This window comes from Equus asinus, chromosome 2, assembly GCF_041296235.1.
Source record: "Equus asinus isolate D_3611 breed Donkey chromosome 2, EquAss-T2T_v2, whole genome shotgun sequence".
NCBI classification, from domain to species: domain Eukaryota; kingdom Metazoa; phylum Chordata; class Mammalia; order Perissodactyla; family Equidae; genus Equus; species Equus asinus.
In genome coordinates, this window is record NC_091791.1 from 60015943 (window position 1) to 60072584 (window position 56642).

The 56642-nt window shown below is 54.6% G+C and overlaps 1 protein-coding gene and 1 long non-coding RNA gene across 12 annotated transcripts in view; both read left to right on the top strand.

The window, feature by feature from the left end:
• The first annotated feature begins 2425 nt into the window (after positions 1 to 2425).
• Positions 2426 to 40877, top strand: SLC29A3 (solute carrier family 29 member 3). 10 transcript variants are annotated; one of them, XM_070489722.1, is made up of 8 exons: positions 2427 to 2538; positions 3379 to 3573; positions 5092 to 5167; positions 5673 to 5971; positions 22442 to 22524; positions 29733 to 29959; positions 34329 to 34491; positions 38549 to 40876. In XM_070489722.1, the coding sequence occupies exons 2-8, from the start codon at positions 3460 to 3462 to the stop codon at positions 39201 to 39203; spliced, it is 1617 nt and encodes a 538-aa protein (XP_070345823.1). In that variant the 5' UTR covers positions 2427 to 2538; positions 3379 to 3459; the 3' UTR covers positions 39204 to 40876. The 10 variants fall into 10 exon arrangements, with proteins under 10 accessions (XP_044612657.1, XP_070345823.1, XP_014695783.1 ...); XM_044756710.2 differs by having other exon boundaries at positions 2433 to 2538; positions 3408 to 3573; XM_070489697.1 differs by having other exon boundaries at positions 2491 to 2538; positions 3311 to 3573.
• An 8075-nt stretch (positions 40878 to 48952) lies between these two features.
• Positions 48953 to 56642, top strand: part of LOC123280134 (uncharacterized) — a 15131-nt gene continuing 7441 nt past the window's right edge. The window contains exons 1-5 of one of the 2 annotated variants that reach the window (XR_011495562.1): positions 48953 to 49169; positions 50376 to 50539; positions 50799 to 50943; positions 51257 to 51331; positions 52033 to 52197. This is a non-coding gene — a long non-coding RNA (uncharacterized lncRNA). Of the gene's footprint in view, positions 49170 to 50375; positions 50540 to 50798; positions 50944 to 51256; positions 51332 to 52032 lie in introns of both variants that reach the window. The other variant, XR_011495560.1, reaches the window with a different exon arrangement.

Here is a 56642-nt window from a genome sequence, read left to right on the forward strand (position 1 = left end):
GCAGCTGTGCAAATATTCAGGCTTTTCCCATTGCTTAATCACCTACAGGTCAGCAGGCTCTGGGTAAGACGAAGAGCTGTGTTACCCTCACTCCCACCCACCTTTGATGGAGTCTCTCACTGGGCTCTGGAGGCAAAAAGGCATTGATTTGAATCTTGGCTCTGCCACTTACTAGCTGTGTGACTCTGAGCAAGACACTAACCTCTCCATACCCCAGGTTCCTCATGTGCAAGATGAGTGCCTACCTCACTGGGTTGTGCCTTGGACTCCTTCAAAGCTTGCCTTCCTTGACAGCAACTAGTACTACTTTCTGTGCCTCATAGAAGGCTGTTAGGTTGGTACCAGATGAGGAAACTGAGGCTTGACTTCCCAGGGATACTTAAATAGCACCCAAGCCCAGGTCTATCTGGTTCCAGTTCCGTCCACCATGCCAGGCAGCCTCCCTGTGGCATCACCTCCCAGCTCCCTGGGGCCAGGAGTGAGTCCTTCACTAACAGCGAGACGCCGGCCAGCACTCAGAACCTTTCAGGGCATCTCCAGGCCGAGCAGTGACAGGATGCTCTTCTCAGAGGGCTCGGAGTCGTAAACTATCAGCCCAAAGGAGAGCCTTTGGAGGCTGACTTTTCCTTCCTTCCCCTTCTCCTTCTCCCCTCCTCCTCTTTCTCCCGACTTCTTTTTCTCCTTCAAGTGTGGTTCAGAACAACGAAGATGCCCAGGGGGTGTGCAGCATTTGCTGTTTACAAACATTTCCCCTGACTTTCTCTGACTAAGCTTGCAAGGTTGTCATCAACTCTGCTCCACCCCAGATACAAAGCAGGGGACCCTAAAGGCAGAAGCATGTGGCCACTCCATTCCTAGGCACTTATCAAAAGGGGCCAACACGGCCTCCCACGACAACGGCAGGCCACGGTGTGGGCACCCAGCCAATCTCCAGGGCCTGCCCACACTGCTGGGCCATTCTGTCCCCTCCCTGCTCCTGGAGTTGGTCTACTCTCAGTCTTGTAAGGCCACTTCTATCTCTGTCTTCTCTCTACCTCATCTCTCTCTTTTCTGATAACCTGTCAGGGGAGATGGTTTTCTCATCTCATCCCTGAAGTGCCCTCAGGAAAAAGACTTCCTCAAGGTCACTCAGCCAGTCAGAGGTGGGGCCAGAACCAGAGCTCGGGGCTTCTGACCCTCACTCTTGTGCTCCTTTCCTGATCCCCCACAGCCTGGAACATTCCCTGGGAAGCTGAGTGTGCCCAAAGCTACCCGACTCATCTAGCCCCGAAGCTAGACACTACCTTGGCCACCTGTCCAGCTCCTGGAGGAGAAGATGAGCCCACCCTGGCCGGAAGCAGCCCAGCCGATGCATTAGTGACCTATTTCCTCCCACATCTTTCTGTCCAGTGATGGAGGCCGTACTACCCCCTAGCCCCTTCGGAGAACCAGCCCTAGCTGCCAGCCAACCCCCAGGTGTCTGGCGCCTCCTCCACTTGGAGAAAGCCCCCAGCCCCAGAGCACTGAAGGGGGCTCCTGCCTCCGTATCTCTCAGCAGGTGACTGAAATGTCTCACTGGTTCACACACACGTTCTCCAAAGACAAAGTGAAAATGACTGTCTACTGCTCAGGACTTCGCATGGAGCAAAGCAGCCAAGTGAGAAATCACTGAAGCACTATAGACATGGGATCCTGATCCCGGGCTGGACCAGGAGCAGCCCTGCATCCACCGCCCTCACTGGACTGGAGGACTCTTGTCCTGCACGCTGTCTCCTCCCTCCTTGGCCTCACCCACCTGCTTGGTATGAAAGAAAGAGTCTTGGCGCTGGGGTCTGCTGCTCTGTCGCTGCCAGCTGTGTGCCCTAGGAAGCCACTTCACGTCTTTGAGCCTCAGTTTCCTCATCTGTCAAATGGGGACAACAGTCCCATTTCACAGGGTTGGAGGATAAAATGAGAGAATGGTCATGAAAATGATTTTTAGAGGATTTCTTTTCAAATGTAATGAAGGCTAAAATTAAGGCCTGGGTACCCCTCCAAAAGAAACTCTCTACCACATTTGGGGGGAAGGGCTGTTCCTTGGAGGTGAAGGAAATTTGCAGCGAGGGCTGGCATCTACGGCCTCATTTTACGCCTGGATTTCAGAGAGCTCTAGTACAGAAATTTCACCGCTCTCCACCTGTGCAATGGGCGCCCGCCGGCACCGAGCCTACAAACGCAGTTTGCAAACCGGGAAGCGCCGGCCTCAGCGGGGCGGGGGCGGGGCGGGGCGGAGCCTCGGGGCGGGGCCGGGGGCGCGGCTGGCAGCCGGGCGGGGGCGGGACGGGGCGGGGCGGGGCGGGGGCGGGGCCGGGGGCGCGGCTGGCAGCCAGGCGGGGGCGGGGCGGGGGCGGGGCGGGGGCGGGGCGGGGCGGGGCGGGGGCGGGGCGGGGGCGGGGCGGGGGCGGGGCCCGGGCCCAGGCGGGGCGGGCGGCGGAGCTTGGCCTGCGGCCTCGCGGAGCCCCGAGTCGCAGTGGCCCTGGCGGCCCGGGAGGCGGCGGTGGCGGCGGCGTGGTGGCGACAGTAAGTGCAGGCCGGAGATCGGGCGCGGGCCTGGCCCCTGACCAGCTCTTGAGGCTCCCGGGCGCCCCTGGCTCGCGCTCTCGGCGGCCTCCCGCTCCCGCCCTCCTGGGGCTGCTCCACGGGAGCCGTGGGACCCCAGACCCGGCACCCCTGGCCGGCGCCTCTAGCTGTGTCCCCCTCCACCGTCCCTCTTCTTCCTCCCTGCTCTCCCTCCCTCTCGCTGGGGCTCTACCTTCTTTCTCCCCTCCCCCTGCTCGGGGAGTTCCTGAGACTGGACCTCACCGCCTGGATGTGGGGGGCCTGGGTATGGACAAGTCAGGCCACAGTATACAGAAGCTGCCTGACTCTTGGTCCAAATGGGGGAGCCTGAGACTGGGGTTGTCCGCAACCCCAGGGCCGATTCTGCCTTGGCCTCTGGGTGGTGCCCTGTTTCCCAGCAATGCTTTCCCATAAGTTAGCTTCACCAGCCCCCTACCTGCATTTCACACATGAGGAAATTGAGGCACAGAGGGGAGATTGACAGCCAGAGTCAGGAACCTCCTGGGAACCAGTCTCAGTTCCTGGCCAGAGGACAGTCTGCAGTAGCTTGAGGCCCCACAAGTTTCTCTTCTTTCTGTCCCATGCCCCAGGTCAGCCAGGGAGGGAGCAGGGCCAAGCCAGGCCAGCTCCTGCAGGGGCTTGAGGAGCACACACCAGGCCACAGCCAGCCTGTGCTGGGGACGCTGGGGCTCTTCCTTCCCTTTCTCTTTTTCTTTCTTTTTTAATCCAAAAGCCAGCAGCTAGCTTTTATAAAGAGTAATAAGACTTTGTGCACTCTGCTGCCTTGGCCTGTGACCCAAGCTAGAGAACATTCCTGGCTCCTTCTTCAGAAGCTCTGTCAAGGCTGAATGGTCCTGGACAAATAGACCCCTGGAGCTGAGAATGGGCCCCAGCCCAGTGTGGGCCCGAGCGACCCAGCCGTTGGCCCCTGCACCCACCACCGGACCTGGAGCGTCTGGAAAGAACCACTTGCTGTTTGTGTGTTGTCGTACACAGGTCATAGTAGTATTTACATTTTTAAACACTAATTCAGAAGCTGTGTGTGTGTGTGCATGCACGTGCACGTGTGACCACACCTTCCGGTTGGTCTGTTAGTGCTGGGCTCCCCGGGAGTCAAGGCTGGAAAGAGCTGTGCCCAACCAGGGGAGTTTAAAATAGACTTGCTGACTCGGACGCTCGGGCTGGGGCGTCCGGCAGCCTTGCCTGCCTGCTCCAGACTGCGCACTGCCCCAGCAGGGGAGAATATCCTGGCCGCGCAGAGTCCATTCAGCCAGCAAACGTTGATGAGGGTGCCCTGAGCGCTGCCCTCGCCTACACTCACAGCTCATTGTCCTCGAGGCCTTCAGGGGACATCTGTACTTGGAGCCAGCAGACGTGGGTTCACATTGCCAGCCAGCCTTCTCCCTGGTAAGCCGAGGAGTCTGTTTAGGCTTCACACTGCTTGGCTGTGTAACCTTACTCTTGCCATCTGGTAGCTGTGTGACCTTGGGCAAGTTACTCAACCTTTCTGAGCCTCAGACACTTCATCTATCAAATGGATCTTGGACTGATACCTACTGTATTAGGTGGCTGTCAGGCTCAAATGCTAGGCACAGACCTTGGCATGCGTGAGTACTGGGTTTAATTTTAACTATTGGAATTCTTACTGTTTGAATGTGGGACAAATCGAGCTCCATTAAGCCCTCATTCTTTGCATTTGAAAAAAAGGAGGCAGTCACTCCTGTGCTGCCAAATTCAGAAGAATGCCGTGAGGCTCTCCTGAAATGGTGGATAAGGCTCTGTGCCTGTGTGCCAGGTGTTCCCAACTCCCCAGGGAAGACAGGCCCCACCCCGCCTGGCTTGATGCTCTGGGTGAAGGCTCAGCCACCTGTGTGAGCTGAGATGCCTTTATCGATTGATAGATTCTGTAGGGAGGAAGCTGCTGCAGAAGGGACTACCGTGTCCCATCCTCAGCATTATGGAAATATTTCCCGTTTATCAAGCTGCTGCCACGTCCTGGGTGCTAGATAGAGCAGGGAAGCAGGCTTGCTGTCTCCTAGCCAAATTCAGCAGCCGGCCAGCCAAGTGACGAGCCCAGGATGCCGGGGAAGAGGCTGACGTCTGTTCAACAGCTGCTACCCCGGGCCAGGCCTCGCCAGCCAGTTGCAGTTACATGGCCACTGTAAAAAGGCTTCCCCAGGTTTGCAGATGGGAAATTGAGGCTCCGAGGCATGGTGACTTGCCCAAGGCCGGGTAGGCAATAGTTTGTCTTAGGTGCTACCACAGATTGCCAGTGGCTGTCCCCTGGTGAAATGCGATGGACAGAGCTGGGGACGTGGGCAGGAGCTGCACACCCAGGCTTGGCCGTTTACCTGGCCTGTGACTTTCCACTCTTTGGACCTCTGTTTCCTCACAAACGAGAGAGTGGACTGTCAGAAGTCTCAAACTGCCTGCTCGACGCCGCTCTAGATACCGTGTTTTTTTTTTTTTAATTTGAATGCCTTTATTTTTATTTATAACTTTATTTTTGAATAGGTAATGCATTCATATAGTTCAGAATTCAAAGGCACAGAAGTATGCAGTGAAGTCCCAGAGGATATACAAAATAAGTGTGGGTATTCTCCCCGACCCCTCCCATCCCTGCTTTTTGGCACAAATAGTAGGATGTTCTACGCACTTTCCTGCTCCTCACTTTTCTCACATAAAGTTGAAAAACTTTAGAGAGGCTTCTTTGCCCATTAAGGTCCAATTCCTTTTTTTCTGGCTGCATGGAAATTTGAATGCCTTGAGACCAGGTTTGCCCTTCTGAATTGATTGCCACAGGCCCGACTCTGCTGCATTGCCTTACTCCCAGCCAGCCCCACACTCGCCTGCTGCCTCTGTTGCCCCTGCATGGGGCAGGGAAGGGGGGGTGACCCCTGAGGTCACGTGAAGTTCTGACATCTTGTCTTTCTCCCTGCTCCTTATACCTGAAGCTCTCCGGCCAGGCTTTGGTGACCCTGTCGACCCCAGGGTGGGGGCATAGTCAGCTTTGGAGGATGGGTAAGTCCCCAGCTATGCCCAGCCTCAGCTTCTGATCGCCTACTCTCTCCCTGTTTTTCCATCTTCTCCTATAGTGGCCGTGGTCTCGGAGGATGACTTTCATTACAGTTCAAACTCCACCTACAGAACCGCGAGCAGCTCTCTCCGAGCTGACCAGGAAGCGCTGCTGGAGAAGCTGCTGGACCACCCGCCACCCGGCCTGCAGAGGCCCAAGGACCGCTTCAGTGGTACCTACATCATCTTCTTCAGCTTGGGCATTGGCGGCCTGCTGCCATGGAATTTCTTTGTCACTGCCAAGGAGTACTGGATATTCAAACTCCACAACTGCTCCATCCCGGCCACAAGGGAGAAACCTGAGGACTCGGACATCCTGGTAAGGGCACCTTCCTCCTGAGAGTCAGGGTGCGGGGTGTGGAGCATGCAGCCTCGATGGGGCGAAGGGCAACTTTGCGTGGGTACAGCGTTGCAGGCAGGTTTGCAGTGTGCTGAGACTAGGCATGCGACTTCAGAAGCTATGTGGGGTCTAGTAGAAGACATTCAGCTCTGGCTGAAGACATGCTTTGTGTTGTGTCTGAGACCTCCTGCTTCATGTGGCAGGGGAACATGGAAATGGGGAAGACACAATCCCAGCCTTCAGATTGCTTACTGTTTATCTGGGAAGAAGATGCAAATGATGATTCTATGCAGCTGTAGGATGGTAAACCTAAGAATCCAGAGTGCATGCCTCCAGGGGTTTGAAAGGGTGGCTCCAATAGCATTAAGTTCAGCTATGAGTTACAGAAAATTCCACAAGAGCAGTAGCTAAAACAAGATGGAAGATAGTTTTCTCTCATGTTCAAGTCCAGAGCAGCCAGCCCAGCGCTGATGTGATGATCCATGTTTTCAGAAATCCAGTTGCTGCCTCATGTATAGCTTCTGTGCTCAAGATCACTTCACAGTCCAAGATGGCTATTGGAGTTCCAGCCATTACATCAAATAGGAAGAGAAGGAGAGGCATAACATAAGAACATTCCTGGAAGTAACACACATTGCTTCTGCTTACATCCCATTGGTCAAAACTCAGTCATGTGACCACATGAGCTGCAAAGGAGTCTAGGAAATGTAGTCTTTATCCCAGGGAACATTGTAACCAGCTAAAAGGGGAGGTTGTGTAGTTATGGAAGACAGGAGGAAGTGAAGACTCGAGGGTAAGTAGTCTCATGACCAGGCAGAGATTGCTGTGATTCAGAGCAGGTGGATCAGAAGAATGGGGAGGAGACAGTCCAGGTGGAAAGAAAAGCCTGGCAAAGGCAGGATGGGAGGAAGTTTCAGGTGTATATGAGGAACAGCAAAGCATCCAGTTTTGCTTTATGTAGGGAGCGCGTAAGAGGAAAATAAGACTTGAGGTCATTGCCTGAGCCTTGAAGTCTTGCTCGGGCCTTGAATGCCGAGGTGAGGAGTCTAAAATGTGTTTGGTTGGCAGTGGCACCAAGCGCCCTCCCGCCGCCCTGGGCTGCTCATTTTGTGGGGTGACTTTTCCCTTGGGTGAGGGGAGTGTTAAAGCAAAAATTATTCTGCCACTTGTTAAAACGGTCAGGAAGCTTTACTCAAGACCGCTGCAATAAGGGTGAGAGATCGGGCTCCACTCAAGTACTCGAAGGACAAGTCGGGGTTTACGGCCGAGGAGCAGAGTGCGGGGTCAGTGGATGGACAGTTACTAAGAGGAGCCATTGAGGGGAGGGGATTCTTGCTAAAGGCAGGCCAAGAGCATAGATGCCAAGGGTGGAGGATGAGGAACTGATCAGATATCGAGAGTGATCAGATATCAAGGGTCAGGGGATTCTTGATAAACCGACATAGCAGGATTCTTGCTAAGACTGGGCTGGGTCAAGGTCACGGCCTGGTCTAGAAAAGGGCTCAGAGGTTTGGTTCATCTTTGCCAGGAGCCTCAGTTTCCACAGCTGATCTAGGCCAGAGTCTGCTCTCTCTTGAAAGTTCATGACTGTGGGAAGCGGGGGCATCTCTGAAGGCATGCCAGGCTGAGGGCTTGCTAGCTGCCCCTCTCCTCCCCAGGTGCCCCAGAGGATGAGAAGAGGGTACCCTAGCAGACCCCAGCCACACCCCTCGACTGGCCCGGGAGATGGCTCCCCACTCCTTTCCTGAAAGCACCTTTGAAACCCCTGACCGAACCCCAGGAACCTTCCCATTTTATAGGAGTGAATCTGACACGTTGACTAAGCCATCGTCTGTCTCAATGACTCTACCATGGCCACACATCCGAGTCACCAGGGAGCTTTTAAAAAATCCCAGTCTTGGCCCCCCCAGAGATTCTGATTGACTTGAGCCGAGGTGGGGTGTGCACAGGGGCATTTAAGCCTCCACACCCTCCCCCAGCCCCTTGACTCTGCTAACTGAGGAGCTCTTAGATGCCTCCAGCAGCTGAAGAGGTGCCATGGGAAGGTGGTGTGGCAGTTTAGAGCCTCCTGCTCAAAGTGTGGGCCTGGGACTAGGCCTTGCCTGGGAGCTTATCAGAGATGCAGAGTCCCGGGCCCCACCCCAGCGCAGCCCCGTCAGGGGCTAATGCTAACAAGCACCCAGGTGCCTGAAGGCACAGTGGAGTTGGAGATGATCCGGCGAGGGCATGGGTGCAGCCCTGCCTCTGTTAGTTCTGAGCTCTCTGGCCTCTGTGCTGCCTCGTTTTCCTGGCATGTAACAGGCACATACTACCACCAACTTCTTAGGGTTGTGAGGATTAAGTCAATTAATATGAGTACAGAAAATGCAGAATAGGGTCTGGCACTGCTCTGCGAGTGCTGTGTAAACATCATGGCATTATCATCATTTGGGGGATGGGGCCCCACTTCTGAGCTGTGTGCGGCCCTGGTGTATTTCCAGACTTCTGGCTCAGCTAGTGCTTTATGATCCACTTTTATTTACCAGTGACTCAAGCGTCCCAGCTTTCTGCCCGCCTCAGTAAATCACCCAGCCCACTTGGGCTTCATCCAGAAGATCGTTGTCTGTCTGGGCCAACCCCCAGCCTAGGGCTGCCCCCGGGGCTAGGTTGCACGTGCACCTGTCCTGTCTGCACCTGCCCTGGGAGCAGACTGCCCGCAGCAGGATGGGGAGCACAGGCCTGTCTCTGAGAGCAGGGCCCTCACGCAGTTGACGTCTGCGGTTGCTGCTCTTGCTGCAAGGCGGTCCCTGCCCAGCTGCAGACACTTAGCATTCCAGGCCCTGCTATGATGCTTTATCGCCTCTTTCCAAGTGCTGGCAGGTGCAGATGTAGTACCTGCGGCTGCCCGGAGCTCCTGGCTCTTGGCATCGGAGATGAGAGACCTGTCACCCCTCGATTCATGGGCCAGGTTTGGGAAGCAAGCATGCTGGGGCGTTTCTGCATTTTGTCGGTCATTTTTCTTTGCCTAATTCCTCATTCCTGCCATCCACCTCCCCAGTTCTTTCCCCCTCTCTTCCTGATTTCCCTGCAAGAGATCAGGCTTGGTCTGCTCCGTCACCTGAGGGCCACTTTGGGGAGAGAGGGGGAGAGTCAAATGGGTCTGTCTCCAGCCGCCACCTGCAACTCAATTAGCTGTGGGTCTGGATGTTGTCTTTTTCTCCTCTTTCCTCTTACTATTTCCCAGGGATGGGTACCATCAGATGGGGAGCTTGACTCAGCAGGAATGTTTGCAGACAGACCCCTCAGTTATGTCACTTTCAAGGTCACCTGCCATCCCAGGCTCATTTCCTTCTGCCTGGGACAGTTTTGGGGATGGGTTAGAACGCATCCCGCTCACCTCCCCCCGTCTCTGCCTCTGAATAAGAACTTTGAATAAACCCACCACAGGCCTGTGAGTCCAGAGCCAAAAAAGTGGAGCCTAAACGAGGAAGAATTGATCTGAAACGAAGGTGCAGGGGGACCCATCATGGCCGCCATCTTCTGAGCCCAGCTCTGGGCCTGCCGTGCTGGCAGGCGTGTTGAACTCATTGTTCTTATTAACCCTGTTTTTTCAGACAAAAAGCCAGAGGCTCAGAGAGGTTCAGTAACTTGCCCCAAATCACATAGCTCGGAAAGGCTGTGGAGAATTTCACGGTGAATTTAAGTGGATAAATGATTGCCAAACTGGTCATGCTCGGAGAGTGGTGTAGAGCGGACTGTCCTGGAGACAGGGGCCACCCCACACCCTGACACTGCCAAACACTGTCTTTCTTCCTGTGGAGAGCCCTTCCTCGGTCTGGCCTCCTTTCCCACCCTGGAACCCCAGGTGCCTTAGCTCTATCTCTGGATTCTGGACCAGCTTCCAAGCTGCCAGCTTCCCTGATCCCTTCCTATCTCCTCTCTCCTGCCCCCTCCAGGTCGTCCCTTGGCTCTGGGGCTTGTAAGCCATTCCTGATCCTGTAGGGGACCCCTTGCCCTCCCCTCAGCCTCTCCTGCAGGCCTGTATGGGCTGCCCCTGGGCCAGGGAGCGTAGGCTGTACCTGCCCCACTTTCTGCCCCAAAGAGGACAGTGACTGCACCTTCTCCTGGTCATTCCCTGCCTCAAGGCCTCCACTCCCCCTTCCCGCACATTCTTCCTGTGTGCCTTGGCCTGCCCAGGGCTCTTCTCTGACGGGGGTGTAGGACTTGGCCGGGTCGTGGGTTTGGAACCCACACTCTGACTTGGTGTCAGCAGGGCCAGGACCCAGGACTGGCAATCTGCTGCTGTGTCGTCCATCCCTTGACCAGAGGGGACCCCAACAGCCTGTCCCAGGGAATGGGGAAAGAGGCAGATGCTTCTCTTACTTCTGGGAACCTCCCCTGCTGCCACCCCTCTGAGCCAGGGCTCCTGGTCTGGGTCTCCAGAGGCCACTCTCTCCCCATTGAGTCCTCATCACACCACTCGTGGTGTTGAGTGCTTACGGGGGTGGGGCCCTGCTCTTGGTGGGTGCCCGGCCTGCATTATCTCATTCAACCCCGTAGCACCCCTGTGAGGCGGGAACTGTTATTATCCATGGTGACAATTCCAGTTTCACAGATGAGCATGCCTCCTGCACTAAACTGTTAGTTCTCTGGGGACAACGAATAAAGCTCTCTTACTGTCCATCCCTGTGCGCTCAGCACAGCTAGCGTGGTGCTCAGCACGTAGGAGCACACAATAAATATTTGTTGCGTTAGTTATCGTATGGCTAGGGAGGAAAGCCCCATCACTCCAATGCAAGATAGGGATGGCATGGCTCTGTAAGGGAGAAGAAGAAGATCTGGGGGTCACAGTGTCCAGCACCAAAGGAGTTCTGATCCTTCAGGTGGGTTGGCAGAGACACGATTGGGATTCCTGCTACAGGGAAGGGACCCAGGTTGGCCTAGGGCATCCCCTTATTTACAGCACCTTGGTCCTGGCCCAACCCCTCAGCCCCCTTCTTTAGAAGCAGGAGAGCATGACTTGGGAGCTATTTTTACAACTAAAGGCAGACATCCCAATTCAGGGAGGAAGGATTGAAAGGAACCAGGATGAACTAGTTTTGAGAAGAGGAAAGTGGAGAACAGATTATCAGAGGTCTTGGCAGTGACCTGCTGACTTTAGAAGTTCCTGCCGTGCACCCCGTGCCCGCGCGCCGCGGGGCTTACCATCTTGCTTCATCTGCAGGACGACCTGCTGAGTTAGATACTGTCACCCCCCCATTTCCAGATGGAGAAGTGAGGCCCACAGATTTTAGGCCACTGGCCCAAGGTCATTTGCTAGCAAGTGACAGAACTGAGATTTGGACCAATCTGGAGGCCAACAGAACCATGCTGGTGACCAGCGTGCTCCCTGGCCTGTCCCTCTACCCAGGTGTTTTCGGCTCTGGCCACACACAGAATCGCCTACGGAGCTTTGACCCCCCCACACGCACACACACAAACACACACACAGGATCCACGTGCAGTCTGAGGAGGGCCCTGGGCACAAGCATTTCAGCTCTCCAGGTGAGGCTCCCATGCAGCCACGTGATCCAGGGAAAGGGTGACCCCATGGGGATAGGAGCAGCCATTCTCTGCCTCTCCCAGAGGGCCCATTGCATGGGCTTAGGCCACATCATGAGAGACCTCGGCAAGCCCTCTGGAAGAACTTCCTGCAGTGCCATTGTCAAAGCTGGCAGCGGCAGGGAGCGTTTCCTCGAGGAGCAGCAGAGCAGTCTCCCTGTGGGCAGTCCAAGGATGGCTCTCTTGGCCTAGGCCACCTCGGAGCGGGGCTCCTCACTGGGCCCCTTACAATCTCAGGTGGGTGCTGGGACTTGTCTACCCTAAATGCTTTGGGCTTAATTCCCCGGCATGGCTGGCTGTCCCCCACTCCCTCAGTCCTGCAGCCGCCAGCGATGGCCCTGGGAAGAAGCTTCAGCCCTTCCTCTGGGTAGATACTCCCTTTGGTGGGAGCTGGGGGGCTCCACAGAGGAAGATGGCTGTCCAAGGATGCTCCTGGAAAAGGAGGAGTCAAGGCGACTGGGCCCCGAGGCACACGTCCTCACACCTGGGGTGACACAGCCAGAGCAGTGAAGCTATGGGAACAGAGGCGAGGCACACGCTTCACGGAGGCAGTCCCGGCCTCTGCTCCTTGTGCTGCTGTCGCCATGAGGACAGCCACTGACCCCTCTGGGCTGGATCAGTGAGTGGACTGAGACGTGCTCCAGGAGTTTTAAGAGCCACAGGTAATTTGTTTTTGAAATCCCTGTATCTGGGATAAAGCTGGGTCTGTCTGTCTCATGGGACTGCAGGGTGGCCGGGAGGAGCCCAGATGGCGACAGAAAGATGTCACTCCGCTCCAGCCCTCACAGTACCCTTGCGCCCGGTGTCTCGGTGCCTGGCTCTGTGGCCCTTGGGCCCTCTGTGCTCACAGACCCGCCTGGCAGAGTTTACAGAGCCTCCAGATATCATGGGGAGGGATGTCCCGTATGTACTGCGCACCTCCCACGTGGTGGCTGCTGTGCGAGGACATCGCTGAATCCTAGTAACGGTTGCTGCCTCTACCAAGCCCTTGCCATGTGCTGGCCACTGTGCTGAGGACGCTGGTTCGCTCATTAATTCCACAGTATTCATTAAGCAACCTACTATGTGCCAGAGGCTTTATCTGCATTATCCATTTTGGTCCTTACTACAGCCCTAAGGATAGGTATTATTATACCCATTTTACAGGGAAGGAAACCAAGGCTCAAAAAATGTTGTTTGTTCCCAGGCACAAAGTAAATGACAACGGGGACTCAGACTGGGCCATCTGAACCATGTTGTCCGGCTCTTAACGCTGTGCCCCACGTCAGCATTTTCAAATGTTTCCAGACTTCTTTTGACCACAATGCGCATTTCACCTGGCAACACCTACATGTCTGTAATGGAAACAACCATCTCATAAAGCAGCATCTACACTCTAAAAAACCCTCTGATTGTAGTTTTCCAGGAGGAGCAAGTGATCCTCAGCGCCAATCTTCTAAGTGGCTTATAAGCCACCCAGGCTGAGGATGGGGGAGGGGCAGTTTGCCCTTGGATTTAACCTTGTGTAGGTCCTTGGTGGCCTTGGGGAGCAGCGCTGTGGAGGAGGGGCAGAAGCTGGCCCAGAGGCGGTGAGGGGAGGTTGGAGGAGGGACACTGGGGGCAGCAAACCTGGAGAACTGTGTCTAGGAATTTGGCTTTAAAAAAACTGCCTCCCAGGGGAACGAGGCAGGAGTTGCAGGGGAAGTGTGGTCAACAGTGGTGTGGCTTTTCTGCTTTTAAAACACAAGAGAAATAACAGCTAGTTTGTGTGTTCATATGAATAGTCCAGTAGAGAGGGAGAAGCAGGTGCTGAGGAAGCGGAGGAAGCACAGCTCAGGGAGGTCGGTGAGCAGACGGAGGGCCTGGGCTCAGGTTCACGGGGAGGGGGCGGGGGGGAACACGGAAAAGCACGCAGCTGGTCCATCTCTAGGAATAGGAGAGAAATCAGCCAAAGATGAAAGGAAATACAATTCTGGTCGTGACCCATTAAGTGGATTTCTTATCCTTTCATGGGCTGCAACCTGTAATTTGAAAAACCCTGCTGCACCTGTCTGCCTGACCGCGCAGCCATCCATGAGGATGCATCTTGCCCACATTCTGCAGGAGAGGAAAGTGGAGGCAATAAGTAGCTTGCTGGGGCCTCAGGGCTACAAAGACAAGAGTGGGGGCTGCAACCCACAGGGATTCAAATTGCCATCAGCTTTCCTGGGGTACTAGGCAAGTACCCAGATTCCTAGGCCCCATACTGCTAGTTCCTTCTCCCCAGAGTGGGCCTGGGCACTGTTGCCCGGTGCCTCTGACATGGCCAGCTGGCAGGGAGCAGGTATCCAGGAACCACGCTTCTGTGCCACATGCTGTTCCTTGAGAAGCACGCACTGTTCTGGATATAGGTGGATTGAGATGCTCCTGCAGACCAATCCTAGTGCCACTCAGATCTCTCCAAATGCAAAAGATGCTTGGACTCCATTTGGCAATCCACTCTTTGAGAGAATTCCAAAGAATGGTGCTGAGTGAGTGAGCTTCCTCCTCCCCCATGAGAGTGGATTAAGGCAGGATTTTGCCTGAGCCCTGTCATCCCAGAAAAGGGGGTGGCGGGGACAGTCAGGGCATCAGGCAGGAGGGAGTGGGGCTCTGGGCTTTCTGCCCCAGGGCATGGGTGAGTGTCTGCCTGGCAGAGAGGGCAGGTCGCCACCCCCCCCCCCCCGCCCCGCTGCCCAGTGGCTTAGGCCAGCATGGATGGCTGCTCTAAACCATCTCTAAAAATTAGAACCAAAAGTGAGTCATTTTTTTTTTATTCCCTTGTCCACCCTCTGACTCTAACTGCAGAGCCAGCCAGCGTGCCATTCCTAGTAAATATACCTGTGATGGCTTTTTCTTCTGTTTTTAGCTCTTGCTGCGTCCTGCAGAGGGAGAGAAAAAGCCTGTCTTAAAACGCTGTCAGTCATGCCTTCCGTGGCCTTGAGTTCTCGAATTCTCTTTTTATTTTCTCCCTGCGTGCTGACGGCCCCGTCTCCCCACCTGCGCCGGCTCCCTGGCCCTCCTGGGCTATCGATCGCCCCCCCCCCCCACCCCGCCTTGGATTTTATTTCTTCCTGCACTCGTCCCTAGAATCCAGAGGTGATTTCCTCGACCAATTAGAACATGGCCTGGGCCTTAAGTGCTCCAGTGTCTCCTTAACATGATTGATCATCACAAGTAGCCGGAGAGCAGAGCCCAATCGGAGTCTTTGCCGGGCACCTTCGTTACGGGCATCATCGTCTGGAAGGGGTTTGCATGGCGGCTGGAGCCTGGGGGCCCCTTGCTGGCGTCTGGGGGGTCCTCTGTGTGCGTGTGTATTTGTGTAGCGCATGTGAGTGTGCACGCGTGTGCCCCTGAGGCCTGTCAGCAGCCTGTGGTTCGGCCCACGTGGGTCTCCCAAGAGAAACGCACCCTGCAGCAACGATGGCGTGTGGGATGAGGAAGTGCCGACTGGTCTCCTAAGACTCCCCCTCTGTGGGGCTCTCCTGGGTCTCCTTCTGCAGGGAGCACGCGGAGCACCCCCAGACCACCTCCTCTTTGCCCACATGCCCCAGCGCCCTGGCGGTCAGCCTGGGATGCTGATACACAATGGCCCTCTGGGGGCTGCAGAAGCTGTCCCGGCCACGCCAGCACTGTTGGAGGAGGTGGAGGAGTCTTTCGCAGAGTAGCCCAGGAGGGGGCGTTCGCACGGAGGGCCTGGGCTGCGTGTTTAGGGAGTTTGGAGCGAAGGGAACTAGGGGCCTGGTGGCTGGAGGCAACGAAGCTGAAGAGGTTTTTTTTCTGAGCCTGAGGGAGCCCTGAGTGAGCCTCTTAGCCAGCAGTGAGGGAGAAAGGAAATGCAGGCCAGGAAGGGGGAACTTCACGGAGCAAGTCTGCCCCAAAAAGCTTTCCACTGAGTAGCGCGAGGTGGGAGGCTCACTCAGAAAACCTCGGAGCTTTGCTCATCCTCTGGCAGGGATTCCAAGGAGATGTGAAAAAGGATCGCGGGCTGGGGAGGGCTGCTGAAGAATAAGGTTTCTAGTGACCCCGGGGAGCCCGCCCTGGAGCTGGCCAGAGAGGCCGAGTGTCAGACGGATGTCAGAGCAGCGTGCAAAGGTCTGATGGGGCCCCGTCCCACCTGTGACTGGGTCTGTCTGGCCAGCATCTTTCCTGGTCTTACCTCTCCGATTCTGCCCAGCTTTGTTCTGCCTTTGGGCCCCTGGCCACCCCTTCACACAGGCGGATCTGGGCTTCTGTTTCCCTCACCTGTCTGGCCCCAGGAACAGGCACCAACCCTCCCTCCCTGCCCAGCCAGCCCTCCCAGCTCATCCATGCCCCCGGCCACACACTCATTAGATTTCCTGGACCAGAGCTCCAAACATGGGGCCTTGGAACCCACAGACAGGATGCCAGCTGCACCCCTCATGGGGACACCTGCCCTCTGCTCGCTTCTCGGCCTGCCCAGCAATGACTTTGGTGGATGCCAGGGCGAGGGTGCCTCCCCTACAGCATCCCAGGCTGCAGAACTCGGCTCTCTCTCCCAAGGCAGCAAGTTTGCAATGGCAAACTATTCTTGACTGCAGCCCGCTCGCTGCTGCTAATTTCATGCCCCTGTGATCCAGGTAACGCTTTGCTGCCTCGAGCTGCCGCCCCCCAGGCTCGAATCGCTTTTTCTCGCCCCGCAGGAGCCCAGCTGCCTCTGCCGCCCACTCTTGAGGTGGGGGCTGCGCAGAGCTGCCTCTCCGAAGCCACCGGGCGGCCGGGCGCCGAGTTAGTCTGCTGCAGCTCGTGACTAATTTACCGCACTTATTTCAAAGTGCCCAAATGGCATTTGGAGAGAGGAAGCTTAGCCAGGGTCTGCCAGAGATAAACAGGCTCATTTCGGGGCCTCCCTGCCCGAAGAAACCTCTTTACCTGGACTCTGAGCCCGGAATTAAATTCTTCCAGAAGAGACGCTTAGCACAGAGCCTCTCAGCATGGTGGAGGGAAGAAATGCTCCCCGTCCAAAAATGGGCCTTACATCTGGCCACCTAGCTCTGGTGGGTTTTTAAATTGTGTTTGAGAAGCGTTTCTCCCCATCCTGGTGTTCACAAACTGGGCCAGGGTGTAAGAGATGAAAACGAGTTTCCTCGTCTCCATGGCAAGTGGATCAAGTGCCCCGTGCGGGGGCCGGCAATGGCTCCTCCATGCCTACCTGCCATTGGGCGCCACTGGCCCCTGGCACCTCTGGGCGGGGGTCTTTCCACAGTCTGGGTTATGAGCCCCACCCCCACCAGGCCAGGGGTCTTTGCTGGGGTCTGCACAGTCAGGAGAGAAGCTGGAGGCCTGCCCGGGGCTTCCCAGCTATTGTGTCCTCTGTAACGTGGTCTGTGCTCATCAGCAGACCGTGTCCATCCATTTCGGGTGGCTGACAGAAGAGAGGTCTTTTCTCTTAATCTTTTTGTTTTTTTTTCTTTTTAACACTCTCAGATCCACAGGCCCCAGGGGAATGGACAGTGGGGTTTAAGGAAAAGAGAGAGTTACCAGGCAGAGGGGAGAGAAGTCAGACCTTGCATCATTTTCTGGCTTGGGCAGGTCACCTGCATGTAAGGGCTGGGGCAGAGGGGAGAGGCCACCCTGCTGGAACCTCAGATCCTGTGAGCTGGCCCCTGCTCACTGCTGGGAAGGCATGTGGGCTGCCTGTCCAGCCCCTGGGGCAGCCCGGTGGCGGGCCGCCACCCCAGTGACAGTGTCGGGGCTTGTGGTATGAGGCAGGCGGCTCAGCTGGAGCCACTCTGGGGTTTGTGCAGCAGTGATGACTATCTCCCCCCCGCCAACCCCTGGCCCCATCCCTGCCCTGCCTCAGAAGATCGTGCCGACAGCACTCACCACCGTGCAGCTCATCCCTCTGTAGCCTCAGTTTCTGATCTGTGAAGTGGGAGCAACCTGTCCCTGCCTTGCTCTTACAGGCTGTGTTAGGAGCAAATGGTCTGAGGTCTGTGCAGGCCGCACATAGGCAGTTTTGTTCACATGTCAGTTTCCTGGAACTCTGCAGGGCTTCCATTTCCATGCTTGTGTTACCTGACAGGTGCCAGGAATGACCTTTGATAGTCCTCCTGCCAGACGCCATGTGCTAAGCTCCTCCCCAGCCCCAGGTCATTGCAGAGTGCAGGGGAGGGGCAGGGAGCTCAGCATTTGCTCTTTGTTCCTCAGAACTGGGCCTCACTCCACCTCACACTGGGTCAGAAAGTTCAGAATGGTGGCAGGCGGGGCCGCTCTCTCACTGACACCCCAAGAGGGAGGGGTGTGCCGTGCTGCGTCCCTGCCTCTCTCCCGTGTGTTTGGATTGAATGGACTGCACGGTGCAGGTTTGTCTCAATTCAGCAGATTCCTGTTGATGCTGAGGAAACCCTCAGGGGGTCTGTTCCACCAAATGAACTTGGGTTCCAGTCCTAAGTGGCAAAGAGGCCTCCCTTGGTGCCTTTGCACATGCTGTTCTCTCTCCACCAGCACTCCCACCTCCCCATGTCTGTCTGCAAACTTCCCCCAGCCTTTCAGGATGCGGTCCAAGACGGCCTCCTGTGGGAAGACCGCCCCCCAATACCTTGTGTCCATTGTACTACACCTGTGGGGTTGCACCAGACGACAGCTCCCTGAGGGCGGCAGGCACCCTGTCCTTTCTGTTTTATAGCCCAAACCACCAGCGCCGGGTTGGGCACACAGCAGCTCGCCACATCTTCGTAAGCAGAGGAATGGGCTGAAACAGGAAGAGATGCTGGCCTGATGAACAGTGGCCACCCAGCCGGGCTGAGGGCCATGGGAGTGCCAGCCTGTGGGTCTCCCAGCTGCTGAAGCAGAAAAACCTGCTTGGGGAGGCCTCGTCATCTCATAATCTCCTGGCCTGCTTCATCCACCCACTTCCCGGCCCTGCCTTCTTGCTGAATCACGCTTTGTCTTCCACCTGCAGTTACGTAAGGCCTAAACTGACCCCCAGGACTGCAGGCTTGCTCTGGGCTGTGTAAACAGGGCTACTGTGTTGCACAGCTCTGAGGGCCTCCATTCGTATCATAATCTACAGGACTGGTGCCCCTGGGGTTGTGCAAGGACAGCACAGACTCTGCTGCCATACGAGGTGGCCCAGTGCCATTGCACTGGTATTCTTCTCATTCCTCCACTCCCTGGCCAGCGCCGGCCTTTGGGGTCCTTGGGTTCACCTCTGGAAGTCAAGGCCATGTTCATCAACCATGTGGTAGGGCACCTGGTGGGATAGATAACAACAGAGCCTTTTGAGGGAGCTCTCAGGAATCGGGCCCAAGTGGAGGTGAACTCTGGCATGGTTCTCCCCAAGCATTGCATCCCAGGAAATGCCCTGTGGGATGGAGAGTGCAGATCGCTCTGGAGCGGGCACGACTGCTAACTGCAGTGTGTTTGAGCCAGGATTCAAATGTCGTTCCATTTTCTTGAGTAAAATGGGAGAAGTAAAATTCCATTTGCTTGGAAGCAAATGGGATGGACCCAAGAAGGAAATGCCCACTGCGGGTCTGCAAAGTACATAATCAAGAATTCAGTGTTGGCCTTGCTGTCGAATGTTTCTTAGAAAGGAGCCTGAGGCCACACCTGTGCACATGGTCCGTCAGGGAGTGCGATCCTAGAGAAGTAAGAGTGAGGGAAGAGAGCAAATACAGGCTGCGGGGTCCTGAGCTGCCCACAGCTTTGCGGCAAAACAGCTGGCCGCTCAGGCCCACGAGGTGACTCCAGAGGAGCCACAGGGAGCCGCCACATTTCAGAACCGTAGGTAGGGGAGAGGAAAGGCAGGCAACTTGTCTCTCATCTCATTCCCATCTCCTGCCTCTCCTTGGTCAAAGCCTGCCTCGTGGGGCTTTGCTCCCCCTGCCCTTCAGAGGGTGTCACCCGGTCCGTCCCACAGCCCCCGAAGAGCAGGAGCCTCTGCAACAGAAAGGCTGCCGTATTCAGGAAAACCCTCGTCAGTAGGAACTCAGCTCTCCGAAACACTTATTAATTAGGAATGTATTGCTGTGTAACAAAACAATACAAACTTCGTGGCTTAGAACAGCACATGTTTATTATCTCACAGTATCTGTAGGCCAGGAGTCTGGGCTCGGCTTCACTGGGTCCTCGGCTCCAGTCTCACTTGGCCGCGTCAAGGGGTTAGCCAGCGCTGCGGTCTCTGCGGAGGCTCGACCGGAGAAGCATCACTTCCAGGCTTACTGGGGTTGTTGGCAGAATTCACTTCCTTCCAGTTGTCGGGCTGAGAGCCTCAGGTTCTTGCTGGGTGTTGGTCAGAAACACTCAGCAACTAGGGGTCACCTGTAGTCCTTGCCACGTGGGGTTCCCCAGCATGGCCATTGGCTCCTCCAAACCATCAAGAGAGAAAAATAGTCGAGTGAGACTGGCGCTCCCATCTCGTGTAACATACTCCCGTGATCCTGTACACATGCTCGTGTCGCCTTTGTTATATTCTCTGGGTTAGAAGCAAGTCACAGTCCCATCCACACCGAGCCGAGGGGATCCCACAAGAATGTGAACACGGGAGGCTGGGATCATGGGGGCCACCTGAAGAATCTGCCCACATCACCTCATTTTGCTAGAATTCTACTTACAGGCAAAAGCAGCAAATAAGTAAGAACCGCCACATGTTTATTAGGAATTAAGTTAAAAAAATAAATTCCGTGGGATGTGCTAAGTCAACCTCTGTCACCATCCGCAGCCCCTGATCGGTACCAGTAAAAAGATGGCCCAGGGCAAGTCCATTCTCGCTCCCGCATGCTCGTCGTAAAGCAGAGAAACGGGCTCGGTCAACAGACAGGGAGTCATAGCCTTATTCAGTTGTCAATATTTAAAAAGCTTTCCAACATTAAAGGAACCATTTTCTGCTTAAATATCAACAAACCAGAACATTCAATTACCTAGAAAATCCCCATTCCTAAGACGTCAAGGAACCTGAGCCTGCTCAAAAAAACAAAGACGGAGATTCCTATCCCACACGATGGCCGTTCACAGACAGCCGTGGAATGAGTGGCCCCTGCACAAAGGGAGCCACCTCGGGGCTCAGATTTGCCGCAGTCTTGGCCGCCACACACAGCCATCTCTTCCCTGGGGCTTTTTTCCATTGCTCCCCCCTGGAGCCTTCCTGTGCTCACATAGGCCCAGCCACTGTGTCAAGATGTAATTGACTGAGTGCCTCGGCCGGTCCAGGCTCTACTGAGCCCATCAGGGCAGGAACAATGAGGTGGCACTGCAAAGGAGGCAGGCTATTTCTAAGGCTCATGGTTGATGGACTGCACTAGCTGTGATTATCATTTTAATTGCAGGGCCACCAGGATCTTATATTCAGGGTGCAGATTTCAAAGACACAAAACGCTCTGCAGGCTGAAAAAGGGACAGTGGAGTGGTCTGTGCTTCAGCCTGGATGGAGCCCATTATGACATCTTCCTTTCTTGGCCGCCACAAATCTCCCAGAAAAGAGAGATCTGACCTCTGTCCCAGGGATGACTCAGATCCCCTCCCCTGGACCTTTCCCCAAACCCACTCATTCCAGTTCTGTCAGGTGCTCAGCCCTCCTCGTGCCACCCCCTCCCTGGAACTCCCTTAGAACTCACTGCTCTTACCTCTGATTTGGCAAAAAGGCAGGGAATTCTGGCGTCTCATCCTGTGGTGTTTTGAGATGTTAAAGACGTTCGCCAGCTCTCTTACACTCCCCGTGGGCCGCCCAGTTCCTAAAGGGGGGAGGCATGTCTGAGACTCTGTAGCGACCCCTACAGTCGCCAGGGTTCCTCATACATTGGCGAGTGTTTGCACACATGGTTCTTTGCACTAGGCAGATTTGTAACTCAAAGTATTTCCTCAGTTAAGTTCAACTGCATAAGCTTTCTGGAGTAAAATACTCACAGCTCCTTTTTTATTTTTCAGGGTAAACAATATGATTCATATAAACCCCTTGTATTTGGCGCTCAGTAAGTGCTTCATACACGTGAGCTGTTGTCACGGCTCAGAACCCACCGTCATTGCTGACCTCGGGTTCGTGGGGTGACACACAATGACCAAAGCCAAGAGATGTCAGCTCTTTCTGAGGTTTTGGGTATTTTAAGACAGGTGTGTTGAGGGATAATGTACACACAGTGAAATCCACCCTAATGAGCGGAAGCTCTCTGAGTTTTGAACAACACACACAGTTACCATGCAGCTTATTTAGCTGTAAGTTCCAGCACATTATAATCAGGAGCTCTTCATCCTGTCTGTGGTCTCATGCACTCTGTGTCTGTAATACCCCTAAGCTGCTTCTAGGAAAATGCCCTTTTTCCTAATCTTGGCGTCTAGGAGCCACTTCCCCAAATGGCTTTGGCCTCGGGTAGCTGCTCTATTGAGGGAGCAAATCCGGAGTCAGAACAAAGTTGTCCTGCAAGGATCAGGGCCTGGCGTCTTTCTAAGAGGCCTCACTTGGTTACAACAGTGTGAGATTCTGGTTGGGTCATAACAAAACCCGTTTGGATAACTCTGAAATTTGACAGTGGCTATGAAGGCTGGCAGGGCAAAGTTTTTCTTTATGGATATCGAGTCTTGACCCCATTGAGTCATCCTTGGTGGGATGGAGTATGGGTGGAAACCTGGGCTGCAGAGCATTAGGGACCTCCCTGAGGGCAGGGACAATGTCTTCTCCTTCCGTATGTGCCAGCACTTACCATAGCTCATGTTGGTGTGTGTTTGTTGAGTGACCAAGTGAGTGGTCTTAGGTTGGAGATGGGGCAGGACCATGCTGTCTTTGGGGAGACTTACCCATCACTTGTAGGAATCTGAAGACAGGGGAGAAGCACCACCGAGAGGGCCCTGTCTCTGCTCTCGGGTGGGCCGTGCATCCCCGTGACCTCAGCGGCCTCCTCACTTCTGTGCCTGCAGAACTACTTTGAGAGCTACCTTGCCGTCGCCTCCACTGTGCCGTCCGTGCTGTGCCTCATGGCGAACTTCCTGCTTGTCAACAGGTAAGCCACTGTCCTCCCTCCCGCAGGCCCCACCTCACTCCAGCCTTCCCCACCTGCCTTTCGTCCACGGCTGCTGCTTTTCCACCTGCATAGACGGCAGCCACCAGAGCAGGAGGCGGGCAGCTCAGACTCCTCCGTGAAGACTGGGAGGTCGCCTGGGCCTGCCGGTGGAGTGCCAGTCAGGGAGTGGACTTCCACTGTCCAGCCACACGCTGTGACATCATGTCAGCAGCCAGCAGGAGGCCTGTGGGAGCACGCATCTCCCTCCCTTTTCCCCTCAGGAGCCTGTCTGTCCACAGCTGCCTGGGCTGCAGGCCTTGCAGCCAGGGGACACCATGTGGACGGCAGGGTGGGGCCCAGGGAGTGAGAACTATGGCAGCTGGTCTTCCAGGCATTTCTGAGAGCAGTCGGAAGTTGAGAGCCTGGCATCCCACAGCTCTGGCTCTTGCTATATGGGAGTGGGGACCAAACTGCTCAGTGCTGGGCTGGTAACACTAGCCCACGTGTCGATCACTCAGAGGGGTCCATAGGGAACTTCTGACGCTGTGTTAGTAAGGGCTGGGAGACAGCCTCCTTCTGGATGCGCTGAGGAAGAGGGAATGATTTAGGAGACAGCCAGACAGATTAGCACGGCCCTTTGACCCCGGGGGGGGGACTTTTCCCATCCATTCTCTGTTTGGGTTTGGCAGGGCAACAGCCCTGGCTACTTTGCCTGCATTTCCCCTAAGCTACCACTCAGTGACAATGTTATGATTCAGAAACCGGGGCTTCTCTTGGGTACACCTGCTGAAACGTTGGATCACTGATGGCAAATCTGTTTTACCCACCTCTGCTCAATTTGTAGCGACTGTCTAGATCTCTGGTTGAACACGATTCTAAGGCAGGTCAGGCCCCAGGAGGCGGAGGGTAGGGGGTTTGTGTGTGCTGTGATTGATTAATGATGTCTGCTCTGAGTACAGGAGGAGAGAGGGCAGCACATGGGCCTCATGTGAGCTAAGCCTGAATAGACCAGTCTTTCCAAGCATGCTATGGGCTGTTCCAGTTATCTGCTCTTGTGTAAAAATGATCCCAAAGCATAGTGGCTTACAATGAGAACCATAGTTAGTGTCTCAGGTTCTGGGAGTCAGCAGGCTCGGCTGGCGCTCAGGCTTGGTGTCTCTCCCACAGACAGGTTGCAGACAGCTGGGGCGGGCTGCTGGGCCTCCTCGGCACGTCTCTCTCCATCTCGCTCTCTGATCTCTCCCTGTGGTCTCTCGCATGCTGGCCACCGGTAGTGGGACTTTTCCTCTGTGGCTGAAGAGCAAGTGCTCCAAGAGAGCAGGGCAGAAGCTGCCTGGTCTTTGTACACTAGGCTCTGCAGCCACGTAGTGTCACTTCTGCCACGCTTGACTGGGCGAGGCAGTCACAAGGCCCACCTGGCTTCAAGGGGACATGGTCCCCACCTGTCAACGGAAGGGATGACAAAGAATTTGCCCTCTTCTTAAAACCAAAGTGCAGGTGGAAGAGCGAGGAGGAGGGTGATGCTCCGATGGCCTGAGGGCCCTTCACCTCCTGCCTACCCCTGGCACACAGGGCCGTGTTCAGTGTTCTTGCAGGTGGGGCACAGCCTCCAGAGACCACCCCAGGAGGAGTGAGGGGATGGAGCTGGGGGCAGAGCCAGGTGTTCCCTCAGCACGGCCAGCCCCTGAGGGCAGAGCAGGGTCCCTGGCAGGCACTCGAAAGAGAGGCATGAGGGCAGGTAGGGGCCACAGGAGGAGGAGGACAGGAGGAAGTGGCAGCACCGTGGTGGCACAGACTTCCTGAGCCTCTCACTGCGCTCTCTCCTTTCCAGGCCTCTCTCATCTTCCTCTCTGTGCACTCGCTCAGCTGGTCCTGGGGATGGGGGTTTGTCCAGCTGAATAGCCCAGCCTCGCATAAATGAGAGCCCCGTCCCCTTCTAGATCTGGAGTCACTGTCTGTACTGTAACAAGGGTGTGATGCCTGGTGACCCCGTATTATATCACTTAGGATGCACAGGACCCAGGAGGGAGGCCGTGACGTTACCCATTTCCCAAGTGGCAGTTAGGAGACGTGCCCAAGACCATGGGGCTGGTAAGGAGTGGCCTGAGTTGGCGTTTGCTGGCACTGCCTCCTCTGTGGTCATGAGGTCCAGCAGGCCAGAAGCCAGCCCGGGACTAGGGGTCAGCAGTGGCAGGGAAGGTCCAGCCTGAGCGCCCTGGGAGTGTCATCTCTAATAAGAGTCATTAGCACCTCTGAGCCCTCATTATCTCCTTTAATCCTCACAACAGCCTGCGAACAGGAAGCTTATGACCTTGTTTTACAGATAGGAAAACAGGCTCACTGAGGTCACCTAGCCGTTAAGAGAGTGGAGCCAGATTGGAACTGGATCCCTTCTTGCCCCACGTCTGTGCTCGGAACCGCTGGGCCACCTGCCTCCTAGTCCCCCCAGTTTGCCCGTCCCGTCCCTGCAACCAGAGCCTCCCCCAGACCCTTCTGGTGAACGCCCGTCTCTGCCCTGGCTTCAGGCTGCTGGGAGGAAGGAGGGGTTCAGAAGGTCTGCGTCTGTCTGCAGCAGGGACCCTGGGTCGTCCAGGCCGCTGCCCTCCCTGGGTTGGGTGGGGAGCTGACTCTGAGGGCTCAGCATTTCTGGGCATTGTCCTGAAGGGTCCAGCCCACACTGGGGCCTGCCCCTACCCTTTCCAGCCCAGGAGGAGGGTGAGGGCAACATGGGAAATGCTCCCAGGCCTCCGTCTGTTTCTGAGCTGTGGGAACATGCTTTGGGGCTAAGCTGTTTTCTCTTTAATGTGCGAAATTGAAATGTCTCCTTTTCTCCCCTCCTGGAGAACCCTTGCTTTCTCTGACTGGCTCATCCATAATCGCCAAGTGTTTTATTATGTTAAATCTGCAGCATCATAAATACTTATGAGGAGGATTTACATTTGGGGGACTTATGAAGAAATAGTCCCCTGGGGTCCAGAGCCCTCATGAACAAGGAGGGGTGGGGAAGCTGGCAGCCTGGGTACAGCTGGCAGCCGTCTCCAAGAATCTCACGTTAGTGTGACTGCCGCAGGGTCCCGGGGCTAGAGTGGTCATCTTGGCCATCTGCTGTCCCAAAGCAGAACCACCGACACCAGGGCAACAGTTGTCTAGACTTTCCCCAGAATCCCAACAGCATCACCATCCCCTGGGCCACTTTCCCTGCCCGAGGCGGAAGAAACAGAGATGGGAGCCAGCATGCTGCCATTAGTGCGTGGAAGGCAGGCTCGTGTGTGGCACATTTCATAAAGCTTTATGAGCACTGAAAATAGCCCCAGGCGAGATCCCCAAGGGCCTGGAGCCCATGGGTGAGGCTCGAGGCTCCAGGGAGAATGGTTACGTGGCAGGCAATTAGCAGGCGAGGAGGAGACCTGTGCAGGTGAGGGGTCACGGGGGCAGCAGAGGCAGAGGTGGAAGCGCATTGCTTTTGTAACGTGTGTGGCGTTTACCTCCTCATCTCCCACTCTTCCCTTGTCTCCGCCTGGGGGTGCTGCATGAGAAGCCCCCCAGCTCCCTCCAAAGCAACCTTCCTGTCCAGGCAACTAATTACCTTGTTGTGACAGGCACAGGAGAGCCACCGTGATGCCAGCAGCATTCTGGGGGGGACTTTCTCTGTGAGTCTGTGAGGAGGTGGTTGGGGGCAGAGGCCAGTCCCCAGGCTGTCTGGAAAGCCTGCAGATGTTCACAGCTGTGTCCCTGTCGTGCCAAGGAGGCAGGAAGCAGAGAGCGACCGGGAGGTTCAGGCCCCGCGTGGCAGCCGCCATGCACCGCTGAGACCCCCTGCTCATCAGTTTGTGCACCCAGCAGATATTTACCAGGTGTCCACAGGCCCTGTGCCAGCCCTGGGAGTGGGGACAAGACAGCATCCTGTCCTTACCATGCTCCTCTTATCTCCTGGTCTGTCCTGTGCCCTCTCCTTGCCCCATGGAACTGTTAGAACTTTTTGACACTTGTCCCCAGCCTCTCTCTCTGCTTGAATTTCTTCAAATTTAGAATCATAAACTGGAAGGGACCTGAATGTTATCTCATCCAGCCTCTTCTTTTTTGAGATGCAGAACCAGGCCCAGAAAGGTTGAATATTTGCCTGGGGTCACGCAGTGAGTTGGTGGCAGAGCTGGGCAGGGCTCCAGTCTCCTGACTCCCGCTCTGTGCCCCTGCTGGCTCTTATCTTTGGGGTGGGTGGGGCAGCTCCCGCTGCTGCGGGAGGTTGAGGGGTGCTCTGTGACAGGATTGAGTATGTAGGATCACCCCCAGCATCGGAGGTAAGGCCTGACCACCAGCCTCCAGGGGGCCTGGCGTGCACTCACAGTAGATGCTCTGGGCCCCCAGGGGTCCAGGTGCTCCAGCTGGCTGCCCACCCCGCTCCTGCCCAGGCTGAGGTCCTGCAGACCCTGGGAAGATGGACCCAGCAATCTTAGTGTGTGGTTCCCCCGAAACAGACGCTGGAACAAGGATTGAAGCGCCAGTTGTTTATTTGGGAGGTTAAGGTAGGATAGTGGAGAGGGAGACAGGGAAGGGAAGACAGTCAATAAAGGATGCCTGATCAAGCCAGCTCCCACAGAGGGAAACCGGCTTGGCCTGCCTGGGAACTCCAGGAGCCGGTGTGGAACACACACCCGAGGGGAGGGAGCTGGGCTCTTTATCCACCTGCTTCCCCATCACTGGCTGAAGGCTACTCTTGGGAGGTATTCATTGCCTGTCCCTTGCAGCCTGCTTCCTGGTAAGAAGGGGTCACACAGGCAGGGTGCCCACAGTGCGATGGAGTTTCCGACCATGTCGCTCCCCAGCTGCAAAGCCTTTGTGTTAGTTGGCACTGTTGGTCACAAATGATTAGAGACACAAAAGGAATTTTCTCATTCTTTATCTGGAAAATTAAAGTCAGCTCTGCCTCCGGGCCTTGCTGGATCTGGGGGATCACAAATGTCCACAGAGCTCTCCTTCTCTTGTGCCATCCCTGGGCTCTGTGTGTGTCCACTTGGCTTCATCCTGAATTCGCCTCTCTCCATGCCGCCGGCCAGGTGGTGACCAGCGGCCCCTGACACAGTCCCAGCAGAGCGAGCTTCACTCTGCCTTTCAGTCCCAGGGACGACGAACTGGCCCTGCCTGGGTCATGCTCATCCCCAACCCAATTCAGTGGCTGGGGGGCATGGGACAGTCTGCTCACCCCAGACCAAGTCATGTGCCCATCGTTTGTAGGTGAGTCTGCTTAGACAATATGGCCAGCCACCTCCCAAGACGACTTGGCATGGAAGAGGGAGTGTTCTTGGGGGAAGGGGGCTGGTGGACAGAGACCATATGCCCACTCCATGCCCCGCTCCGAGGATCAAGTCCTGGTGCTCATCGGGTGAACAGGGCCCTCCAGCGTGGGCTCCGTGTCTCTCCAGCCTCCTCCGCTCCCGGTCTCACCTGTCCCCCAGAGTCCATTTCAGTTCCCTGAACGTGCCACGATCTCTCACAAGATATATATACTCACATCCAGACACACCTTATACTCCAGCTGAGGTGTCACCTCCAAAAAAGCCTGTGCAACACCCAGGGTGAGTTTGTGTCCCTCACAAGTGCCCAGGATGTCCTGTGACTATACAGCACACTAGGACTTTGCACGCTAGATCAAAATGCCTGTCCCTTGGCTGTCCTGTGTCCCAGCCATCCAGCACAGCACGTGCCCAGTACACATCTGTGGAATGAAGACACCAGGGAGAACACACATCAGCAGACAGCCGTGGGCTGGGGCTCAGCAGACCTGGGTTCCCGTCCCAGCTCCCCACGGACTCACTCCACGACCTTGAACTGTCCTTCCCCTTCCTCCACCTCCCCCTGCCCCTTACGAAGCAGGAGCAGCACCTGCTCCCCCTTCAGCTGGAGATCAAGGATGGGAAGGAAATTCAAATTAGCCTGGGACCACAAAAGCAGTTTGAAGAAATCCTTTCTTACTTTTCATGCTCATCATTTCACACCTATTTATGTGCATACATATTTTTTCTACCTTTTAAGTCTGTCCATTGTATCCAAAAAAAATTGTGTATAACTAATCTGGCTTTTCTCCCAGCCCTCACCCACTGGTTAGCAGGAAAATTTACTAAATGTCCAATCTTGTTTAAAGCTTAGTCTAATCTGATGGTTTAACAGCCCCTTTAGATGATGTTCTCTCTCCCTAAAATAAAAACACCGTTTCTCAGAGAGCCAGCCTTCCCTGCTTCTCCCTGCAGGGCAGTGTCTGGGTGGGTAGGGGGCTGGGAGGAGGATATGACTTACAGGTGGGCATGGACTGGGGGGAGTGGGGGAGCTGGCCCTGGGCTGCACTGGCTTGGCCTCAGCTATTGCCCGTAACAACTGAGACCCTCACTGGAGAATCCTGCCCTGGCCGCCTGTTCTGGACCACCCATATTTCCTTCATTCCAGGGGAGGCAGGAAGTCATTCTGAGAGCACAGACTGGAGCCAGACCTCCTGGGTTCACAGCCGTGACCTTGGGGAAGTTCCTTAGCCTCTCTGACCTCATTTTCTTATCTGTATATATGGGATAGGTAAGAATATCCATCTTATGGAGCTGGTGTGAGCATTCAACGAGTTCGCACATAGGAGACACTTAGAAGAGTACCTAGCACCAGTTCAGTACTGTCTGTTTGCAATGATGATGATGATGATGATGATGATGATGATTTTCTTCTCTTCTCTTCTCCCTCCTCCCCCCTGCTAAGTTTGGGGGGAAGGCGTCCCAGTGGGTGGCTGCTCTGTTTAAACAGTAGATGCAGCCAGCAGGAGCTCAGCCCTGTGCAGGAGGAGGAGAAGGCTTGTCTCCAGAGCTCTCATGTCCTGTCCTTGAACCTCACAGCAAGTCAAAAAGAAACCCATCCCTGGGCCTTTGCCCTGAGTCAGGCACTGCCCCCTGGCCTCCACACCCTCCCCTCCAGGGATCCTAACAACCACACCCCAGGTAGATCCACTCTTCTCCCTATTATACAGAAGCAGAGGCTGAGACCAGAGCAATTGAGCCACTTACCCAGGGTAAGCCTCGTGAGCCAGGAAGGCAGGATTCAGACCCAGGCCTCCTGATTGCAGAGTAGACAGTCCCAACCACTGAGCTCACCTGCTTCCCAGAATGTTCACCAACCCCGGCCCAGCATGGGAGGCCCGAGGGGGTCTCTAACCACTTCCTGCATCCTCATCCTAGGGTTCCGATTCATGTCCGTGTGCTGGCCTCGCTGGTTGTCATGCTGGCCATCTTTGTGGTGATGACTGTGCTGGTGAAGGTGGATACCTCCTCCTGGACCCATGGCTTCTTTGCTGTCATCATCATCTGCATGGTGATCCTCAGTGGCGCCTCCACCATCTTTAATAGCAGTGTCTTGGGCATGACCGGCTCCTTCCCTATGAGGAATTCCCAGGCCCTGATATCAGGTAAGAGCTGGGGTCAGACAGCTGATCAGGTCAGTACACCTAGGGCTCATGCGAAGGATCCAGAGGTCAGGAAATGAGTGTTAGGTGTGTTTCCATTATCTGTGATTATCTAACAAATCACCCAGAGCTTAGTGGCTCAGGACGGTAACAGTCGTCTCCTCTGCTCACACATCTGGGTTCGGGCAGGACTTGGTGGGGACAGCTCTCCTCTGCACCACATGGCATCCGTCAGCTGGTATAGCTCCAGTGGGGCCTGCAGGATCCACTTTCGAGGTGGCGAGCTCGCCTGGCTGGCATGTTGGTGCTGGCCCTTGCCTGCAAGCTCCGCCGGGGCTGGGGCCGGGCTTTCTCTCCACCCGGACCTCATGCGGCTGCGCACGCTTCCCCATGGCCTGGTGTCTGGGTCGTGAGAGCAAGCATCCCAAGAGCCCTAGGCAGAAGCATTCTTTCCTTTTATGTCTTAACTGTGGAAGCTGTTTAGCGTCACTTCCCCCATAGCCACAAGCCCACCTGAGCTCAAGGGGAGAGAACCGACCCACTCGTCTCGGGGCAGAGTCTGAAAATCACACTGTGAGAAGAGCAGGCGGGGGACTTAGCTGCAGACGAGGGAGAGCACAGCCTGCCCAGCAAGCGCAGGTCCTGGGCTGTGCTCTTCCTGTCCTCCCCTCCTGCTCCCTACCCCTAAGCCCGTCCCTTCCCTTCTCTTTATTTTCCTTTCCTTTATCTTTCCCTTTTCTTTCCTCCCTTCTGTCTGTCTTTTCTTCCTCTCTAATTTTATAGAAGACCTACTATGTGCCGGGGATTCAAAGAGGAACAGGACAGCCTCTCAGGAGCTGAAAACCTAGTAAATAAACTCCTCTGTTTCCCTGAATTTTGCCCTTCAATGGGGTTGCTGATGCCTGACTTGGGCCGACCCTTTAGCTGAATTTTGATGCTGATGCTAAGCCTGTTATCTAGACCTTAGCAGTTCCGGTTCTCTTACCTAGATGTCCCAACAAGATAAAAAGAAGCTGAATCAGTAAGAATCTGTGCTTTCCCAGGAGACCACTATCCCTTAAAGCAAGACTGGGGGCTCAGCTGCTCTGTTCAGGGTCTCTGTACATCCCGGCTGTGTAAAGGAGTCCTCTGGGCATTTGCACACTTGAGAAGAATTTCACAAAGAATCTGCTGTGTGCCCAATAATCGATAATGCCAGGTAGTGGTGGCAGGGATGACAAATACCTCGACAGGTGTATATCCCCTGCCCACTCCCACACCAGTGCCAGACATCACTAATGGGTCTGCATCTCTCCTCCTGGGCCTCTCACTGCTTCTCAACACAGCACTGGAGGCCGTTACTGCCAACCGATCAGAGCCAAGATGCAACCTCAAATCGGTTTGCCATTTTTGATATAAGTTTAGGCTTCTGGCCCTATCCTGGGAAGCCCTCGGGCCTAAAATAAAATGGAAGTGGACCGATTGCGCAGTTTCCTGGGTACGATCAGTACACCCCAGCAGTGCTTCAAGAAGAGCGTGCCTGGGCTGAGGGAGACGGCCACGGCACCTCAGCTTTAGTCTCTTCTGTCACCCCAGCTCGGAGGGAAGCTCTCATGCCTCATCCCCCTCCATCCGCTGGAGCATGTATTTTTTCATAGAACAGGCTTGCTGGCTACCGCTCCAGGAGCCAGTGACCAAACACACCATCTGTGTTGCCCAGGGCCCCTTCAGGTTCATCTGGCCACCTGAGAATCTTCTAGAGAAGAGGACTCTCCCATGAATTTTTCAGAAAGTCCAATTTTGAAATAGTGGAGACGTCTAGGACTCACACTTCATTACTAGTTACCTGGGCCTTAAGCCATTGTCACCACTGTGTGCGGCCCCGGTGGGTGCTGGTCACTCTGGAAGGTCCGTGGCGTCCTGCTCCCCTGGGCGCAGCACCAGCCTCCAGCCCCCTTGTCTCCCATGGTCCAGCAGAGCCCATCTGTGAATTCTGCGCGCGTTGGCATCTGAGGAGCGGTTCATTTGTTTTGTACTGGAGGGTTTTTAAACCCCTCATTTGCATGTATTTCCATAACTGATGAGATAAAAGTAGGGAGTCATGAAGGATGAGCTCCCGGAGGCCTGGTTTGTTGTTGATGATAATATTGTAAATTCCCTGCAAGTTGGGAAGAGAGAGGAAAATCAACAGGCAGCGATGTTAAGATCTCTTCCCCCCGGTTGCCGGGGACCGTCTCACTGAATTTAACCCCAGTTCTTACAAAACGCCCAGGTGGGGATTACAGCTTCTCAGAAGTTGGCACCCTCTTGGCAAAGGGTTTTTACCCTGTTGTTGCTGCTTTGATGTAGGAAGGACAGAAAGAGCCAAACACCTGATTGGGAAGCTGAGAGGATTTGTGGCACTTCCTGTGGCATGCACTGTTCTGAGTGCTTTACATGTAATAATCCTCTTAATCTTCATAACAGCCCTAAGAGGTGGGTATTATTAACATTCTCATTTTATCGTTGAGGAAACGGAGGCACAGAGAGGTTAAGTGACTTGCTGAAGGTCACACAGCTAGGAGTGGTAAAGCCAGGATTGGACTCAGACCTTCTGGTTCTTGGGTCTGTGCTCTTCATCACAATGTTAACATATTTCTTTGCCCTCCCCTCAAATCTCAGCCTCTGGCTAATAGAGCTCATACTGAGAAGGTTAGGGAGAAAAGATCATCCATTTCGGGCCGTGGGCTGTTCCTGCAGAGCCACAGGGATGTCGGGCAGAGCGTGGGTGAGGCAGTGATGAGGGGCAGCATGGTGGCTGAGGGCCTGACTGTCCCTCTCCTATTTCTGCTCCGTGCACCAAGGGACAGAAAAAGGGTGCCCGGTCAGAGCCGCCCGGTAACGCCGAAGCACCTCATGCCTCACGGGCCGGTTTGCTGCTCGCTGATTGCAGTCAGCGCCTTCTTGCCTCCTTGAGAATCGAAATTCATTCTTCCAGCCAGTCAGTCCAGCAGATGCACCAGGCGCTTACGGTACTGACACTGACAGCCGTGTGTATGTATCCAGTGCCTTTTCCATTTGCTGTCCCAGTTGCCCCTCACCGTGGTCTCATGTGAGGGATGGGACAAGCAGCCCCATTTTCCAGGCAGATAAACAGAGGCAGGGAGGAGGAGATGATCTGCTCCACGTGTAACACGTATGACCTCTGACTCTCGGCCAGCGCAAGCTGACTACCCGTGGTTGTGAGGGTTCAAAGAAACATGAGACAGATGCCCTGCCTCCCGGAAGCAGCTGTGTGGCTGAGGCAAGGAAGGGGACTCGCGTGTGTTGAAAGTCTACTGCGTGCCGGGCCCTCTCCGAACATCGTCTCATCGAGTCCCCAAAGCAGCTACGTAAGGCAGGCATCCTTGTCCCATTTTACAGACGAGCAGACCGTGGCTCCAAGAAGTCGCATTAGCCCCCTACGTCACAGTGGCAAATGGCAGAGTCGGGACAGACGTATGGTGTGTGGCTCCAGGACCATGGGTCCACTAGGTTGTCCTGTCTCCTGTTAGGAATCAGTGACAGGCGTGGTGCCACATGGCCACATGGGCTCATGAGTCAAAGCCCTTGACAAGTGAGACTGTGCCACGTGGTGAGGCAGTCGCATGCGTGTGAGTGTGTGTGTGTGGCTGTATGTACGTGTGAGCGGGTGTGTGTGTGTGTGTGTATATATGAGTGTGTGTGTTTGTGATAGGGCGTGTGTGTGGCTGTATGTACGTGTGAGCGGGTGTGTGTGTGTATATATGAGTGTGTGTGTGTGTGAGCCTGTGCACGTGTGGTCACACACGCATTCACACACGTGTGGTGCCCCAGCTGCTGCGGGGTGCGAGGTGAGTTCCGTGAGCTCCCGGGTGGGTGCACAGGGGTTGTGACTATAAGGACTCCCCAGGTAGGACAGCCTCGCTGCGGGCAGCGGGAGAGGCTGCGGTGGCACGTTCCTGAGCCTCTTTCCCCGTTTGGTTGGTGGGTGGTTTGGGCCGAGGGCAGGGGAGAGGAACTCTCTGAGATGTCCCACCCCTGAATCTAAAATTTCTGACCCCACCAGAAGGGCAATCGAGAGAGAGATGGAGGTCAAGGGTCGGAGATGAAACCTTGGAGGCCATTTGCCACCTCAGGCAGCAGCCTCTTACCAGCGCATGCGAGAGACTGGGGCTCGGGCGTGAAAACCCACACCCTCTCAGAGAAGAAGGCTCAGGCTGCAGAGCCCCGTCGTGTCTGCTAAGGCTGCGGGACACTGGGAGGACTGCAGCATCTCTAGCAGGGGAATTTTTATCTGGGTTCTGTCAAACCCAAGCAGAGAGGGGCAGGCCTGAGACGTGGGGAAGGTGGACCCAGCCCTGACCGTCTCCGTGGTGTCCCGTGCTCTCTGTAGGGGGAGGCATGGGGGGCACCATCAGTGCCGTGGCCTCGCTGGTGGACCTGGCGGTGTCCAGCGATGTGACGGACAGCGCCCTGGCCTTCTTCCTGACTGCAGACGTCTTCCTCAGCCTCTGCATCGGCCTCTACCTGCTGCTGCCCCGGCTGGAGTACGCCAGGTGAGGCCCCACCCCGTGCACTCTAGTGCATTCTTCTTTTGTGTACAGCTATCCTTTATATTGTCTACGTGTGTTCTTCTGTCGTCTAACTAGGTGGCAGGTGTGTTTCCTTGTTTATTGTCTGTCTTGCTGCTGGAGTGTGAGCCCCGGAGGGCGGGAATGGGGTGGATTTTGTTCACTGCTGCATCCCAGTGTCTCACGCTGTGCTGGCTCATGGTAGTTGCTCAATAGATTGGCCAGGCGCTGGACGTGAGAAGTCAGCATTGTGCCACACGCCCAAGCACCCCCTGTCTGCAAGTTTTCGGATGGGGAGGGCAGGCAGGGGAAGTGAGGCCTGAGGAGGAGTAATAGCGAATAACAGCTCCACGCACTGAGCACCCCCACTGCTCCTGCCCTGTGCTCAGCCTCGCCTGGTGGGCGGTCTTGGTCCATGCTCACCCACATGTTCCTCAGAGGGCGCAGCACTGTCATGTGTCGTGATGGTTCCCATTCACACACGAGGAAACCCAGCTCAGGAGGCTGAGTTCCTTGTGCGAGCCCCACAGCCTGTCGGCAGCAGAATCAGGATTCGAACCCGACCCCAAACCTGTGTTTTAACCCGTCTCCCGGGGCCTCTCTCTGCCCTGCGGGGCCTCCCTTCCTGCCTTGGTCTCTCTCTTGCTTTCTCTGTCTCCTGCCTCCATTTTCTTTCTTGCTTCCTGCTGCTCTTTAAAAAGCAACCCTTGACTTCTTCTCCCACTTTATTCTTTTCAAAGCATTTTCATATCCGTTATCTTATTTGAGGAAGGAAAGACAGAGTCCTTTTCCCCATCTTACGGGTGAAGAAACGGAGACAGCCAAGGCCGGGGGTCGCTGGGGGTGGGGTTCTGGCTCTGCCCTTTCCTGCAGGAGCCTGTTTTGTGTGATGGCGCCAAGCTGAGCAGTTTGGGTGTACATTGTTTCATGTGTTATACTTGACAGCCTTGTGCGGTTGTTCCTGTGTTTCCCATTTCACAGCGGGGGAGACTGAGGAGTTAACTGACATGCCCAGGTGGCTCACCTGTGAATCCTGGGCAGGGCTTTGAACCCGGAGCTGCAGTCTTTCTACTGCGTCATCCTGCGTCCCTGGCCTGTGACCTCCGGGGTCTTTCCTCTTCCTCCATTCCTCCTGTCCCTGGGAGAGGCACCTCATTAATCCCCAGAGCCCCCTGCCTTCACCAGAACCCCAGTTCCGCCAGGCAGGCTGCTCTCCCCAGTTGGAAGACTGTTGTGGCTGTAGCTGGCCTCAGTGGCCCCAGGCACTGTGTCCCCCAGTATCCCAGATGGCTACGGACCCATGAGCCTGGGCAGCCCCTCCTCGTCCCTTCAGGGCCGTCGTCAGAAATTGCCCAGTGTGCTGTCCCTGTGATTCCTGGCTCACTGTCCCCTGGCACCCGCACGCTGCCTGGCACCTTGTTGCTGCTGATTACATTCTTCCGAGTCGCGGACTGAACGGAAGGCAGGGGCCCCGCCACTGCTCCTGCGTCCCCCGAATCCTGTTTCAGAGGGCCTCCCGGGGGTGTTTCTTGTGGGGTACCTGGGACTGAAGGGGGTCCCAGGGCCAGGGCCCTTCAGTGGGGACACCAGGACAGTTGCAGCCGGCCACCCTAGTTTCCAGTCTGCCTGGAGGAGGCCCAAACCCTTTCGAGCTGAGCACGTGAGATGGAGAACTCCCGACTCTGCCGTTTCTCGACTGACTTCTGGGTTTACAGAAACTCATCTGAGAATGGAGTTTTAGGGCATCTGTGCTCCAGGGGCTGCTCAGGTGGAATCATCCTTAAAAGGGAGCCCGCAGGTGCTGCCCTGGGAGGGCCGGGGTGCCCCCTCCCACGCAGGAGGAACTGAGCCGCAGGCTGAGCTGGGGCTCTGACGGAGGCGGGGAGATGAGGCCGGCAGATGTGGAGGAACTTATGAGGGAGAGCTTCACCCAGAGGAACTCAGTGGGGTTTCCTCAGAGCAGACTTAAGGCAAGGAGCAGACGGGGAAGTGAGAACATTCCTTTCCCTAAATAGTGACTGTGAAACAAGACAGGGTTCCAGGCCGAAGCGCCCTGCTCAGCACCGCGTGGAAAACGATTCTCCCACCGACTCGCTCGTTATCTGTAGGCTCTTAGGATGGGAGGACGCAGGGATCTCAAAAGCTCACGGCTGCTGGACTTCTCCATTTTACAGAGCAGGAAACTGAGGCCCAGGGAAGGGGGGGCCTGGCCTAAGGTCACACAGGAGGCAGCAGTAGAAGTAAAACCAGACCCCGCGATCACCAAGCTCCTGTTCTCCCACCCCCGCACCAAGCCTGCTGTTTGAGGCGTGTTAACACAGTCAACCTGTGTCTCCTGGTTCTTAGACGCCCAAGGCCCAGAGAGGTTGAGTGACTCCAGCAAGATCACACAGCAAGGCAGAGTGACCCAAGCCTTTTCTTCTCTGGTTGGGGTAGCAGACGTTGAAAAGACTGATAATTCAGTGATGAGGATATGGGGGAGAAGACTCTATTATAGGCTTGTTAATTCTTCCAGTAATTATGTTTTGAAGGGCTATTCTGTGCCCAGAGATTTAGCTAGAAACAGCCAAACATGGTCCTTGCCCCAGGGAGCTGCCTTCTATTGAAGGAGACAAATGAGAAACCCGTAAACAAATGCAATGGTTATAAATTGTGGTCATTTTTTTTTTTTAAGAAACTGGTGCTCACATAGAGATTAAAAGGACAGGTTAGGTTAGGGTAGGTGGGTGGTACAGACCAAAGATAAATTGACCCTACGTATTTGGTGAGCAGTTTATCAATATCCGTAAAAAATTTAAAGGTACAAACTTTTCGATTCAACAGTTCCTCTTCTGGAAGTGGGCACTACTGAAATTCTAGTGTACATGTGCAAGGGTTTATGGAGAGGGGTATTAGTTGCACCATTATTTGTAGTAGAGAAAAATTGGAGCTAACGTAAATGTCCGTGAGTAGAGGAGCAGTTAAACTGTGTATCCATACGGTGAAATAATGTGCAACAATGCAGCAGAGAGACACAGAACCTTGTGTCCCCATGTGAAAGGATGGCCAGAAGATATTGTCGTTTAGGCAGTTATGTGTATGCATTTATGTATACTAGTTATGCATGTATTTAGGCAGATACATAGTTTATTCATATATATATTACTTATATGATATATTTAGGAAGTAGATCTTTGTAGAAAGTTTCACAGTATGTATAGTTTGATCCCACTTTTGCGTAGAACCCTAACTATGTTTGTGTGGGGTGGGCATTTGCACGCGCGTGCAACAGTGTACACCAGACGTTTAACCATCAGTGCCTCTAAGGAGTGAGAGCCGAGGGAGGGCACTCGTTCTACTGTAGCGTTTCTCTTCTGTGTTATTCGGGTTCATTGCATCAAGCATGTGTTGCTTTTATAATTTTTGTTTTTAAAGATTGGCCCTGAGCTAACATCTGTTGCCAATCTTTTTTTCCTTCTTCTTCTCCCCAAAGCCCCCCAGTACGTAGTTGTATATTCTAGTTGTGAGTGCCCCTCTGGTTGTGCTATGCGGGATGCTGCCTCAGCGTGGCCTGACAGGTGGCGCCATGTCTGCCCAGGATCCGAACCAGCGAAACCCTGAGCCGCTGAAGCGGAACACGCGAACTTAACCACTCGGCCACGGGGCTGGCCCCTACTTTTGCAATTTTAAAAATTTATATTTTTAATACTATTTTGTCTCCACCCTCCCCTCCACAAACAAAACGAAAACAAGCAAGCCAAGCTAGGCTCCCCATGGTGGTCAGTGCTGGTTTCCCTTGTCCTTGCACATGACATGGCCACCACCACAGAGCAATGGACTGGAGTCCAGCCTTTCAGGCAGCCAGGACAGGCAGGCTGGGGACAGTGCAGGGCTCTCTCTGGCCGCCTGCAGCACATGCGTCCTCTGAGGGCATGCTGGGGCTGCACGCTACATGAGTCTTAGGCTTTACATGCCGGGCCTAAAGGTCCGCCCGCCTTGTCCCTGGAAATGCCAAGTGACCTTGCTTTCCGGGCCCTCTGACTACGTGCCCTCTCCCCTGCAGGTACTACATGAAGCCTGTTTGGCCGGCCCACGTCTTTTCTGATGAAGAGCAGCCGCCCCAGGACTGCCCCAATGCCCCTTTGGTGGCCCCCAGATCCAGTGACTCCCCAACGCCACCACTCCGCCCCATCCTGAAGAAGACAGCCAGCCTGGGCTTCTGCGTCATCTATCTCTTCTTCATCACCAGCCTCGTCTTCCCTGCCATCTCCGCCAACATCGAGTCCCTCAACAAGGGCTCCGGCTCGCTCTGGACCACCAAGTTCTTCGTCCCCCTCACCACCTTCCTCCTGTACAACTTTGCTGATCTGTGTGGCCGGCAGATCACAGCCTGGATCCAGGTGCCCGGGCCCAGAAGTCAGGTGCTCCCCGGGCTTGCACTCCTCCGGACCTGCCTCGTCCCCCTCCTCGTGCTCTGCAACTACCAGCCCCGCGTCCACCTGCAGACGGTGGTCTTCCAGTCCGACATCTACCCGGTGGTCTTCACCTCCCTGCTGGGGCTCAGCAACGGCTACCTCAGCACCCTGCCTCTCATCTACGGGCCCAAGATCGTGCCCAGGGAGCTGGCTGAGGCCACGGGGGTGGTCATGTCCTTTTACCTGTACTTGGGCTTGGTGCTTGGCTCGGCCTTCTCCACCCTGCTCGTGCACCTCATCTAGGGGGCCGATGGCAAGAACGTCGGAGCCTGCAGGATGCTCAGTGAGATGGGGAGGACCTGCCGGGAGGGTTCAGGCTGCATGCAGGAAGGGCTGGAGGTGGGCTCAGCGCAGAGAGCACCGCACACTCAGGCCCCATCTTTCCCAAGGAGCTGGTGACCCGTGCTGTCCCCGTGCCAGACAGAGACATTCCAGACTCTTTAACAGAATGCTCCTGAGATGTTTGAAGAAGACCAAAAGACATCTTAAGACACAGTTACACAGTTACGCGGTGGGCTATCTCTTTCCTCGCTGGTGGTTACGTGCTGTCTTTCCTTCCAGCTTCTTGGGAACTGTGTTGCCAGCATTTGCCTGAGTTGTTACAGGCCAGTGCCACAGCCCACTGCAGGCGGCCTCCCTTCTCACAGCCTTGCTCCTTCCAGCTTACAGCAAGGTGTGAGAATTCTCAGCCCTCCCTGCCAGTGGGGGTCCCCCTGGAATGGAAGTCCTCCTGGGATGGCCAGTCCTCAGGCCTGAGACCCAAGCCTGCACAGATCCCTGCTTTCTGTGGGTAAGAGAGCACCCACCAACCAGACTGGGAACCCCAGAAAGACAAACCTTCCAGGAACCTTCATTCCAGAGGGCCTCCCTGTACCAGGGACCAGGCATGTGAGGCCTGCGTTTTCAGACAGGGGTCATTAAAGTGGTCTGTGGCCTGAGTCAAGGTGGGGTCTTTTAAGTCCTTGTTTACAACGTGTCAAGGCCATTGATTCAAGGGCATAACAAATACCTGGGTATTTAATGAAAGCCTTACTGGGGCCTTATTCCTCAGGGTCCTGGCAGGAACCAGCATACTCAAATTGGGTAATTTGAGGCTATGTGAAGAGTGGATGTAGGAACCCTAAGGGGTCGTGCATCGTATCCCAGAACTAGTAATGTGACACCATTCCACCTCAGGCCTGAAGGGCGAGGGGAGGGCTCCGACCTCCTCCCAGTCCCCGTGGACTGAACCGCAGCCCAGGAGCAGGTGGAGAGGATGGAGAGCGGGGCAGGGCAGGAGATGTCCAGAGTGGGGCCAGCAGCCCCTTCACTGTCCTGGCTCATTTGTTACTAACCCCAGCAGAGCTCTGAAGCTTTGGGCAGCAGAGTTAGGTGCTGCTTTGTCCTGGGTTATTTTGCGTAGTTGTATATCTTGAAGCTGTTATTTCAAAAGGAGCCCCTCAGGTTCTGTGGCCCCACATAGTCATGATCACTTGACGTGAATAGTAAGAGATTTTTTCAGAGTCCTTGAAGGCTTCTGCCAGGCTGCACCGTGCGGGAGCAGGCTGGCTTAGGAATCAGTGAGAGAACGGAACTAGATCAGACCAGGAGTTCTTTCTCAAGAGTCGAGCAGAAGGACCAGAGCTTGCCCCCGAGATGCAGCAAACACGAGAGCCAGAAATCGGCGCGCCCTCCTCTGAGGTGCGCGGGCTCTGCAGCAGCCTGCACACAGCTGATACACGGAGGCCGTCAGTAATCCACCCAGTGGCGGCAGCTTATGCTCCCCACTGACTCAGACTGGTACACATCCCTCCAGAGAACTGAGGACAACACCCTTGAAAGGTTTCTTGAAACTTGATACCTAAAAAATAAATTTAAAAAAATTTTTTTAAATAAATTCTTCCCGCTCGCCTCCCCTTGGAGGAACCTGAAACCTCCCCCTTGGTTTGTTCACCTTCTTTCGTGCTGTTGATCATTTGGGGTGTCCATCTGGCTGGTGACTCATCTCCACCTCTGGGGTTTTACAGGTGGGCAGCGTGTCTGTTTTAACGTAAAACAGCAGTCTCTGCGCTCGAACGCGGGGGTCTCACGTCACATGCTCGGTTGAAGGGGGAGGGCTTACAGAGGAAGCAGAAGAAGCGTGCCTGTTAGTGAGATGGTATGAAACCGGCGTGAAGGGGAGCAGGAGAGGGTGGCCAGCGGTGGGGGTGCCATGGCAGCCGCATCCGTGCCGGCTTCCCCGGGGGAGGCGGGGCTGGCTGCGTGGCTGATGGGGGATTGTCCAGGCTTCTGCCCACTGTTCTTTGTTAGCCACCCCAGCGGGTTTCAGAGAAGATCGTTCCTTCCCAGGGAGGAAGGAAGGAAAATAAAAATACATCTGCAGGCGGACGGGAAGAGGGTGAGTTGAGGCGTCCGTGTCCCCCAGTCACTGAAATAGCAGCTCATGGGGCTTGGCTGCTCTGGGTCTCAAGTCCCATGTGACCCCAACAGGCTTGTGGAACTAGCTCACATGTTTTGGGGAGTTAACAAAACTTGCTAAAGAGAAGGGGATTTTTCAGTGAGGGCAGATCCCCGAACAAGTTGCCTTTGTCTAATGGTTCTCTGATTTAATCCCAAGCAGCAGTTTTTAGTGCATACCCTTGTATATTTCCAGACCATACACATCTTCATTTTCCTCCTTTTATTCAACAAAGTAGCCAGAGGCAGCCCAACTAGTTGACTCTTCAACTAGTGGGTGACCAGTTCCTCTGTGCCTGGGGACATGAGGGGACTTGAACCAGGGGTGGGTTTTATTAGCAAAGACCCTTCACTCTGCCGTCTTCAGCCCCATGCTCCGAGAGAAGATTCGGGGCCTGCTGATCAGCATGGACGTGATGTGGGAGGAGGTCACTGCAGGACGCCAGCTGCTGAGACCACGCAGAGCTTTTATACAGAACTCCAGGTTGAAGAGAGAGGGCAAGAAGTCAGTTGAGAGAATGTTACCAGCACATTGGGTTCTCATTGTCCCCGAGGATAGAAATCGTGAGAGACACCAAACTGGAGTAGAAAAGTAGAAGCTTATTAGCCTGTGCACAGGAGAGGCACAAGGGACGCACTGCGGAAAGGAAAGGGGCCAGTGACCGGCTCGTTAGGGAGCTGGATTGTGGGGCTTTTAACAGGCAAAGGCTGGGGAGGGGGGCCTTGTCGCAGCATGTAGAGGCGGGGTTGTGCTTGCGCCTGCGCTATTCAACATGCCACCTCATGCGATGCATGTACCATTAGCATGCTAGCTCTCCACCCCGGCTGTGATTTTTACTATGCTGATGGGGCTAGGGTCACCTTCAGTGGACTCCTGGGTGCTAGGGTGCATGTGTGAGCCCAGAAAAGTCCAGAGGCTGTGGAATGGGGAGCTGGGTGGCCTCTATCTGATTCTCCTAGCCTGCCGATTGGTTAAGGCTAATCTTGTTAGGGCCTTAGGGGCCTTGCAGATGGTCCTGTCTTGTTAGGCTGGTTCCTGTCTCACTGAGAGAAGACTTGATTCCAATGGAGGTTGAATTTAAAGCCTGTGCTTATCTCAACTTCACGGACTTTCTGAGTGAAAGCATCTAGTGTCTGTTTTTCCACCGTCACTTCCTTGGTGGCAGCAGCATCAGGTGGGTTTGCCCAGGGCCTGAGTCTCTGCTTCCTTCCACCCACTGGCTGAGGTCACCCCAGTTCCCAGTACAGCTGTGACCCCAGCAGGATCCCACAAGGAATTTCAGCCCCACCAGCAGATAGAGGCTGGGAGTAGTCATGTGGCCACAGACCCAGGGCCCAGGGCAGCCTTCCCACCAGCTGCCCAGGCTCCTGGCCCAATGCTCCCTGTGCCAGGGGCTTTATCTGCATTATCTCCCCGTCTGTAGATGAACACAGTGAGGCTCAGAGATGTGAAGTAACTTACCCGAGGTCACTCAGCTACTAAGTGGCCTAGACAAGAAACATAGGTCTTCCTCAACTCAGAGGTCCTCGCTCACCCTACCCTCTTGGTCCCCTGTTGAACCCTGACTTTCTCCTTGGTTCTTGACACCTGTTGCCCCATTCCTCACTCCTGGCCTGGCTGGAGCGTTGTTCCAAGTAGGCATATAGCCCAGAACCCTGGAACTGGCCCTGAACTGGTTGATGGGACCAGTGCAGCTGGCCAGACCCCCTGCTGGACTGGGCTCCATGGATCGGGACCCTGGGCCCACAGCAGGCTCTCCACTCTCACCCTCCTTCTCGGAGACGGGATCTTGGGCTGCTTCGAGGCCCTGCCCTCCTGGTCCCTCATCACCATGTCCCCCCCGCCAGACCCTGCAGCTGAGGTCACCCCAGCATGGCCGCTGCTGCTGCACCTGTCTTTGGACCCAGGGTTGTAGGACATGGGATACAGTTTGGGGGTGAGTAAGCCTTGCTCCCAGCCCTACCAGGCCCTGGCTGGGAGCCGAGTAGCCTTCCCGAGCCTCACTCCCTCATCTGTAAGGGGGATGATAAGTCCTGGCATTGTGACTGTGCTGTGCCAATGAGCCAGCCCGGCACACCCTGTCATGCCCCTCTCCAGCCCACAGAGGCAGAGCTGCCCCTGGGCTCACAGCATGTGTAGCAGGGTGACTCAAGGGCACAGCACATGCCCTCTGCTCCCACCTATGCTTTGCCCACCCAGGAAGTTTGAAGGCAGCCTCAGCCTAAGAGATGACCTCAACTTCAGGCTGCTGTGGGCTTGACCCCAAAGGAGAATGATGAAGATGGTCATGCTCTCAGCCCCACAAGACTTCAGCCAGCTGACCCACAGGCCCCGTGCACCCCCCTGAGAAGAGTTCCTGCTCTTGACTGGGAGTTCGCTGGAGCTCGGGCCTGCAGCGTGCGGTCGAAGAGGAGAGGGTCGTAGGCTCAGGTGCCCAAACCGAGCTGGGATTCTGGTTCTTCCACCTCCTGGCTGGGGCACTTGGGCCCAGTCTTGCTGATACCATCTCATGTCTAAAATGAGAAGCCTCTTGGGGCTTCTGTAAGGATTAAATAAGCCCCAACATTGTAGGTAAAGTGCCTGGCATACAGCAGCTCTCCAACAAAGGTGTTTTCCTCCCACTTTTTGCTGCTGCCTGGACAGTCTGTTGGGATGCCCGCCTCCTTCCCCACGGCAGGTCACACCTTCACCCAGTGCTCAGTACCCACCCCTTGCCTGGCCCCAGGGCCTGGTCTCTGTCTGGGTCAACACCTCCAATTCTGATGCCTGTTATTTGATGCCCAGGCCCCGCCCAGACACACCTGACCTGGGGCAGGGTGCACAGGGCAGAAAGCTAGAAATCTGCAGTCCCAGACTAAGCTTTACCCCTCACCTTGACCTCTGGGCAAGCCGCTTCATTTCTTTCCTAAGCCTCAGCTGGAAAAATGGACACCCCAACACCAGTCCTGCCTCCATCATGAACATGTGGCCGGGTGCACAGATGCCCTTAGAACACTGGTCATGCCATAAAATGGTTCCAAGAGCTTGCTCTGGAGCCAGACTGCCCAGCTGCGAGTCCTCCACCTCCTAGCTGCACGCATGGACAAGTTCAAGCTGACTCCGTTTTCTCATCTGACAAGGGGGACGATCGTAGTGCTGGCCTCAGATCTGGTGGTTGTGTACATTAAACAGTAGGCTGGCAATACATACAACACATTCAGAATGGAGCCTGGGGTGTGATAGCACTCATCACCAGCTCCTGGCAGGCTGTGTCTTCAGAACTTTCCGGCATACCTGACTCCAAACTGTGAGTACTAACCCGCCATCCCTGTTTGTCTCCCTCTTGAGGTTTCAGGCTTGCCCACTGATCCTGGCTGCCTGGCCCCTCCCCTGCCACCATGCAAAGCCACGTCTCCAAGTGCTGCCCACTGTTGGGGCCAACGAGTCTGCTTAAACAAGCGCCCCCAGGAATGTGGCTTGATCATGCTGTGCACCCAGTGGTTTAAGAAAAAAAGGAAAGAAGAGAAGAGAAAGAAAGGGAGGAGAAGGGAGGTAGGAAGAAGGAAGAGCAAAGAAGACATGAGGGTGGACGGGGAGCCTGGGGTCTGCGCCCTGCCCCCACACCACTCTAGGAGGCAGGTGGGCTCGTGAATGGGAACAACAGGCTGTCACGGGTCTCAGTGAAGAGTTCTGGAAAGATGCCAGCTGAGGCCACTGGTCTGTCTCTGAGGAACAGTTGCTTTCCTTGACTTCTCTCCTCACGCTCCTGCTTCACCTACCTGCCTTTTGATGGAGGTAATTGGACAGGTATTTCTTGCCCACAAGATGACACTTCTGCCTCATTATCCCCAGGCGGGGTTTGGTGCCTTTAACGTGGGAAGAGAACTTGGGGGATGAGGTGTTCTCTGCTTCCACGCTGGCTGCAAAGCCAGGGACTAGAATTCCAACGGAGGCTCTGCGGGGCGCTGGCCACATGCCTGTCACAGGCCTAGGCGCGGTCCACGGCACAGTAAAGGAGGTGCCAATTGTGGAGCACTGGCCATGGCTCGGCTGTGCCCACACTGAGAACCCTGCCAGGGAGGCTGCCATCCCCACGTCACAGAGGAGGAGCCTGCGGCTCAGAGGGGTTAAGTCCATGAGAGGCTGACTTGGAGTTCAGGGCTGGGCTGCGAGTCTCTGAGCCTGTCTCCTCTCCTCTCCACCTGCTGCCTTAGAAGATGGAGAGGGCACTTCCAATTAAGTGGTTTGCGGATCTGAGGAGGCCTGGCCGCATGCTGGGGGAGTGCAATGGGGTCTGAAGCACACAGCCTTCAGGAGGCTGGATTAGCCGGTCAGTGTGAGCGACAGCAGTCACCCAGCCTGCCTCAGTGGTGTTTGGTCTGGGCTCACTGGTCTTCGGCAACCAAGGCTGCAGGCTCCATAGGCACTTGAAACATTAGCTCATCAAGGCTTACAGAGCACGTGATGCAGGCAGGAGATTCACCGTGGGCAGCTTCTGTGTCAGATGCCTCCAGTGTGTCCTCTCCAGGGGGCAGAGGAACAAGGAGGCCCACCTTCCCAGACACAGGGCGGAGCAAAGTGTGAAATCCTGGGATGACCACATCTCTTATCCCTGACTTAACCACACGCTCAGAGCTGGAAGGGGCCCTGAGGCCACCAAGCCCAACGCCTGCCTCTTGGCAGGATGATCCTTGGGTCACTCTGGTCCACCTGGCACAAGGCTGTGCCAGCCAGCAGATCCTTCCAGACGGAGCCTCATAGGCCCTGGGAGATTGAGCATCCTTGGTCCTGCTCTTCTTCTGGAAATAGCCCTGTACTCCCAGACCTCACTCTGGATGAGAGGACGTGAAGCCATTCCTCAGCAACCGCACCAAAGCCTCCCTCGCTGCCGCTCCAGCCCCGTCGCCTCCCTGGAGCTTAACGAGGCAGAGTGGTCTAATGCCCCTGGACTTCTTAGGTCCTTCCTGCTTCCTTCTAAGACCCTTACACAAGTCTTGCTCAGGGAGCCCCAGGGGGAAGGAGAGGTCCACAGAACCCTGAGATCACACACAGAAGCTGTGTGCTTCCTGGGCAGAGGAGCCATAGCGTTAACTGGACTTTCAAAGGGGTCCATGTGCTAATGATGCGGGGTCGGTGAGCCGAGGAGTCAAAAGAAAGATTTCTTGGACTCTCAAGGTCTGGTAGTAGTGCTCTTTTATTTAGAGAATAGTGTGGAATAGCATGGGGACAGGACCCACGGGCAAGAAGAGCTGCTGCTGCCACTGCCATGGGGACAGGACCCATGGGCAGTCAGAGCTGCTGCGTGGGGACAGGACCCACGGGCAGGAGGAGCTGCTGCTGCCCCCGCTGCTGCTGCTGCAAACATGGGTGGAGAGTAGGGCTAAATTTAAGGCATAGGTATATGAGTTATCGCTTTACAAGACAAAGGAAAGAATACGTAAAAAGAGTTGTTAAAATGGTATCAGTGCCAGCAGGTTCTGGTTATTGGGTGGTCCTATAACTTTTAGATAAGAATCAAGCCGGATTAAGTAAATGGCAGAAGCCACCACCTTAAATATTATCTTCAGCTAAAGACAAAGGAGTATGTTGGGGGGGGTCAGTTACATGAGGTTGCCAGACAGTAAACAACTTAAGTTCTTGCCTTTCCCATTAAGAGTTTCCAGAGATAAGGCCATCCCACCTTCCTCCTGGTGCAGAGAGGGAGGCACCCCCAACACATGGAGACTTCCTTCACAAATGCAAATATCTCTCATCAAAGGGCAAGCAAATTCCACTCCTCAGAGCCCCCTTGTCATCTGCAGTTTTAAAGTAACCAGCCTAAAATCCTCATCACTAAGGTTTCAGAGCCCCTGGGTGCCAAGCTACAATGACTCGTCCCATTTGGATGGTGTCCCTGTCAGAGCACAGTGCTGAGGAGTGGGACTGGAGCCAGGCTGCCCGATTTTGAATTCTGACTCTGTCTCTTATTAGTGACTTTGGGCAAGTTTCTTAACCTCTCTGTGACTCAGTTTCCTTATCTATAAATGCCGTTGACAGAGTACCTACCCTCATGGGGTTGTTGTGAAGATTAAATGAGTTAATCAACATAAAGCTCCTCAGTCATGCTAAATTATGACTTCTCCTCCCCATCACCCTGTGAGGTCTGCAGGTCACGGGTTAGCCTCACTCTTCACCCTTTTTTTGTGTGTGTGTGAGAAAGATTCACCCTGAGCTAACATTTTCTGCCAATCTTCCTGTTTTTTGCTTGAGAAACAGTAGCCCTGAGCTAGCATCAGTGCCAATCTTCCTCTACTTTATATGTGGGTCACCAGCACACCGTGGCTGACAAGTGGTGTAGGTCCATGCCTGGGATCCAAACCGGTGAACCAAGGCTGCCAAAGCAGGGCGTTCCAGATGTAACCACTATGCCCCAGGGCTGGCCTCTATCTTCACCGGTTTTGATGAGGAAGAATGATGGAGACTGTAACTTAGTTACAGCACCTCTGCCCACAAACACAGTCCATCCCACCGACTACCCAGTGAGGTCACTGCAGAGGAAGTCTGCACGCTGCCCTCAGAGGTTGGAGGGTCCCCCTGTGGAGAAGCTGGGAAATAAACCAGATCTGCCACCAGTTTCCGTCCTGGTCAATTACTGAGAACCAGTCACAGGACACAGGATGCTGGAGATGGCGTGAGTCAGAAGCCACACATCTGAAAGGGCCTGACACGCTGGCCTGTGAGCAGCTCCACGGTGGCCTTCTTGAGGTCACCCTGACTAATCTGATTTCCAGAGAAATGGAAGAGCTACTGCTTATTAAGTGCTCTCAACACCCCCCCCCCCCCGCCCCGCCCCACCCCAGAGTTTCTGATTCCATAGGTCTGGGGTGGGGCCTGGGAATTTGCCTTTTTTAACAAGTCCCCAGGTGGTGCTGATGTGACTGGTCTGGGAACCCCACTTTGAGAACCCCTGCGCTAGCCCCATGAAGATGGATGAGGGCTTGTCAGGAGCTCACACCTGACCCAGGGAGAGAGTGAGGGCTCCGTCTGCATCTGCTCCTGTTCCAGTTGAGGGCTCAGCACTGGAAAGGCTTTAAAGGAGCTAATGCATTGTGGATGCTCATTGTTCCTTACACATGGTCACAGATTCGGGGGAGAGCCTTTGCATTTTAAGTGCCAAGCTCATCCTCTCAACCAGCCCCCAAGGTTGGCACCTAGTGGCTTTACTCCTCAGTTGCATCTTTCCCACCTGCTCCCTTCCCCATAAATATTCAGGAGGGACGGGGAAGAGGGAGGAGGGAGGGGGGAGGGAGTGAGAAAAGGTGAGGCCCGAGGGCCAAGTCGGCCCCAGCCCACAGCTTGCAGTTGGCAAGTTGGAAGGAGCTGCAGTCTCCCTCCCTCCCAGGCATTCCTGCAACTGAGGAGCGCAGGGTTGGGGTGCAGGGGGAGGGGTGTCACACCTCTACCTGTTCTCTGGAGCTCATTAGCAGCTGAAGTGGTGTTAACTGTTTTCCTTTTTCCTGAGTCTTTGCCGAGACTCAAAAAGGGAAATGAGCCATTACCAAACAGCAATGCTTTTTGAAACAGAAACTGAATCGACAGCATTTTCTAATAACATTTTTCGAGCTAAGAATGCAGAAGTCTGGCCCCGCGCTATCCAAGTTGTCCTTCAGAAGGGAAGTGTCCCTGGCTTGCCTTCTGCTCACAAAACTCCACAAGAAGGGACGGAAGACTCAGATGCCAAAATGCGCCAGGCCTGTTAGTGCCACACCAGCTGGCACTGAGTGGCTGGCCCCGGCCTGTTGTGAGGATGTCAGGTAACCTCCCTTTTATTGCTTTTTGCTGCTCAAGACTCTCAGGCTCTGCCCTGTTGGGTAAGGACTAGCCACCTCAGTTCTTGAAATAGGGGAGAGCTGGGGTACAGGGCTGACACTCAGGGGACTTCGGGCAAGTCGCTAACCTCCCTGAGCCTCAGTGTCCTCACCTGCAATTGGGGATATTATTCTTGCATACCTCAAATTCTGATCAAGTCAAAGTGCCCTGTAAGCTGCAGAAGGCAGACCAGACATTAGCTCTTGTTATTAGTATTACTGTTAAACTACCTGTAGATCCATGTGTACCCCCTCCCACAAGACACAGGGTCTGTAGGACCAAGAGACATGACAGCCTGGAGGTCACACCCCTTCCCACTCTGGACCATGCTCTGGGTCCTTAGGACTCCTGAAGCCCTTGCCTAAATGGGCTCAAACCTGCAGCCAGGGCCTGGACAGGCTCTTTGCTAGGCCCATCCCCAAGGGTGGACGGCTCAAGGCACTTCTGGACTCAAGGGATGGCTATGTGCAAGTGGTGCCCAGTTGGGACATATGAGTTGGGATATCCACATTCGTGTATAGGAGATCTCTCTAGATGTGGGGCTGAGCCATCCCATTCCAGAGCAGAACTCTAAGAAGTCAGAGATTTCCAAATTCAAACTTGACTTTCCAGGTTGTTATAAGGTATTTGTGTCAAGGTAGAAGGAAGAACATATTTTATTTGTTTGTTACTTGATTTATATCTTACATAGTGAGACACATGGTATATGGGCTTCTATTTGTACTCTTGCCCTGGGTCCACAAATGATCTGTTGACGTTTCAGTCAACGACGGACCGCATATATGAGGCGGTCCCATAAGATTAGTACCATATATCCTAGGTGTGTAAGAGGCTATACCATCTATGTTTGTGTAAGTACACTCTATGATACTGGCACAATGACGAAATAGCCTAAGGACATATTTCTCAGAATGCATCCCCATCGTTAAGTGACACATAACTGTACTTTGTTGTTGTTAGTGCCAGCGAGTTGTTTCCAATTCCTAGCGACCCTGTGCACAGCAGAGTGGAAGCCTGTTTGGTCACTTTACACCATCCTCTCATCTTCCAGTGCTGTATCAGACAATGCTTTACTACTATTCACAGGGTTTTCATGGCCAATTTTTTTTCCAGAAGTGGGTGACCAGGTCCTTCTTCCTAATCTGTCTTAGTTGGGAAGCTCCGCTGAAACCTGTCCACCATGGGTGACCCTGCTGGTACTTGAAACACCGGGGACATAGCATTCAGCATCACAGCAACACACAGCCACCACAGTATGACAACCGACAGATGGGTGGTGTGGTTCCCTGACCAGGAGACGAACCCGGGTGTGGCGGTGAGAGCACCAAATCTTAACCACTAGACCATCAGGGCAGGGTTTTTATTATTACTAGAAGTTTGAATTCTACTTCCTTTGAGCTGGCAAACCTCTTATCGTCCTCTTTATCTGTGCCTCTCCTCCTATTTCCCCTCCTCTATCTTCCTAAATATTGAAAGCTGTCCCTTATTTGGAAATGTGGCTGGATTAGTAGAAACTCATACAGATTTCAGAGGTTCCCTTTCTTCTCTCCCTTACACCACTTCTCACCCCCTAGAGACACACAGGACAGACCACAGGCAGGGACCATGGGTCCTCCCTTGCCGATGGCTGACCTTTCTGCATGCTAAGCAGTTTCCAGACAGTGGGCGCCTGTGCTACTTCAGAGTCAGAAGATACAGCTCCACGCTGCTGTCACTCTGGTAACCCCTAAGCCATGGGGACTAGATGATCCTAAGAAAAGCCATGGGCTCCATCCCGGGGGGTGGGGAGGCCCTAGAAGCCTAGAATTTTGTTCAGTGAGCAACTGTATGAAGAGTGGCACTGCCTGGGCCTCCCTTGTCTCCCTCTTGGAAGGGTGCAGGCCCTCCGCTGGGAGAGGTGGCAGCCAACAACTTCACGCCATGAGTTGAGGCTCTTAGGTTCCCCTAACTCTTCCTCGGCTTGCTGCTGCTGATGTCATCATCCACATTTTGCTCCAAATAAAACCCTTTCCCAATGTCCCTTCCTATTCAGACACCCTTTGGCAGTGCAGAGACCCTGATCCAGCAGTGCTTGCCTCTGTGAGTTAAGTCTGCCCTGCCCCAGAAGGTAAGACGGGAATGGTTGCCCGCTTCCCCTTGCCTCCCGCGGTCCTGGGAAGATGCAGCAGCCTTTGTTGCACGTCAAAGTCTGCTGAGCAGCTGTTCACCTCACCTGTGCCTGAGATGGTTCTACGTAGAACAGGAGGGGTCTGAGGGGAAAGGCTTGTGGTGGACCCACTAGGGGGTATATCCTGCTCCCCCTGCCCCACAGACCCTAAGAGAATCAGAGCAAATGCTGGATATTAGACCACTCCACAGACAGTCTCGGCCAGTTTCTCCAAGTGATGAAAGGAACTACTGGGACTGTGCTGGGTGACTTAGGTGCTGCCCGGCAGGGCCTTCAACAGCACAGACTCTGCGTGTGGAAGTGCTTCCCTGTCCCATTCTGATTACCCACAGGAGAAACTTTCAGTTCAGTGCTTGAATGTCTTCAGCCTCCCGCTAAAACTTGCTATTCTTGCTTTTTAACAAAATGATATCAGGCCTCAGCTCAAGATCTTGCCTGCTAGAGTTGAGAAGAATGTTTTGTCTTTATTTGTATTTCTTTTTCTGGTTTCTTGCCTGATATTGGTTTTCCCTTAAAGTAATGATACACAGTTTGCTTTTTTTTTTTTTTTTTAAAGATTTTATTTTTTCCTTTTTCTCCCCAAAGCACCCCCCCCCCCCCCCGGTACATAGTTGTGTATTCTTTGTTGTGGGTTCTTCTAGTTGTGGCACGTGGGACTCTGCCTCAGCGTGGTCTGATGAGCAGTGCCATGTCCGCGCCCAGGATTCGAACCAACGAAACACTGGGCCGCCTGCAGCGGAGCGCGCGAACTTAACCACTCGGCCACGGGGCCAGCCCCAATACACAGTTTGCTTTTTAAAGAAAATGTAAGTAAAGCAATGAGTTAAAGAATATTAAATATAAAAGATACAGGTAGCACTAGGATACTGCAAATATTCAAGTTTATCATTTTAAGGCAGGGAAACTGAGATGCAGGCGGGAGTCCACAGATCCCAGGATGGTTAAGTGTCTGGGACATTTAGGAAGAACACAGACATCTACCTGCCCTGAAACCCAGTGTTCTGCTTGAAGGTCATGGCCTAGGGAAGACCCCCTTTTAACTTTAGGCCCCATTAACACTCTTTTTGTGGCTGGTGTTTTCACTATTTTCATTTTAGCCAGCAAAAGTGAGAACTTCTTAAGTTCCTGATTGCCCTCTTTAAACTTGGGGCACAAACCAGGCCATTTTCAGAGGCAAAGGGCTTCATCCCTGGAGCTTGCAGTAAGTGGTAGAGAAGAGAGGAAGGGGTAAAAATAGAAGCAGGGAGAAGCATAAGCGGGAAGTAGAACACAGAGCAGCTTCAACATTTTTAGGGACTTGAAACTCTGGAGTGGAGTGGTTATGTCTCCCAGATTGTCCCTGTCTTGTGTTTCTGACAAAGATCTGGGCAACGTCACTCTTCAATGCTGACATGACTACTATTACTTGCTACCATGACTGACGATTTGTCCACTAACCTTTGCTGAGCACTTCGTAGGTGCCAGGCTCTAGGCTAAGACTTGACATCCTCTTATCAATCCTCACAAAGAGCCTGTAAGTCAAAACCTCAGGCTCTGGAGTTGTACTACCTAGGGATGGAAATTTGGCCCTGTGGAGCTGTGTGACTCATGACAAATTAAATCCTTCCCTGTTTCCCCATGTCTCTAAAATGGGCATACTATAATACCTATCTCTGAGGATCAGAAAGCTTCTGTAATAGAACACTTATCAAGGGTCGAAAGTAAGCAATCAATAAAATGTCAATTATTATTAATCACTATTGATATTATCAGCACCAGGAAGGCAAAGAAGGTTCTGGAGGTCATTCTGCCAAAGGTCACAGAGCTGACCCAGGCTGACTAAACTGGTGGGATAAGTGCAGGAGTGTTCGGACCTTTGTGCCTTGGGCTCAGCGCTGGGGCGGCGAGGTATGGCTCCTGGAGAGGAGCCCAGGCCGCCCACTGGATGCTCCATGCTGCCTCCGGGTCTCAGTCCCGTCTTCCTGGGACTCAGACTGGCCGGAGACTCACACTGCTGTGACATGCCAGGCGGGATGCGGCCGATCCTCGGCCCTGGGAGGTCGTCCTTCCCGGTGACAGGCGGCGAGTCCGGACGCACTGCGCTCAACTCGGCCGCCAGCGGCTCCCAGCACCACAACCATAGCCCACGCCCCCCTCTCTGGAGCCGCGTCCGCCAAGCGCCTTGAAAGGATGCCAGAGCGCGGCTTCCGGGAGCCGCGGGGCATGCCGGGAGCCGGGCGGCACAGCCAATCCCCGCGCGAGGGCGGGCAGTGGTTGCCTGGCAACGGGAGGGCGCTCGGGTAAGGGGGGCGAGGCCAGCAGGGCAGAGCGAGCAGGTGTGGAAACTGGAGAGGTGGGCGAGCTGCCGTCCCGGAGGAGGCTACTTCTTTTGTCCCCAGTTCCCTCACTCCTACCTGGACTTGAAGGAAAGAGAAGAGCATCAAGACGAAGGATAAGAAATAAGAATATACCATGGGAACTAATGATAATAATAAACATCTTCGTATTTATTGAGCACTTGCTGTGGGCCTGGCTCTTTACAGGGATTGTTTCATTTGATCCTCATTTGATCTTGTAGGGAAAATATGATTACTGTCCCCGTTTTGTAAATGAGTAAACGGAGGGCTAGACAGATTAGGGACCTGCCCAGAGTAACTCAGCTAGAGAGTAGCAGAGCTGGAATTCGAATCTGGGTGGGCCTGAGCCCAGGTGGTCTGTGTTCTTACTGAGGCAAGCAGTGGACACGTTTCAGTTCAGCAAACCTAAGTCTGTGTTCCTACTAGGCCTGCCTTCAGGAGCCAATTCAGGTTTTCTGAGGCCTGCACCGTAGACAATCTGGGGGCCCTCTTTAGGAAAAAGAATAACAAATTGCAAATATAAAACTAGGTACAAAAAGGAATACTTGTTTCGAATGTAAAAAAATCACAACCAAACACTGACTAATTCTATAAAATATCTGAATGCGTGAACACATTGCAAGAGCCCTACACAAAGGCGTCCTTGACCCTCAGCCCCCACCCAAGGCTCTCAGGCAGTATCAAACCACTTGCAGGCTTCCCTGCTGTTCCCCTCCCTGCCCTGCAATCCAGCCACAGACCCTGCCCGGGGAGGGCCCTACGTGGGCTTAGCGGGGCTTCTCTGCCTGTGGCGGGAAGCTCGGCCCGCTGAGTGAGGAAGCTGAAGGGCCAGAGAGCTAGTGCCCTTGGTTGGAAGCAGTCCTCAAACACTGATGGACAGAGTTGGTGGCCCTCGATCGTCAAAGAGGGTCATGCTGAGCCCTCTTCTACACCAGTGGTTCCTGGGGTGTAGTCCTGCAGCACTGGGAGCTTGTTAGAAGTACACGTTCTCTGATCCCACCCTACACCTGCTGAGTCAGAAACTTTGTTGGGGGAGGATGGACACAGCAATTGGTGTTTTAATAAGCCTTCCTGGTGAGTCTGATGCACACTCAGGTTTGGGAACCTCTGTTCCACCACACTGTTGCCCCAAGTCCCCTGTGGGCTGGAGCTCGTGGTCCACAATGGGAACCTGCTCAATAACACACCTTTATTTTTGGTCCCCTTCCTTGGTTCTCTCACTTCCTCACTCTCCAGCTGGGGCTTCCTGGGATCATCTCCGATAAACTGCCTGCTCTTGAGTCCTTGTCTCAGTCTCTTCTGGGGGAACACCACCTCAGCTGAGACAGGAAGAGGTGTCATTGCCCAGCGAGGAGGAGGATGGTGGCTCGCCCCCACTGGAGGCTGAATGCTCTGCCAGTTGCTTTGCTTTCATGGTCTCATTCCCCCCACCATGAGGAAATTTGGGTTTGGAGGGTTTGAGTGACTTTGAACCCAAGGATTTGAACCCGAGTCTGCCTGAGTCCCAAGGGTAAGCTCCTCAGCAGTGAGGGCAGGCGGCCAGCCCAGTTATGTCCGCTCGTCGTTGCTGTTCTTCTCACAGCAGGCAGGAAGCCAATTTTGCTGTGAGAGGTGCTACAATCTGTGCACTTTGGACGAATCCAGAGCGCCCACTGTGGGGTGCAGCTGGCCTGAAGTGGTGGGGTACACTGGCCTCAGGAGGGCACCCCTTGAGGGGTTCCCTCACTCCCAGTACCTGAGGACCCTTCACTCCAGTGCTGTCAAGCCCAGTCCCTGCTCCCTCCAGCACACAGCTGTGCCCAGGCATGTGCCCATCACCAGAGCCGGAGCCTTTTCTGTCACAGATGCTGGCAATCGAGTCAGCTCTGCAGCTGAGGGTGCTGCTTGGGGGCGTGCTCACCCCTGAACTGGGCTTTCCCTGTTGTTTAAAGGCCCCAGCTCACTTGGTTGTAACATTTTCAGGAAACACAGCTCTCATTCCCTTGTCACCTCCCTCCCTCTCTAGGCTGGTACCCTCAAGAGGAACAGCCGTGCCTTCTCTGGGCCCACAGCACCTGTGGCTTGAGGCCCCAGCTGTCCTTCTTGTCAGCAATTTCTCCCCTCTCCTCCTCTCTGTGATCCAGGAACGATGGTTGTGTTAACAGTAGGGGGGGTGGGGGGGGGGGGACACTGACAAGAGCACAGGCCTCCGTGCTGGTCTCTGCTGCTGACTCTGGTGAGTCTTTTTTCAACTCCTTAGAGCCTTGTTTTTCTCACCTGTAAAGTGGAGAGTCCTACTCTGCTCCCCTGAGGTTGTTCTAATGATGCGGTGCTCGTGGCAGAGAAGCAGTGCACACACAGGACACAGGCATGAGCAGTGATGGGCACAGGTGTGCAACTGGGACCTCCCTCTGTTCCCTCCATTACAATGACAAGCGAACTTGGGGGCGAGTCATTGGTTCTCTGGGACCCTGGTCTGCCAGAGGGCTGCTGCTGATGCCCAGGACACTGCCAGCCCACCCTTCAGGGTGGGAAGAGATACAAAGGATTACTTTGGTGACCACTAGGCTTAAGGATGCCCTAATGCCTCACCCTGCCAAAAACTGACCCCTTGATTCCCCAGTTGAAATCTGAGTGGTTTTTTTTTTTTTGAGGAAGATTAGCTACCAATCCTTCTCTTTTTGCTGAGGAAGACTGGCCCTGAGCTAAAATCCATGCCCATCTTCCTCCATCCACTTTATATGTGGGATGCCTACCACAGCATGGCTCATCAAGTGGTGCCATGTCCGCACCCAGGATCCGAACCGGCGAACCCCAGGCCGCCAAAATGGAATGTGTGCACTCAACTGCTGCACCATCAGGCCGGCCCTGAAAGCTGAGTGGTTTTGAACCCAGGTGATGTGTGTTCATGAGTCAAGCAGTGGACACTTATTTCA

Excerpts from the sequence above, each read along its gene's own strand:
- SLC29A3 (XM_070489722.1), top strand. The coding sequence starts at position 3,460 with ATGGGCCCCAGCCCAGTGTGGGCCCGAGCGACCCAGCCGTTGGCCCCT. Across the intron at positions 22,525-29,732 it reads AACTTCCTGCTTGTCAACAG|GGTTCCGATTCATGTCCGTG; the intron begins GTAAGCCACTGT and ends TCCTCATCCTAG. Across the intron at positions 34,492-38,548 it reads CCCCGGCTGGAGTACGCCAG|GTACTACATGAAGCCTGTTT; the intron begins GTGAGGCCCCAC and ends TCTCCCCTGCAG.